Source organism: Capricornis sumatraensis, chromosome 8 (assembly GCF_032405125.1).
Source record: "Capricornis sumatraensis isolate serow.1 chromosome 8, serow.2, whole genome shotgun sequence".
NCBI lineage: Eukaryota > Metazoa > Chordata > Mammalia > Artiodactyla > Bovidae > Capricornis > Capricornis sumatraensis.
In genome coordinates, this window is record NC_091076.1 from 100,650,574 (window position 1) to 100,716,089 (window position 65,516).

At 54.5% G+C, this 65,516-nt stretch overlaps 8 protein-coding genes and 1 pseudogene across 14 annotated transcripts in view; 6 read left to right on the top strand and 3 right to left on the bottom strand.

Moving 5' to 3' along the window:
• Positions 1–1,275: 1,275 nt before the first annotated feature.
• Positions 1,276–6,171, top strand: MAFG (MAF bZIP transcription factor G). Its single transcript, XM_068976707.1, has 3 exons — positions 1,276–1,343; positions 1,509–1,572; positions 1,670–6,171. The coding sequence occupies exons 2-3, from the start codon at positions 1,537–1,539 to the stop codon at positions 2,120–2,122; spliced, it is 489 nt and encodes a 162-aa protein (XP_068832808.1). The 5' UTR covers positions 1,276–1,343; positions 1,509–1,536; the 3' UTR covers positions 2,123–6,171.
• A 453-nt stretch (positions 6,172–6,624) lies between these two features.
• SIRT7 (sirtuin 7) lies at positions 6,625–12,809 on the top strand. Its single transcript, XM_068977845.1, has 10 exons — positions 6,625–6,717; positions 6,788–6,925; positions 7,017–7,121; positions 8,870–8,940; positions 9,038–9,110; positions 10,170–10,268; positions 10,340–10,576; positions 10,709–10,789; positions 10,973–11,079; positions 12,190–12,809. Exons 1-10 carry the CDS (start codon positions 6,625–6,627, stop codon positions 12,386–12,388), a joined length of 1,203 nt encoding a protein of 400 aa, XP_068833946.1. The 3' UTR covers positions 12,389–12,809.
• Positions 12,810–13,176: 367 nt separating this feature from the next.
• Positions 13,177–20,291, top strand: PCYT2 (phosphate cytidylyltransferase 2, ethanolamine). Of its 5 annotated transcripts, XM_068976233.1 has the most exons (15): positions 13,177–13,303; positions 15,084–15,172; positions 15,725–15,886; positions 16,144–16,210; positions 16,875–16,959; positions 17,098–17,142; positions 17,338–17,391; positions 17,830–17,968; positions 18,213–18,295; positions 18,545–18,622; positions 18,813–18,878; positions 19,040–19,105; positions 19,388–19,476; positions 19,562–19,679; positions 19,854–20,291. In XM_068976233.1, exons 1-14 carry the CDS (start codon positions 13,215–13,217, stop codon positions 19,671–19,673), a joined length of 1,224 nt encoding a protein of 407 aa, XP_068832334.1. In that variant the 5' UTR covers positions 13,177–13,214; the 3' UTR covers positions 19,674–19,679; positions 19,854–20,291. The 5 variants fall into 5 exon arrangements, with proteins under 5 accessions (XP_068832334.1, XP_068832333.1, XP_068832335.1 ...); XM_068976232.1 differs by having other exon boundaries at positions 19,562–20,291; XM_068976234.1 differs by lacking the exon at positions 17,338–17,391 and having other exon boundaries at positions 19,562–20,291.
• Positions 20,292–22,572: 2,281 nt separating this feature from the next.
• Positions 22,573–23,020, bottom strand: NPB (neuropeptide B). The gene is made up of 2 exons (XM_068977505.1): positions 22,778–23,020; positions 22,573–22,701 (listed from the first exon to the last, which is right to left on the bottom strand). The coding sequence occupies exons 1-2, from the start codon at positions 23,018–23,020 to the stop codon at positions 22,573–22,575; spliced, it is 372 nt and encodes a 123-aa protein (XP_068833606.1).
• Positions 23,021–25,274: 2,254 nt separating this feature from the next.
• ANAPC11 (anaphase promoting complex subunit 11) lies at positions 25,275–30,382 on the bottom strand. Of its 3 annotated transcripts, none has more exons than XM_068977955.1 (3): positions 30,292–30,382; positions 29,664–29,838; positions 25,275–25,603 (listed from the first exon to the last, which is right to left on the bottom strand). In XM_068977955.1, exons 2-3 carry the CDS (start codon positions 29,770–29,772, stop codon positions 25,458–25,460), a joined length of 255 nt encoding a protein of 84 aa, XP_068834056.1. In that variant the 5' UTR covers positions 29,773–29,838; positions 30,292–30,382; the 3' UTR covers positions 25,275–25,457. The 3 variants fall into 3 exon arrangements, with proteins under 3 accessions (XP_068834056.1, XP_068834057.1, XP_068834055.1); XM_068977956.1 differs by having other exon boundaries at positions 29,664–29,784; positions 30,166–30,370; XM_068977954.1 differs by having other exon boundaries at positions 30,166–30,370.
• Positions 30,383–30,539: 157 nt separating this feature from the next.
• Positions 30,540–34,321, top strand: ALYREF (Aly/REF export factor). Its single transcript, XM_068978624.1, has 6 exons — positions 30,540–30,785; positions 31,266–31,397; positions 32,898–33,045; positions 33,597–33,660; positions 33,762–33,939; positions 34,033–34,321. Exons 1-6 carry the CDS (start codon positions 30,549–30,551, stop codon positions 34,045–34,047), a joined length of 774 nt encoding a protein of 257 aa, XP_068834725.1. The 5' UTR covers positions 30,540–30,548; the 3' UTR covers positions 34,048–34,321.
• Positions 34,322–52,404: 18,083 nt separating this feature from the next.
• ARHGDIA (Rho GDP dissociation inhibitor alpha) lies at positions 52,405–55,451 on the top strand. The gene is made up of 6 exons (XM_068976603.1): positions 52,405–52,482; positions 53,972–54,188; positions 54,290–54,373; positions 54,730–54,806; positions 54,886–54,949; positions 55,065–55,451. Exons 2-6 carry the CDS (start codon positions 53,999–54,001, stop codon positions 55,262–55,264), a joined length of 615 nt encoding a protein of 204 aa, XP_068832704.1. The 5' UTR covers positions 52,405–52,482; positions 53,972–53,998; the 3' UTR covers positions 55,265–55,451.
• Positions 55,452–59,091: 3,640 nt separating this feature from the next.
• Positions 59,092–59,438, bottom strand: LOC138084792 (proteasome assembly chaperone 3 pseudogene; annotated as a pseudogene).
• Positions 59,439–62,225: 2,787 nt separating this feature from the next.
• Positions 62,226–65,516, top strand: part of P4HB (prolyl 4-hydroxylase subunit beta) — a 9,869-nt gene continuing 6,578 nt past the window's right edge. Inside the window, exons 1-4 of the mRNA XM_068975871.1 lie at positions 62,226–62,405; positions 63,467–63,673; positions 65,050–65,183; positions 65,315–65,452. Of these exons, the coding sequence (XP_068831972.1) occupies positions 62,255–62,405; positions 63,467–63,673; positions 65,050–65,183; positions 65,315–65,452 (630 nt within the window). The 5' untranslated portion in view covers positions 62,226–62,254. The remainder of the gene's footprint in view (positions 62,406–63,466; positions 63,674–65,049; positions 65,184–65,314; positions 65,453–65,516) is intronic.

A 65,516-nucleotide genomic window follows, 5' to 3' on the forward strand; every position in this document is an offset into this window, starting at 1 on the left:
TCCCAGCCGCCACGCTCGGCACTTTTCTGTGTGATCTCTTCAGGAAGTCACCGTGTGCTCAGCATTTGGGGGTTGGGGGGTGGATGGAGGATGGCGCGTGGGAAAAGCTGGTGCCAGGGCTTTTCCTTCGCGCTGACAGACCCTGGACCCAGACTTAGGGCTCGGGGAGCCCTTCTGGCTCCACCTGGAGGACCTGGCTCCTGCGGTAGGCATGGGGCCCTGAAGACCTTGTGACCTCCAGTTCCTCTGCCCCACCCTCTGCTCTGGAAGAGCGGTGGCTCCATAGCCTCTCCAGGAGGGCATCACAATCCTGGTTAGGCCTCCATTTACCTCCCTGCATCTAACCTGGAAGGTCACAGAGGGAGCAAGGGGCCAGAGGTGGTCCAGCTGAGCCAGGAATCCAGGACTCAGTGGGGAGAAATGTCCTTGGCAGGGCTGCAGAAAGTGAGGGCAGGATGCAGAAAAGATGACCAATGGGTGGGTGAGGGGGCCCTCTGAGTTTTGTTCCCTGCCAGAGAACAGTCACTGGCCAGAAAGGGCTGAGCAGGCCCCTGGGGGGTCAGTTGTGGGCACTCTTGTGAAATACCCTGGATGGGGTGGGGCAGGGGTACAAAAAGCTGCAACCAAAGCCACAGGATGGTTACTCCATCAGCAGCAGAGGTGGACAAAGAGGGCGGAGGGGCACAGGGCTGGGCTCCCCTGGCAGGAGTTTCTGCCACCAGGAGGGTGGGGAGCTCCCACCTATGCTAAAGACAAAATCAGAGCAATCAGAGCGGCTTGGATAACTCTGCTTGCTACTCTTCAAAGTGAGCAGCCTAGGAGAATTGGCAGTCTCCTGCATCCTCCCCTCTGCTCCAGTCCCCAGTGGGGACAGCCCACTGAGCCTTCACGGTAGCGGGGCTTTGTCCTAGGGAGGTAGAACCCTGGCTCCGACCCTCACCTGCTGTTGGCCAGGCTGGTCTTCACCGCCCCAGCAGCTTGCTGCTGCCAGTCCCCTGGGGCTGTGTTGGCTGGCGGCCTCCGGGAGTGCCAGGCCGGTGAGAGAGCAGAGAGCGGGAGCGATGTGCTGAGTCAGCATGACTCGCCAGGAACAGCCGTGCTCTAGGGCGCACTGGGGTTATTTTTAAAGCTCCCGGCTTCCTTCTAGGCTGGCCCCTCCCGCATCCTTCTAATCTCTATCACCACCACCACCCCCCCGCCCCGCCCCGCTCCCGGCCCCTTTTCTTGCCTCTGCCTCCCTAATAGCCCTTCAGTTCCCCTTCCCCCATCTGACCCTCCTAGCCTCCCACCTAGTTCCCTAGGGGCAGGGTGGACAGGGAGCAACCGAGCTCGGGAGAGGCCAGGTATCAAAGGGAAGGGGCAGGCAGGGGGTGAGGCTGGGGTGGGAGGTGGATGGGTGTCTTCCTCTGGGTAGACAGAGGGTGTCAGGGGGGCTCAAGGGTCTGTGTGGATTGGGGAGGGAAAGGGAGTGGTCTCCAGGGTCCTGACCTTCACTCCCTGTCTCGCAGAGTGCCTGCTTGCTGTGCCCTCCGGGTTATGACGACCCCCAATAAAGGAAACAAGGCCTTGAAGGTGAGCAGATAGGGTGGGCAGCATCTCAGGGCTCGGGTGGCACAGGGCCGGATGGCCCCCACTTGGCCCATGACCTCGTGCGCTGTGCCCTCCTCAGGTGAAGCGGGAGCCGGGAGAGAATGGCACCAGCCTGACTGACGAGGAGCTGGTGACCATGTCAGTGCGGGAGCTGAACCAGCACCTGCGGGGCCTGTCGAAGGAAGAGATCATCCAGCTGAAGCAGCGCCGGCGCACGCTCAAGAACCGCGGCTACGCTGCCAGCTGCCGTGTGAAGAGGGTGACCCAGAAGGAGGAGCTGGAGAAGCAGAAGGCGGAGCTGCAGCAGGAGGTGGAGAAGCTGGCCTCCGAGAACGCCAGCATGAAGCTGGAGCTCGATGCCCTGCGCTCTAAGTACGAGGCCCTGCAGAACTTCGCCAGGACCGTGGCCCGAAGCCCTGTGGCGCCAGCTCGGGGTCCCCTTGCTGCTGGCTTGGGGCCCCTCGTCCCTGGCAAGGTGGCTGCCACCAGTGTCATCACAATAGTAAAGTCCAAGACGGACGCCCGGTCGTAGGGACACACTTGGCCAGGCGGGTCTGCAAGGGGCCAGTAGGCGCATGGCAAATTCGGCAGCCCTGTCCCCTTCTTCCTTCCTGCTCTTCCTCTTCTCTCCTTTTCCTCCTCTCCTACCTCCTCCCTTCCCTGCAAAGCACAACCTGCACCCCGGGGCGCTGGGCTGAGCCCCTTTGATCTCGTCTTTGTCATCGTGTGTTTTGTACGTTGGGATTGGTCAGTTTGGCGGTGACGTGGGGTCGCCCCCACCCCCTGTGTACCACGGGCAGATGGGCTTGGAGTCCAGAGTCAGCCTGTGGGAGTGGACAGAGTAAGATCAAGTGGGTTCTCCGGGGCATGGGTGTCCCCGAACACGGAAGGCTGTAGGGCAAGAGAGGCTGTTCTCACTACGAAGTGGCCCACAGGCTCTGATGACCACTGGGTTAGCAGGAGGCCAGGAGGTTCATTCTCAGCCCAGCCCGCAGGCCTAGACGGAATTGGCTGTTCCCGAGAGCCCTGGATGGGCGGGCCACCAGTCTGGTGCTAGGGGGATGGGGCGTTGTGTGGCTGTGGGCCAGGGGCCTTGGCACTCACGCCTGACGTGTTGCACTGAACAAGACCAAATCACTGGTTGTGAGCGTGAAGGGTGTGTCCAGTGTCCTTCAATGGGTCCCGTGTCACTGTTTACATGACCTGTTTGTGTGGTTACATAGCCCTTTATTTAAAAGAGAGAAGTTCCTTTTACGAAGTTATTAAATTATATGTTTAAAAGCTAGAGGAAAAAAAAAAGGCTGCAGAGTATTTATAAAACTGTCTTTTTAAAAAAAAGCAAGAACATTTGACCATATACATGGAAAAGGGAAGAAAGTATAATAGAAACTTTGCTAGTTTAAAAAAAAGAAAAAAAAAATCCTTTCTTGTAAACTTACAGACAAGTCTTTGTGGCTGTTGGAGTTTAGTTTTTATATACACAGAGTTATCAGACGTTATTTATAAAACTTAGTTTAAAAAAAAAAAGACAAAAAAAAAAGCCAAGCCGCGAGCGACCGGAAGGCGCGTCCTGACGTCCTCCCTGCTATCTCTTTTGCAATTGTACCGAAAGTGACTTACTCCCTTGCCCCTTCCTGCTTCCGTCTCTTGCCGGTGCCGTGGTGTCGTCCGTGCCTGGTGAGGTCTTGTGCAGCGTCACGTGCTGGTGCTTCTGGTGACCTTTGACCTGTGGGTGTCACTTCTTGTGTCTGTTCTCCCGTGTTTGTTTTTTTGGATTTGGTTGTGGTTTTGCTTCTGCTGACTTGTCAGGCCCAGGCTGTCGTGCCAGGCTGCGCCTGCTCCTGTGGAGCTTGGGGGTCTGTGCCGCCAGCCCTGCCTCTTCTGCTTTGGCACTCAACTTGAGCCCCAGAGCCGGGGTCAGGGGGGGTCAGTTGCAGGGTTCTGCCATACCCCGGGCTGACCCTCGGCTTCGCATGTGTGTCTCAGGCTTGGGCTGATCCAGCAGCAGTGTAGGTGAAACTGGGGGCCATCCTGAGCATCCCCCTCCCCCCGGCCCCCCGCACTACTTCCTTATCCTCGGCCTCTGGCCCTGGGTGGGGGCTCGCAGGGATCAAGGAGTCACTGTGGGTGCCCACCAGGCCAGGGCCAACCTGCCCCTAGCTGTCTACCTTCTGGCCTCCAGTCACCGTGTTTGGGCTCCAGCCACCGATCTGAGATTTGTTTCTGTGGGTTTCAGGTGGGCCTCAGCAGGGCAAGCCCAGGGACCCACTGCCCACTCATCCCAGAGCTGATTCCATGCTGCGGGACGGTGCTTCCCAGGCAGAGCCAGGTGGTTTCGGGGCCCACCTGGAGCAGCCCCTTCTTGCCTGAAGGCCTGGGGGTTCCCACCAGTGCCAGACAAGGGCTATGGTCTCCAGGGCCAGGTCCTGTCCCTCCTCTCCCCCCAAACATGCTGGCAGCTCTCGGCTTTGGGCCTTCTTTCACCACCCTTTGGGGTCTGTGTCTTCCAGGGATCCACTGCTCGGCTTGTGGAGGTGCTTCCCCAGGGCTGAGCCCACCTTCCCATCTTGGCCACTCAGTGAGGCAGCCAGTCTCAGACTTGGCTTGGGCCGCTACTTGTAGGCACGTGATGGGGGCTGCCTGTGGTGCCTGCCCCTCCCTCCCCCCAAGAGGCTACTCCCCTGGCTCTGGCCATGTGGGGCTTGGCTATTACTTGGGGTCGCTGGTTCGCTTCTCTGGGGGCCTTGAAACACTTGAAAAAGCACAGAAGTGGGCTGGTGAAAAGAAAAACAATGTGGCCTGGCAGGGTTTAACCTTGTGGACAGTAGACTCTTCATCCCAGAGTTTGACGCAGCATACCCAAACTCTGGGGAATTGGGGCTGTCAACTTCTGTTGTCCTGATGGGCTTGATCTTGACCCTAGACACTCAGAGACATTCCTGGCTATACCCAGGTTGGCCTGCAATGGAGATTTTGACCATTGACTCTGAATCACTTAGTGGCTTCCTTTGGCTCCCTGCAGTCTGGCTTTGTCTACCTAAGGTCCAGAAGAGAGTGGTTGATGTTGCTTGTAGCAGCAAGTTGGAATCACATCATAAGAATCTCTAAAGAGAGATCATGCCCTGTCCTGGGCAAGGGGAGGGACAGGCTCTCTGTCCAAGTGCAGTCCCCACTTTTGTTCAGAGGTGGGGCCTCCATCTCTGTGCACTCTTGCCATGCTGTAGACCTGGAGAGAGGAGGTTTGAGGGTGGGCATGTGCTGAACAAAATTACAGGTCCTTGGTTTGGTTTATAGACACGTCTGGAGTTAGTGAGGCTATGCTTCCTTTTGAGGTTTTTGGATTTGGAGCGACTCTTCCTTGGATCTGGGGAGCATCCTGCTCCCTTTAAGCCAGCCTCTTGGGGCTGCTCTGCCCCTCCCCCACTTCACTTTGGTTCTAGACAGTAGATCCTGTGTCCATATGTGGCTGTTTGGTGTCTTTTTGATTCTTGTTAATTCATTTTTCCTACTGTGAGTGTGTCGTGTTCTCTTTCTCCTCAACTTTTTGACACAGCGAATTGAGGACTTTGGCCCAGGCCAGTTCTCCCAAACTTGTCCGCTAAGTGAACCATAATGTGCACCTTCCTTTACACTTTGCCCTCGCCCATCTTCCCTTATCCCAGCATGGACACTCAGATTTCAGAGGCGAACCCTTTGGGAACAGGTCAGCTCCTGCCCAAAGTTATGGCTCCAGGGAGCCCTCCCCGTGGCTCTTGGCCACTGCTCCAGGTAGCACTCACTGCATTGGAGAAGCTGTGGCTGCTGGGTGGTATGCTGGTTTCTGCCAGGTGCCAGGTCTCCCTGGAGGCTTTTCTACTCTTGGTTCAGGCCTCCAGGTCTGGGCACAACCCTGACCATCAGCGGCAGCCTCAGTGGTCGGTGTCTGGGCCTGCAGCTCTGATCCGCTGCAGCCTGCTTTGGGACAGATGGTCAAGGCCCATGGTGTCAACTGCTGCTTCCTTCTCTGGAGTGGCTGGTTGGCCAAAGCTTCCGTCCACAGCTGGGAAGCCACAGCCTGCAGCCCTGTTTCCGCTCTAGGATCTTGTAAGTTACTTTTTTAGGCTGTGGTTTGGTGAAAGGAACCAACACATTAACGATTTTTTCCCCCAGAAGCCACCTAATAATTCTTTCTGGCAGGTTTTTGCCTTCCAGTTAGCTGTCTGGTTTTGAAGCTGATGGGAAGAGGCAAGGGTGTGCCCTGGAGACTGGTAACTTGTCTTGCTCTGGTCTGTGTCCTGAGCATGTGCTATACTTGTTGGACCAGTCACACACATTTCCACCCCACCCTGGAGCAGCAGCCTTGGTACGTGGGTGTTAGGAGAGCTGTCCCTAGTGACCTGTGAAGGGGGACCCCTCTAACAACCTTGTGTCCCAGCCCCACCCTCTCCACATCCCCTCAAACTGCTAGTCCCTGAAGCCTTTAACCAAACGGGATTGGGTACAGAAAACCTTCTCCTGGCATCTTAGGGCAGCAGGATAAGGGCTGTCCAGTGTGTCCAGCTCTGCTGCTCTCCTGGCGCTGAGAAGGTGGGCCGAGCAGAGTTGATAAGATCCTACCTGCCCTGCCTAAGGCTAAAGACAGGAAGTGGGGGGGGGTGGGGGGCGGGCAAGGGTACGCTGGGATCTGCCGGGGCGGGCGGGGGTTGTTGAAGATCCAGGTGGGGAAGGGCCTCACTGGGGCACCCTGGCTGACCTGGGCGGCCGCGGCCTCGTGCCCTCCCTGCCCTGTGCAGTATTTATTGCTAAATTATTGTCCAGGAGGGGCGGCACAGGGCCAGGCCCCGGGTATTTATTGCTGTACATAGTGTATGTTTGTGATATATAAGGTTTTCTTTATTTTGTATATGATCAATAAACACCTTTTAAAGAGACTGGCAGGTGTTTCCTTGGGGCAACGCGCGGGCGGGGCGGAAGGGCGGGTCGGGTCTTGCGCGCATGCGCTGGTGCGTGGCCTGCCGGGAGGCGGAAGCGGAAGCGTGAGTCTCCTCAGGAGCGATGGCTGCCGGGGGTCTTAGCCGGTCCGAGCGCAAGGCAGCGGAGCGGGTCCGGAGGTTGAGAGAGGAGCAACAGAGAGAGCGCCTCCGCCAGGTACGCCGCCGCCCGCCCCGCGCCGCGTCCCCTGCCCGCGCCGCCCTCACCGCCCGCCCCGCGCCTGCAGGTGTCGCGCATCCTGAGGAAGGCGGCGACTGAGCGCAGCGCCGAGGAGGGCCGGCTCCTGGCCGAGAGCGAGGACCTGGTGACCGAGCTGCAGGGCCGGAGCAGGCGGCGCGAGGGCCTGAAGCGGCGGCAGGAGGAGGCAAGTCTCGGGCGCAGGCGGGCTGGGCGGGCACGCGGGCGGGCGGGCCGGGGCCGGGGCCGGCTCACGACCGGCCTTGGTGTCTTGGCAGGTGTGCGACGACCCGGAGGAGCTGCAGAGGAAAGTCCGGGAGCTGGCCAGCGCCGTCCGCAATGCCAAATACCTGGTCGTCTACACGGGCGCGGGGATCAGCACGGTAGGGACCCGAGGCGGGGACGACTGTGCCCTGGATCCGCTCCCAGGTCCTGGGAAACACAGACTGCTGGAGCTTGGGCAGGCGGGGGGCGCCCCCTTCTGGGTGTCTGACTCCGGCGCTGAACACAGTATTCTGTTAAGCAATGGTACCGATTTGCAAAAGCTTACTGCAAAAGCACCTCCTGAGCGTCTTTACTTTTTTAGAGAAACTCGAAATGACTCCATTTGGACCTTCGTTAAGTGGATAGACGTTTTTAAATATTTGAAGTTTGCATTATACCCAGTTAGAAACAGGAAAGGAAGAGTGGTAAAAACAGGACTTGATGGTTTGGTGCTTGTCCGAAGGTTATGTGGGCAAAGCTAAGCCCCGAACTACCTTCTCATTCCCCATTCACTCTGAAAGTTGAAGTAAGGTAAGTAGAACACAAAGCAGTACGCATTAGAGTGCCCTAGATAAGGAAAGGAAATGCTACGGCTTTTGGTAAGTTTTATAGAGAAACTACCTGGGCAGCCGAATGTGACTAGCTTGGATAGTGTGGATAGCACGCGCTTTAATTGCTGGGTGCAAGTTGAGTGTGACCTGCATGTAGGCCCAGCAGAGGTGAATAAGCAAGGATTTCCGTCAAGAATCCATAGGTGGTGATAGTAAACCGTATAAGCAAATGACTAATGTGAAGCTGGCTGTGCTAGGCCCCTAGAATGGAAATCCAAATACACCCTCTGGTTTCAGCTGGGAAACCCATCTGATTGTTTTTCTGTGGGAGGTGGCATGGCATTGAGTCTGGGCCTTGAAGGGTGGATAAGATTTTACAGGCACTTGTGAAGTAAGACTGTCCATGCAGGGATGACTGAAGAGGCCCAATAGCGAGAATGCGTAAGGTATGTTAACCGCTTTAACTTACCAACGCCTGGAACCCTGGCACATGTGAACTATCATGTGATTAGGTGAAAGCAGTGACATCACTTTTTAAAGAATTGTAAGCAGCTACTAAAACCGTATGCTGTTCATTAATTTGCTCTGAGTGTTACTGTTTGAGGTTCCCATTTTCCACGTGCATAAGAATTACTGGTCAGGGTGGGCATTTTTCTGAGCTTAAGCACCTGAGAAGAGACAAGGCTCCCCACAAGGGAGGTCACTCACAGCCTGGGGAAGCACAGGATGCCTTGATCCTGGCACACTCTGTTTTCTTCCCTCGGGGTAGCTCTGTTTCAGTGGATTGGGAGCTTGGGAAATTCAGTAACGTTTATCTTGTCTGAAGAGGTTGGCCTTTGTAAAGGTAGGCCAAGAACCATTTATAGCATCAGGATGTGAGAAATTGGAGGGTGGAGTGTTCCACTTATGGGTTCACTATTTGCTAAACCTTGAGTACTGGCTAGACCCTGGGGACACATTGATGAGCCTGATCAGTCTTTCCCCTCAGTATGAGGACAGACCTGTCCACAGAGCCCAGGCTGGACTACATGGTAAAGAGGCTCCCAGCATGGACAGGGCTCCTTGGAGCTTAGAAGGATGAGCTGGAACAGGTGTGGGGGTGGGGTGGTACAGCGGGCAGGGGTCCTTGCGGAGCAGAGAAGCCACTAGGGGTGCATTCCATCTGGGTGGATGTTAGACTAGGAAATGCTCAGCCTATGGAACGAATTGACCAGTTTGCGGGCCAGCCTGGGAAGTACTGAAGAGAAATTCTTGGGAATTCTATCAGTGCCTCCAGTGATCTTTTCACTGGGCTTATCTCCTTTCTGAACCTGCAGGCAGCCTCTATCCCAGATTACCGGGGCCCTAATGGAGTATGGACACTGCTTCAGAAAGGAAGAAGTGTTAGGTGAGTAACCTAGCACAGCATTCCTACCTGGTTGAACAGGGGCACATGTACCTGTCCTTGCAACTCCCCTCACCTTTGCTTCCCTTCCACCTGGCAGTGCTGCTGACCTGAGTGAGGCTGAGCCAACCCTCACCCACATGAGCATCGCCCGCTTACATGAGCAGAAGCTGGTAAGAGCCCAGGGTGGCTAGTGTCCAGGCATCCTTTAGTATCCCCCTTAGATAACAAAGGCTGCAGATGCTCAAGTCCTTTGTATAAAAAGGACGTAGTGTTTGTGTGTAATTTGGACATCCTCTCCTATACTATAAATCATGTATGAGTTATTTATAAAACCTAATATAATATCGGTGCTATTTAAACTGGTATAAATACTATGCAGATTCTTGCCAGTATGTAGCCAATTCAAGTTTTGCTTCTTGGAACTTAATAGATTTCTTTCCTCTGAATATTCCTGCCACCCCCCCACCCAACCCCACCCCAGATATATTTGATCTTTGGTTGGTTGAATCTGCAGATGTAGAACCCTCGGATATAGAGGGCTGATTGTACTCACTGGGTCCGTGACTAGGACCCGGAGGGCCACCTTGGTGCCCAGGTGACAGTTGCATACTACCTCTATCAGCCAGTGGTACCCCTGATGAGCACCCACTAAGCAGTTTAGATTCTGGTTTGAGCTGCCATCTATTCCTCCTGTGTTTCCACTCCAAGAGTAGAGGGCAGCCTATTTGCTGAATCATCCTCACACAGAGAATCCACCTAGGCCCTGAGCTCGCGAGGGTAGCCCCTTCCTCTCGGGTTTCTCTTGCATTTTCCCACAGACCTCAGGAACCACCTAGATAACAGGGAAAACTAGTAAGAAGTCTCTGGAGATCCTCCGCTAAGCACCTGTTGCCAAGTGGGAGAGGGGTCAAACTTCTAGGGCTTCAAGGACCTAAAGCATCAGTCTGGGTCCCCAGCCCCTTTTCAGCCAAGAGGAGGTGCAAACATTTGCCCTCCTGGGGGCTCCTAGTGCTTCTGAGTCGTTGGGGGTGGGCCTGGAGCCCTCCTCATCAGAGCCTCCTGGGTCCTGCTGCGACCAGCCTGCTGCTCTGGATTTGCCTTTGGTGCTTTGTGCAAGGTTGTAGCTTCTGCTGGGCTGGGGGCTCTGGGACTGGCAGGGTTTGGTATGCTTTGACACCTGAGTGCCGCCCCCCACTTCCTCCTGCTGACCACCACTGTTGCCCCTCCAGGTGCAGCATGTGGTGTCTCAGAACTGTGACGGGCTCCACCTGCGAAGCGGGCTGCCCCGCTCAGCCATGTCGGAGCTCCACGGGAACATGTACATTGAAGTGAGCGATCCCTCAGGGACTCGGGCCTGGGCAGGCCAGCGGCTCCCACTCACGGGCCCTACTTTCCTCAGGTCTGCACGGCCTGCACTCCCAATAGGGAATATGTGCGGGTGTTTGATGTGACGGAGCGCACTGCCCTGCACCGGCACCAGACCGGCCGCACTTGCCACAAGTGTGGAGGCCAACTCAGGGACACCATCGTGCACTTTGGGGAGAGGGGGACACTGGGGCAGCCTCTGAATTGGGAGGCAGCCACCCAGGCTGCCAGCAAAGCAGACACCATCCTGTGTTTAGGCTCCAGCTTAAAGGTATGCAGATAGCACCATGGATGGGAATGGGGTGAACCTGCCTGCATCTGGTCAGCTCAACCTTAGACCCCATCTTCCTGTAGCCTCCTTATCTGGGTTGTGTGTCGTCTGTCCGTCTGTCCATTCCCGCAGGTTCTAAAGAAGTATCCACACCTCTGGTGTATGACCAAGCCCCCCAGCCGGCGGCCCAAGCTCTACATTGTGAACTTGCAGGTAACTCAGGTGCTCAGAGCCGCCTCCTCAGACCTGGGCCTTAGAACAGGAGAGCCAGCCATCCCTAGGACATCTGTGTCCCACAGTCATCCACTGTGGAGGTCTGGCTGAGCAGGGCCCAAGGCCAGCAGGCTGTAGGGAAGGAGTGAGGTGCTGTCCTCACTCACCTTCTCCTGTCCCCAGTGGACCCCGAAGGATGACTGGGCTGCCCTGAAGCTGCACGGCAAGTGTGATGACGTCATGCAGCTCCTCATGGATGAACTGGGCCTGGAGATCCCCCGTTACAGCAGGTGAGGGGTACAGGCACGTCCCCCACTTCCCTGCCCCGTGTGGATGGGCCGTGTCTGTCGTCCTCTGTGAGCTGAGTGTAGAGAAAGCTCTGAGGTGTGGCAGCTGGCATCTAAGGCGTGACTGTGGCATGGTGGCCTCTGCAGGGCCCAGCCCCAGCATTGGCTGAGATGTCCCGGCTGGTGTGATTCCTGCGGGGAGAGGGAATCTGCCAGGGTATGCCTGGATGTCCCCCCTTCCCCTCAGGCAGCCTGGACGGGAAGGTGCCTTGAAGGGATGTGCTCTCAGCAACTCTGCTCTTCAGGATCTGGGTGCACTTGGCTTGGGGAACTGGAATACTTTGGGGAAGCTTAAACAAATTGTGGCTTGATACAGAATTTGTGATAATTTAGACATGGTGTGTGTATTGAGTAAAAAGTTTACACTTTCTTTCTCTGTGAATTTCCAGGGTCTTATAGGGGAAATCAATAACTTCTTTTAATCAAAGGGTTCAAGAATTAAGGATCCCTTCACCTTCTGGGCCTGGCAATTCTTGTATGTTATGTTTGTGGTGTTCTGTAATGTGGGCCTATTGTGTACTGTACTTTTTTTTTTCACATTAACTTAGCTCATTTTCTTTATCAGTGCTTATCTGTATCTTAAGTTTATAATATGTGGTTCTACATCTCAGACACATGATCTCGTCACGGTGTAGTGTTTAGGCCACGCCTCCCTAGTCAGCTTTCCTCCTGTCAAGTCCTGCCGTCTGGGAAGGGGAAGAGGGTCTGGTCTGCCTGTCCCTGGCCTTATGAGTGAAAGGTGGGGCCCAGGGTTGGCTAGTGACTCATCCTTCCTGGGGTTAGTACCTCCCCAACCCCTGTGTGCACAGCCCCCTCAATCACCAACGAGGAGTGAGTTCTGCAGAGGACAGGCTAGTCTGGGTCCTGGCCTTTGAGTTATTGGGGGAACTTACCTCTCTCACAGATGTTCTGGAGCTACCACTGAACACAGCCCAACCATAGTTAAGACACGGGAGGGATGCAGGGTGACCTCAGTCAGCTTTCCCGTCCTGGGGCGGGTTGTGATTGCGAGGGGCTCCGTGGCACACCTGACCCAGCTTTCCCTTTCCGTAGGTGGCAGGACCCCATCTTCTCCCTGGCGACTCCCCTGCGTGCTGGTGAAGAAGGCAGCCACAGTCGCAAGTCACTGTGCAGAAGCCGAGAGGAACCTGGGCCTGGGGACCGGGGTGCACCACTTAGCTCAGCCCCCATCCTGGGTGGCTGGTTTGGCAGAGGCTGCACCAAACGCACAAAAAGGAAGAAAGTAACGTAACCTGGTGCTTGACCAAGGACAATGATGGCACTTTGAAAATGGCCGGGACTCTTGTTCAGGGGCAGGTGGCACCATTAATGCCAGGACTGCCCCCTGAGAATTATCTGGGGGTGACATTTTCACCCTGACATGTTTAGCCATTTGTCCTCGTGGGAAGCCCCCTTGCACTGCTGTGGTTGCCCCCTGCATGGGCCTAATAATGGAGGAGGCCTTGCTCAAGCGGCCTCTTCCTAAAGAGGTGGCAGTCACACCCTCTGTGAGAACAGAACTCCGGTTATTTCACACCTGGCCAGCTAAGAGGAAGCACAAGGCCAGTCTCAGGGGCATCAACCCAATTTCTACTACTTCTTACTGAAAACGTTAAGTTTATAGAAGCCTTTTTCTGTATTGAGTATGCTGCAAAGGGGTGATTTTTGAGCCTTGGCTCTCAGCAGGCCTTTTTATTGTTATTAAACATCTCTGCACTGTCTTCCCCGTGTCAGCGACTACCTTCCTGAAGCGGTGGGTGGGAGCAGGCGCCTGCCGAGACTCCTGAAGGGGCGGGCGCGCCCCACGTGGTCCTGCCCCGCCCCTCTGCCAGGTGGGCTCTAAGGGATGCTGGACACAGGTCATTGGCCGGGAGCGGAGGGGCGGAACCCGGCTCGAGTGGGGTTGCCCATTGGCCGCATGTGTGGTGAGAGGGCGGGGCTTCGCGCCGGGGTGGGGCGACGTTCGCCATTGGCCGCGCGAGGCGGGTGAGGCCCGCGTGACGGCGCGTGCGTGCGCGGGCTGCGGCGGCTCGGAGTCGGGAGCCGGCTGCACAGTGTCTCGCCGCTGCCACCGGGCCATGATCCGGAACGGGCACGGGGAGGCGGGCAGCGCCAAGCGGCCGGGCCCGAGGGCTAGGCGCGCCGTGCGAGTGTGGTGCGACGGCTGGTGAGCGCGGCGGGGGACGCGGGGCGGGGGCGGGGGTGCAGCGGCGACCGCTGTGGCCACTTTCGCCGGAATCGGGCCGCCGGCGAGCTCGGGGCGGCGGGCGAAAGGAGTCACAGGCTGCGGAAGAAGCCTTGGGCTCGAGTTGCTGCGGGCAGCGCGGCTGAGGGTCAATGGAGGCTTTCTGCGGATCCCTATATGAGCGCCTTTCCTGGGTGCTCCTTTGCCCACGTTTGCCTTTAAGCGGGAGACCCAGCCAGGCGGTCCCACCTGCCTGATTTATGCACAACAGTGGCCAGAGTTGCGGGTCTAACCTTGGTGACTTTAATCATTTAAGTGCCTTAGGAACTATTCCTCCGAGGGAGCCGTGCACCCAAAATGTCTTCCCAGAGTTCTCCCTGTCCAGTCCCCAGCTTGCCCAGGACAAAACCTGGAAGATTCTCCTGGGTGTTTGGGCAAGTGTCAGTGCAACCCTAGTGAAGCCCTCAGGCTCCTGGATCCATCTGAGGAGAGTTACAGTGCCAAACTGTTCTCTCTGGCAAGCCAGACAGTTGGAGTGGTGGTGTTAAGATAGGTTTGAGGCTGCCAGGGGACAAGAGGAAAGTGAACATCTAGTGATAACTTGCCACCTTGAATACTTCTCAGACCTTTATTTGATGAAAGCAGAGAAAGCAAGCCCAGGGCTTCAGCAGCCAGCTTGCGGGGCTGCCATACTTCTGTGCCTTCACCTGAGTCACCTTGGGGAGGGGGTGTGGCTTCCTGTCTGTGGACTCTGACCTTGGCCCTGGCCAGGCCTGGCCCCACCCCCAGCAGGCCACAGTGACTGGGGTACGGCCTGGACCCAGGACCACCCTGAATTCTGTGCTATGCACCCCTCCTTCTGCCCAGCCTGTCTGATGGGCACAAGGGCCAGCCAGGCTCCTGAATTTAGACTCTTCTCTTCGCTTAGCCCAGGACCAGAGTACTGTGCCCCATAGGCTCGTCTGCTGGGGCCCGGTGTGCCGTGGTGGTGTTGAGTAGAATGGTTCTGTATACCTGGTGGCCTTGGTCACCTGGAGAAGCAGGGACAGTTGCACCTACTCAGAAGGCAATACAAGGCTGGGAGGAAGCAGAGCAAGCATGAGGGTCCACCCCTGAGCCCACAGAGAAGTGGGGGTCTCCCCACCCCCATGACAACTCAAGTGGAGCTGTGGTGCTGTGTGTGGCCCTCAGCTAAGCGTTCTCTCTTAACCAGACCTGAATTTGAGGATGAATGCTCTAAAATCCCAGGTGACAGGGAGGTGGTTGTTGGTTCCAGGGAGCAAAGCCTCACTGAGTTTCCAGAGGCCATGAGGAGCAGGCAGAACTTTTAAAGCCAGCAATCGCCCTTGATCATTGGTTAGACTTCATTATGTGTTGGCTCCAGGGACTGCATGGTTGTCTCAGGGTAGTACAGAGTCCACTGTACCCTTGAATTATCACGTTTATATTACACCCTAAAGGGACTGCCCATGGGAGCCAAGGGCAGAGCGCTGTTCCAGGTGTGGGGAGCAGGGACTGTTCTGTGTCCTCACCAGCCCTCAGGGTCCCCAGACCTGTCCCTGTGCACAGCCACACTTGCTCAGTCTGACCCTGGGCCCAGGGACTGGTGATAAGGAGAACTGAGCACTCCTCTCTCTGAAAGCCCAATTGGGACCCTGGGGGGCAGTTCCCATGGTGGCTTCTTGGCGGGCTTCCTGATGGCACTGCAGAGGAACAAGGCTGCACCCCCAACACAGGGATGACAGCCCTGTGCTCTCCACAGCTACGACATGGTACATTATGGCCACTCCAACCAGCTGCGCCAGGCCCGGGCCATGGGTGACCACCTCATCGTGGGTGTGCACACTGATGGTAAGCCAGGCTGCTGTGCCCACTGCCCCTCCACCCCACGCCGGTGCCTCTGCCTCCACAGGTCCTGGTGGAGGGTAGGGCGGGCCTAGGCCATCCTCCCCATTAGCACAGCTCTGCAAGCTCACCCTAACCCCAGCCCAGGCCAGGCCGCCCACAGCCTTCCCATCTTGTATCCTGTCATGAGCTTGCGTGTAGGGGGTGTCCAGTGGATCCATCTGGGTATGCCACCCACTTCCTACCCACTTTCTGATTCCCAAGGCCTTTGAGTACAGCGTACAGCCACCAAAGGCAACCCGGACTATACCTGGAACTCTAATGGACTGAGGCGGGGGGTGGCATGCAGTTCCCAGCAGGTACATCCCCAGCGCCTGCACCAGAGGACAGCAGGGCTGCTTGGAACTTCATGGGCTGAGGGCCCGGTCAGAGACAGCCTCCCTCCACAAGCCTTTGTGTGGCTGCAGACCCTGCTCAGTGCTGGGAGGGGCCAGCAAGCCTGTGGCCAGCCCTCCAGGACTCACCCACCTTGTCCTTTGCCCTCTTCTCCCTCCCTAGAGGAGATCGCCAAGCACAAGGGCCCCCCGGTGTTCACTCAGGAGGAGAGGTACAAGATGGTGCAGGCCATCAAGTGGGTGGACGAGGTGGTGCCGGCAGCCCCATACGTCACCACACTGGAGACTCTGGACAAGTACAACTGTGACTTCTGCGTCCACGGCAGTGAGTGGACGGGACTTGATCCCAGGGACTGGGGACTCAAGCAACTCAGGACCAGACCATCAGAGGGGTGTCTGGAGGTGCTGGCTGCCTCACACTTGGGGGAGCATGGAGCCCTTTGAGGGTCTGAGGAAGCTTTGGGTCTTTCTCCAGAAAGGAGTGTGCGCACACCAGGGCAGGCCTGGAGTGAAGGTATGGGCCTGGAGGTCTTCGTGGCTTTGGGTTAAATTCTGTGTTCTTGCGTGCATGTCACCCCTTAGATGACATCACGCTGACCGTAGATGGCCGGGACACCTACGAGGAAGTGAAGCAGGCCGGAAGGTACAGGTAAGCTCTAGCTGCCAGTTGGCCCATCTTTAGGGGAGTGGGTTTCCCGGGGCCCCTCGAGTGCCTTCTGCTCGTGAGGGCAGTGTCCGGGCTGCAGCCTGTGCTTCCTGTGACTTGTGAGGGTGTGGTGCGATGACTGGGGGGCGCCATGCACCTGGGTCACCCAGTACGGGAGCCACTTGGCCCCAGGTGGCTGCAGAGCAGTGGAGACGTGGGGTTCGACTGGGGAGCTGGCTTTTATGAGTAACTCTTGAAAAGGCCACATGGCCGGCAGCTCGAATTGGGCAGTGAGGCCTGAGATTCCCTTGGCAGAGTGTGTGGTGAGGTAGGACCTGGGCATCAGCAGGCCGAACAGGATCAGAGCCACCCCCTCAGATGGTCTGCGAACTTGAGGCTTGATAATTCTGTTCTGTCCAGTCATGTCGTTTGGTTGATAAAATGACCGTGGTCCCTCCACTCTCTGGGTCTTGGTTTTCTATCCTGGCCAAGAATAGCGAGGAAGTGCATGGTCTATGCACAGCAAGGCCGCCAGGGATGGACCATGGTAGATTCAGCCACAAACAGAGTTGCCCTTACTCTTGGGTGGGGCAACTTAGGTGCCCTTAGAAGGCAGCCTTGTACGTGTGTCCCAGGATGAGAGCCCCAACCCCACCTCTGTCCCCAGAGAATGCAAGCGCACCCAGGGGGTGTCCACCACAGACCTCGTTGGCCGCATGCTGCTGGTGACCAAGGCGCATCACAGCAGCCAGGTGAGAGTGGGACTGGGAGGGAGGGATCGCCTACCCTACGCTTGCCCCTCAGACGGCACTGGAACAGCAAGCTTTGGGGTCCTGGGGTTGGCTGCATCTGGAGGGCCAGGCCTCTCACCCCTGTACTCTTCTGTGCAGGAGATGTCCTCTGAGTACCGGGAGTATGCAGACAGCTTTGGCAAGGTAAGTGTCTCCTGTACTGTCTGGACCACTGCCTGACCCCCAGGTCACCCCCTGGGGAAAAGGGGGTCTCGCTCTCTGCCCTGCTCCCTGCTTTCTGGGTACTGACCGCCAGTCTTGCTGGCTGGCCGGTCCCAGTGGCCACCGTGTGAATGAGGGTTCTCTAACCAGGTGGCCTGGTCCTCTCTCCTTCTGTAGCCCCCTCACCCGACACCCGCCGGGGAGACACTTTGCTCAGAAGGCTCCTCCCAGGTGACCAGACGGTGGCCTCAGGGTGCCAGGTCCCCACGAGGGCTGTGTCCACTGGCCTCTTCCTGGCGGGCCAGTTGCCGAGCCAAGGTGCTATTGGCTGCAGTGCCTGCTGTGGCCACAGGGCAGGACCCCAGTCCTGCCAGCCACAGGTGCACCGCCCACCAGGGTCTCAGTGTGGACCAGGCAATGCCAGCTGGCCCTCAGCATCCCTGCCTGAAATGCCTGCCTGGGAGCAACAGCAGAGCGAACAAGCGAGTGGCCGGCAGTGGCTAGGGGTTTGGAGTCCTGGCTGTCGCCCCTGTACCTGCTCCCTCCACCCCTCACCTGTGCTTCCCAGAGCAGATGGACAGGCGGGTGTGGGCAGGCCCAAGGGTGGTCACAGGCAAAGGACATGCTTGCAAGGCTTCTGTCACTGACCAGTCTGTTCTCGGCTTGCAGTGCCCTGGGGGGCGGAACCCCTGGACGGGGGTGTCCCAGTTTCTTCAGACATCCCAGAAGATCATCCAGTTTGCTTCGGGAAAGGAGCCCCAGCCTGGGGAGACGGTCATCTATGTGGCTGGTGCCTTTGACCTGTTCCGTATCCTTTGGGATTGGGTGGGGTTTGTCCCTGCCCCCAGGTCTTCTGTCTGCTCCTCCCAGTGGGCCCCAGGGCTCCAAGGGGTCTCCCTGACTCTCGAGGACCCTGAGCTGGGGTGGGGTGCAGGGACACAGCCATTGGCAGGGAGAAGCGTGAGCAGGCGGGTGGGAGGGGACCTCACTGAGCCGCTGCTCCTGTGGATGGCTGCTCTGTATTGATTCCTCGCTCCTTAACCTGGGCGCAGACATTGGGCATGTGGATTTCCTGGAGAAGGTGTATGGCCTGGCCGAGAGGCCCTATGTCATCGCTGGCTTGCATTTTGACCAGGTCTCACCCCAGGGCATCTGATAGTGTGGGGACTCTGGAAGGGCTCCCAGGGATGGGGTTGGGCACAAGTGAGGAAGAGGTGGTGAGCTTGGGCCTCTGCCCAGGGAGAAACCCAGGGAGAGCCTCCCATCAGGGCCTCCCCATACTGGCAGACGTCCCCGAGGGATTATTGGGAGGGAGCACAGCCTCACACACCCAAACACACCGGCCCCGAGGTTGCCAGCTGACTCAACCTTGCTCTGGCTCTAGGAGGTCAACCACTACAAGGGGAAGAACTACCCCATCATGAACCTGCATGAGCGGACCCTGAGTGTGCTGGCCTGCCGGGTGAGAGCTGGTGGGCGGACCAGCAGCCTGTCCTTCCCAGGCTGGAGCTGCTCCTCCCCATCACCCCACCCCCAACTCGCCCCGGAACCCTCCCAGGGGTATGAGTCTGGGCTCCACCATGCCCCCTCTCAGCCCCTACTCTGCTGCCTGGCAAGTCCTAGTTGACCAGCTGTGCTTCTTGTCCACCCAGTACGTATCTGAAGTGGTGATTGGGGCCCCGTACTCGGTCACAGCAGAGCTCCTGGACCACTTCAAGGTGAGGGTGGGGGTCCTGGTGGGCGGTTTCCAGGGAGGACCTGGGCCGAGTGGGGCCAGGCCAGTGCTCTGAGCCGTGCCCCCCTGGGGAGGGCCCTCGGAGAGCAGGGGACCATGTAGGGTGATGCTGGGAGGGCTCCCTGACCCCTGCCTCCTCCCCAGGTGGACCTGGTGTGTCACGGGAAGACAGAAGTCGTGCCTGACAAGGATGGCTCTGACCCATACGAGGTGGGTCCTAGAGGGCCCTCAGTGGACACGAGGTGGCCACTGTCTGGTGCTTCCCAGCCACTTGATGCCCCTGTGCCTCACCATGCTTGTCTGGGAAATGGGCGAGGTGACAGCTGCCTTGCTGGTGGCCTCATGGTTTAAGGAGGCGGGAACTGAGCGCGAGTGATCACGCCTACCATGGTGGGGGTGGCAGGGAAAGGCCGTTGGAGCCAGGGCGGCAGTGCAGGCTCCCCAAGGTTCAGGGGAGGGCTCTCACCTCCTTCCCCTCTTTCTGGCCTCCAGGAGCCCAAAAGGAGGGGCATTTTCTGCCAGGTTGACAGTGGGAACGACCTCACCACAGACCTCATCGTCCAGCGCATCATCAAGAACAGGTGAGTCCTGGCTGGGTTGCTGGGGGCACAGGGTGGCACTGAGGCCCTGGCTCTGGGTGCACACCTCATCCCATCTGGCCCCCAGGCTGGAATACGAGGCCCGGAACCAGAAGAAGGAAGCCAAGGAGCTGGCCTTTCAGGAGGCCATGAGGCGGCAGGAAGCACAGCCCGAAAGGGAGAGTGACTGTGACTTCTGACGAGAGGTGGGAGGATGCCAGGGGCCCTCTGAGGGGCTGGCCCTCTCCCAACCCTGCCTTGAGAGCTTGGCTCAGTTTTTAACAAAGCTGCAGTGCCCTCTTCTCCAACCACCCAGCTGTGGAAGGGCTGGTGTGGAGGACATGGCCTGTCACCCTGCTTGCAAGGTACCTGTCTTGCAGCAGGCCATCCTGCCCTTCCTGCCGAGTTGCACAGAGAGGTCTTCCAGCACAGTGGAGCAGCCCAGCCGGCAAGATGGGCAGGGGACACCTTCAACCAGAGGGGTGCCACCCTGTGTGCCATGGAAAACCCAGCTTCCATCCTCCTGGCCCTGCTGCTGCTCACCCTCTGCCCCCCAGGAAGCTCCTGTACGCCCTCCACTGCCCAGCTTGAGGTGGCCTTCCCACTTGCCTTGCCTCAGTTCCAACAAGCTTCAGGGAGCAGTGACCCAGGGGGCTGCCCCCTTTCCTCCTCGGGGCGCAGACCAGGCCACCTCCCACATGGGCGGCCTCTGCCCCGGGGCCCGGTGCCCAGACGCTGCACCTGGTTTCCTGGACCAGCCTCCCCAGAGACTGTTCTTGGTTTTGTACCTGACTGGCGGGGTGTGCAACCAAATAAACCTGCTGGGAGGGGCTCTGCATCAGGCTGTCCATCCTGCAGGGCAGGACCAGAAAACCTTGGCCCTGCCCCCCGGCACCCGACAAGGAGGTGGGTGGCCGCAGCAAGAAACGCCCTAGATCCAGGCTCCGCGGCCGCTTCCCACAATGGCCGGAAACAAAAGAGGGAGAGAGGCAAGGGCCCACAGAGTGTCTTTGGCCTCAGGGTCTGTCATGAGGAAAATGAGAGTCTGACACCCTGCAGTCCCCATAGAGCTCTCTGATCCAAGAAGGAATTGGGGGCTGCTCCCTGGCCAAGTCCACAGAATCTCAGGGTCTTCTGCACCCAAGTCAGGGCCCACTTGGAGGGGTCTAGCGGCTGAAGGGTACTGACCCCAGTCACCTCTTTTTGGAAAAGGAGGGGCACAGTGGCTGTGGTTTATGGCTCCGGTGTTCAAGAGTGAGGACTGGGATGTTCTTTCAGTCCTCTTCCAGTTTTCTCCAGAATGGCCTGTGCCCTGCAGCTGCTGGGGCAGATGGGGCCAGAGCACCCTGTGGCCTGGCCCCATGGGAGTCCTAGGCCAGCCTTCACTCCTGGAAGATGGGCCTGTCTTTTCTGTTGGCTCTTAAGGTCGAGTCTAGAACCTGTGCGGGCAGCTTCAGTAAGGGGGCTGGGGGGACTGTCAGTGCACATAGCCTCTCGGGGCAGCCCCTGCCCCACTTCCTTTCCTCCCTTTCCCAGTGAGGGCAGCACACTAAGCTGAGAGGCACAGGGCCCTCCCCACACCCCTGCCCCAACTTGAGGAACCCAGTGGTATTAGCCTTCTCACTCCAGTCCTCCGGTGGAAGCGATCAGCCAGTTCCTGTAGATTGGCGGGGGCTGACGGGGGATACAGGCACAGCCAGTGGATTCCTCTTGAGACCAGAGTCAGCCCTAGGCCTGTTCAGAACCCCCTGCTGGGTGGCACTCCAAGGTGAGGACTGGGGGACAACCTGCAGCAGCAACAAGGCAGCCCCCCCCCAGCTGGACCGTGGTTAGAGAAGACTTGGAGCCTGGGTGTCCAGGAGGTGGGTGCCTCTGGAGACTTGCCCACCCAGATACAACAGGATTGTGGGTCTCACCCACAGCCTCAGCAGAGGGCTGGCTGGTGGGTCCAGCTCCCTTGGGTCCCCTGAGGCCCAGCTGATGGCAAGGCCATGGGGTGGGGGACGTCACTGAGACAAGCTCCAGATCTCTGGGGCCAGAGCTCAGGCTAAGGGACTCAAGTCAGCCTCATTGGGGACCAGGGTGTAAATCAACCTACTGAGATCCCAACAACTGAATTAGGGAATTAGCCTGAGTGGGGCAGGGGTGCTGGGCTGGCACAAGGCAGTTGTATTCAGGAGCCATGGTCCTGCCTAGCCCCTCCCTTCTCCAGGTATGGCAGCACCCATGGCTTTGGATACCGCTTTCCTGCGGGTCTAGATTGCGGTGAACAAAGAGCTCCCAAGCCTGGGAGGAGCCAGCTGCCTGACTCGACTCAGCTGGGGTGTGCCCAGCTCTCAGCTCTGTCATACCCCCCCCCCCCCCGGCCCCCCGCTACAGCCCCTCCCAGCCCCGGAGCCACACACCTAGCTGCCTTCCCCCTCTTGCTGGGCCCAGCCTATCATTCATTCATTTGGCATAAGTATTGTCCCATGCTGTATACTTTGAGGTGTTTTGGGGGTGCTCCAAGAAAGTCACTCCAAGAGCTGCCCCTCTAGTAAGGGAGGCCTCAAGAAATGTAGCATTTGAGGCAGGAGGGCGTCCTGGTGTGGGGTGTTTAGGGGAGGCTTATTACAAGGTAGGACTTTTGAGCGGGTGTGGTAGACTTGATGGCTAGTAGGGGACCCAGGCAGCACCTCCTAGGAGGATCCAGGAGCTGCCTGAACAAAGCAGGGAGGAGGCAGGGCATGGAGCGGAGCCTTGCAGAGCCAGATGCGGGGCTCCAGATGTCTGGGTTTGATATGGCCCGAGGCCCACAGAAAGTTTCCAGCAGCATTTTACCAGCAGTGGTTCTTGGGAGCTCCTGTACAGGTGTCTCCGTGCAACCTGGTAACCTGGCTGCTGTCTGCAGGTCTAGGTGAGCAGAGTATGGGTGTGGAGACTGAGAAGACGCCCACTCCACCCACTGTGCCCACCTTCCAGAGGCTGCAAGTCATTTATTCATTAAGCCATTTACTATGGGAATGGATGGGCGGTGCTGGGTGTCATCTCCGCCAGGGCGGGGGCGGGCCCATGGGTGCCCGGGGCATTCAGGCCAGGTCCAGGTGCCGGGGTCGGGGCTCACTTGCTGCGACAGTCCGAGGCGCTGAGCGACAGGAAGACGTCAGCCTTGCACTGGAAAGTGGCGCGGCCATCGGGGAGCGGCTCGCAGCTCTGCAGGTTGGGGGTGACCTCCTCGACGCACACGGCCTGGGGACGAGATGGGATGGATAAGGGGGCGCCCGCACCCTCCAGCGCTCCGCACCCAGCAGCGCCCATTACTCACGAGACTCCGCAGGTTGGGGTGCATCTCCCGGAAGGTGCCGGCTCCTCCCAGGGATCGCGTGCCCCCGCGGGGCTCAGAGCGCCGTGCGTATGGCGATCTGTGGAAGCCAGACAGCAGCCCCGCGGCGCGGCCCACGGAGTAGTACCCCGGCCCCGCCGTCGGCTTGTACCACGCGAGGCCGGGGGACGCCAGCAGTAAGCACAGCGCCAGAGCAGCGGCCACCAGCATCGCGGGCCCGGCCATGGGGGACTCGGTGGCAGCGGGCGGCGGGTTGCGGAACAGCAGCACCCGCGCCTTATATCTGCGGCGGGGCGGGGCGCGAGGGCGGGCGCCGGGATGCACGGGCCTCCGCATCCTGGAGGGAGAAGCCCGAGCGGGGTTCAGAGCCTCTTGGGCACAGGGGCACGCTGGAGAAAGATGCTCCAGGGCTTGAGGGGGATGCGACGCCCCTTCCTCTCCACCCATGCCCACCTCCCCTTTTCTGGCCCACTCAACTCTTGCTGGGAGGCAGCCCCCGGGCCTTTCCCACAGACCTTAGTCCCGACTCAGTGGGAGGAGGGGCGGCGGTGTTGCAGAGCCCTCAACGAGCCCGACGGCGCCCCAGCTCCGAGTCATCCCCCGGGGACTGTACCCCGTTTCCCGGAGACAAGGAGCAGTTGTCTCCCTGTACCCCGGGGACAAGGAGCAGTTGTCTCCCTGTACCCCGGGGACAAGGAGCAGTTCCCACCCTAAAGGGAGTTGACCAGAGGACCCGGCTTCTGGAGGAGGCACTGAAATCTAAGAGGGCCGGGGGTGGGGAGGGCAGAGGTAGGTTTCACACCTATGAGAGAAGATTTACACCACTGATCTGGTCCTCAAACAGAGCTGGCAGGATGGCTCACAGGACAGATGAGGAGGGGAGGCCAGGGGAAAGCTGTTGAAGAGGTGGGTGTTGTGACCCTGTGCCACTGTGGCAGAGGAAGAGCTGGGATGATTATGGGAGGAACTGGCAGAGCCCTTGAGCTTCCTGGGAGGGAGCCAATGGCTGGGCTCTGGGTGTGTGCTGGGCCTGGCAGGCAGCTCTGTGTCCTGCTTGAGGGGACCACGCAGGCCCTGGGAGGACCAGGCTGGAACCCAGTAAGGAATGGAGAGGAGCCCACCTGGCAGCGAAGTGGGAGTGGCCTGCCTAGAGAACTGTATGACCTGTGGCAAGCTCTAGACTTCTGGGGTGAGGGCACCTGTCCTGGTGTGAAGGGGTTAAAAGCCTGGAGGCTCGGTTCACAGCCTGGCACCCTAGGCATGTGGGTACTTCCTGTCACAAGGGAGAATTCCCCAGGGGAGGCACAACTCCAGGGAGGGAAGGCAAGCAGGGGCAGGCCAGATGGAGGCCAGGCCACCCTGTGGGATCCTCTGCAGCTGCCACTGCCCACCTCCCAGTGAGGGCTGGGCTTCCTACTGGTCTGTGAACTCAGTGACCACGGATCCAGACACACTGTAGATAGGCATTTAGAATTCAGAGTTACTGCTTAGAGCCCAAGAGCTAAATGGGATCACCCAGGAGGCTGAGTCCAAGAGCCCCAGACGGAGGGCACACAGCAGGTGACATGAGGCCTACTCAGCTGCCCCTCCTCCTGCTCACACTTTCCAAACACCCTGGCCACGTGCCTTCCCAGAACAGACACCAGGACAAGGGCCCTGGCAGCTGGGTTCCTGGGCAAGGAGCATATGACCTCCAGATTCCATGAGGGTTCCTATCCTCTGGGCACAATGGTCCAGACCATGTACCACCCTGCCTTCTCCCCTGGGGACTGATGCTCAGAAACCAGCTACCCACTGGGCAGAAGGCATTACAGGGACACAGGGCAGTGACCCCTGGTGCAGGGGGAGGTCATCGAGAATAGACTGGAAGGAGCCCATGCTCACAGGACATGCAGCCTATAGTGGTTGCCATCCAGAAGCTGCTCAAAATCCTAGGGCTGGGTTCCTTGCCCCCACCCTAGAGGCGGGCTGAGGTGGAGCAGAGGTGCCCAAAGGATGTCCCAAGGGCTGACTTCCCTAGATGGGGAGACCCTCAGACACCTGCGGACACATGTCCTTATGTCAAGGACATTGGCCCTGACAAGGAGCTGGGAGAAAGGGACTGAGGCCACCGATCACAGCTGCCTCGACAAAGCCCTCTTAGCACAACCAGCACCTACTTGGGGACAGCCTTCCAGAGGGAGGAAGCATGGCAGTGCCTGCCAGCTGTGTCCAGCCAGGGTCCCAGCGACCACCCTGAAGAGGGGGGGCCCGGCCTTTCTACCCCACCAGGCTCTTCCAGCCCGAGCCCACTCCTCCCACCCTGGCTCCTCTGGCTGATCCCTGGCTCGGTCTTCTCCAGGGGTGTGACTCAGGGCCTCTCGGCATCACACTGGGATGTTTATTCATGAGTTTTCATACTGGCGCACACCGAGGCTGCCTCAGCACCAAGAAAACAAGCAACTGCAGCCTCCGGCCAGGCTTAGGTGGTTTAATGAGTTTTATTTATTTGATAAAATGTCAACGTTGTGATGGGAGAAAACAAACGCAGCTCCAGTCCTCATTTCAACCCTGTCGGAGGCCAGAGGAGACTGTCCCCATGGAGGAGACAGCCACCCAGAGCCACTGCGGGGGTGAGGCCATCTCGGGGTGAGGGCAGGGGCATCGGGCAGTGCGGACGGCCTCACTCCTTGAACTTCCACTCCTGGCGGCACATGGGGCAGTGCTGCTGCACCTGCTGCGCGTTCAGCCACTTGAGGATGCAGTGCATGTGGAAGCAGTGTGAGCACTGGCCCCACACCAGCGGGCAGTCGTCACCCGGCACCTTGCCTGCGGGAGGGACAAGAGGACCTGTGAGTCGCCCAGAGCACAGGACAAGTCCGATGGGGGAAGCATGCCCAGGGTGGCCTCAGGGCTCAGAGAGGACAGGAATCTGGAAGGAAACCACAGACTCGGCCAAGCAGCCGCCTCTACATGAACCTCTGCAGACCACCCGGGCTGCTCCCACCTCCACGCGGGAGCTCAGCAGCACGAAGAGCTCTGGCCGGGCCTGAACCCCCGCCCACTGGCCTCCCAGGGCCTGGGCCCATCTGCAGACACACCGCAGCTCTGCCATTTGGCACCCGTGATGCCAAGAAGGTTACATCAGTGTCAGGGCTCCTGCACAGGTGACCCACTGAGCAGCAAACCATTCCTCTTCAAGGTGAGGTGAGCCAGGGCCTTAGAAACTAGATGTCGCCATCCCCAGGCAGTAGGGACCCAGTTCAGTACCAGGGAGCAGGTCGGGGACACAGGGGCTTATGACCCAGCCCATCGGCCGCTGGGAGTGAAGTGGCACTGCCTCCCGTTTCCTCCCCATTTCTATCCTACTTGCGGCCCAGAGAACCTGGTGCTGGCCCTCCAGCCCACCTGCACGTGCTACCACTGTGAAGAGGGCCTGGCATCAAGAGAAACAAGTGATTTTTAAGAATCTAGAAAACCCCATCACGCAGCTGGTGCTGGCAGAGCAAAATGTCCTGCCCCAGCAGGTAGGTCCCCATGAGCAGCGGGAGCTGCAGCTTGCTGCCGCCACCCTCTAGGGGGGCCATTCCCCCAAAGCATTGCCATGGGGCCCCTCATGCCTATCAATCGTGAGCCAAATCCAGAAGTCACTAGGGCACACAGTGCACCAGCCAGATAAGCTGGGGTAAACAGGAGACATCTTGTCCACGAAGTAGTTCCTAAGTGCTGGCCTGGTCACCTGTGGTCCTGGTCTTCTCTCTTGAAACCAGACACAGGGACAGGTGACTGTACAATGTGTTAACAGATAACACCACGGCGAAGCCACAGTGCTCTCAAGACCTAATGGAGCACCTGCTCTGAGCTGCACAGGGAGCTGGAAAACTGACCTGAGCGTTTGTCCAAACTTCACAGTGCTCCAGAGTCTCTATCACCCACCGACATCCCAGGGACAGACAGAAGGCCACGTGACTCACGAGGGCAGCCACCACTGCCTGAAGGGAGCATGCCAACCAGGAGGCTGGTGTGGGTGTCAGGTCTTAAATATCCTTCAAGGGCTGCTGAAAACCTGCACCTCCTTCCCAGTTCGGGAGCAGCCCTTGCCCCACAGTGGTACATTCACCCTATGGAGTCAGACAGATGGGCACTGCCATCTTCTTACTCTCTTGTTTGGGGCAGTGTTTCTCAATCTTTTTTTTTTTTTAACTTTTTATTTTGTATTGGGGTATAGCCGATTAACAACACTGTGGTAATTTCAGGTGAACAGTGAAGGGACTCAGTTATACATATACATGGATCCTTTCTCCCCACCAAACCCCCAATCTTTTAAAAGTAAACCTCTCTAAAACAAAATATCACTCCTTTTCTGAATCTTTTATGACAAAACAACCAAAAAACAATTTACTTGGCAAATACAAAACTATCTAGCTCACTCTGCTTCCCAGGCCAGGGTCGGGGGGCGAGGTGGACGGCCCTGTGCCAGGAGCCCACAGAGTGTGACACCTGATTGCTCTTGGTTCCCACCCCCACCCCACCCCCACCCAGGGTCTTTCCCACCTCAGCAGAAGGACACTTGGAATCACCCCGAACACATTAGAGCCCTTGCAAACAGAGGATGCAAGAGGATGCGCAGGGGCCAACTAGCCTGCTGGCAGGGGTACCCTAGCCATTACGTCCATTAGTGGGGAATCTGACACCACCTTCCATGCTGACAGTGACTCATGCTAAGCGTCGGGATCCTCTCCATAAGACTTTCACTCACAAAGCCCTGAGACAAGGAGCAGGTTTATCACAGTCTGAGTCACTCTGGATTTTTCATAGGAATTCCATCTCAGCAGGGAAGTCCAGCATCACTTGATCTGTATAGAAGGGGCCCTGGGCTGACCAAACACTTTGATCATTACAGCTGGCTCACAACCAGCAAGCCCAAAGTTCAGCCTCAACCCCCCTCTTCCCAGCACCCAGCACACCTCAGGCAGCCCTACACACTGGGTTCCACAAGCTGCATGCAACCCCTGGTGCCATCTTTGACACACAGGCTCACTCACCCACACTGGGTCAAGGGCATGACCACATAAATGCTACCCTAGGACTTTTCTTTTCAGAAGCTACATCTGCTGCTGAGAAAGTTGCAAGTACCTACCCATAACCTGTGTTGTACCTTTGAGAAAGGGTGGTTTTAGGATTTCCCTGGTGGTACAGTGGATCGGAATCCACCTGCCAATGCAGGAGATACGGGTTCAACCCCTGGGCCTGGAAGATTTCAAATGCTACGGAGCAACTAAACCCGAGCAATGCAACTACTGAAGCCTGTGCGCCTCGAGCCTGAGCTCCGCAACAAGAGAAGCCACGGCAACCAGGGTAGTGCTGCCTCAACTAGAAAAAGCCTGCATGTAGTAACAAGACCCAACTGAACCAAAAAAAAAGGGCGGTTTTAAACGGATTAAACCAAGCCAGACCTTGTGCTTCTATTCTCTCTCCCTTTACATAAAACCTCATCAAGTAGAACCAATCACTGATTTCCTAAGATTATATCCCAGCCTGATTAAATCAGGATGGATTAGCCCACGGGTGATGAGATTTCCTCTTCCAGATGTAAAGATTTAAGACTAGGATAAAATTATATTTGCACTAAAATCAATTATTTGTATTTCACTGTAAGAAGCAAAGATCTAGTACTATTTTTGATGTTCACAGCCCCACAGGGCAGGCCTGGTCATTGACTTCTCAGTGGTCCCCAAATCTCACTTCTCTCTTGGGAACACCTTCGTCCCCTAGGCAAAGCCTTAAGACCCTTCCTACTGCTTCTGGTTCACTTGTGTCTGACTAAAAACTAAATTCACTGGTGCGAAAATCTCCTTTTGACCCAAAAACTTTCACTTCACAGAACACACTGGGGACAAAGGAACAATGCAAAAGACACCGCAAAGATGAAATCTGATAAAACCTGAGGTCAGGCATTTTGCAAGACAACATGTTCTGAAAGAAATCAGATGTCTACGGGGAATTCCCTGGTGGTCCAGTGGTTAAGAATCTGCTCTCCAATGCAGGGGATGTGGGTTTGATCCCTGGTCTAGGAACTAAAATCCCACATGATACAAGACAACTGAGCCCATGCAACACAACTGGAGAGAAGCCTGCTCAAAGCAATGAAGGTCCCTAAGCAGCCAAAAATAAATAAAGAAAAATAAAAACAAATAATTTGATGTCTAAAACGCAATAGAGAAGTTGAAGCAAAACTATTCTAGATTAAGTAGTGAAGGGAAAAAGTGATCACACCTTGGGTCTTGGCTCACACCACCCAACAATAAAAAGACATTTGAGGACAACTAAAGAAACCTGAACAAGGACTAGGAATGACGGGCAACACTAAGGCAGTATAAGGTCTAAAGTGACAACAGTGCTGGTAAAAGTCAGCACTGACGTAGGACATCACATTTAGCATTTGCTGCGGCTTCCCTGGTGGCTCAGTGGTAAGGAACCCGCCTGAAAATGCAGCAGATGTTTAGCATTTACCTTAAAACAGCTGGGCAAAAACAGCCAGATATGAAAACGTGTTATTCATCATTTATGTGCTGGATTGAGGGGGAAACCTTGTAACGTCACATTTTTTTGTTGACTTGAAATTTTCAAATACAATGTCTTAACACATTTTTGTGTTCCACGGGTCTCATAGTGACTTTTATCAGGATAGGAAACTGTGCTCTTTTCCTTACAAAACTTTTGACGGGATCTTTGTACAAATATGGGCCCAAATAGCCTGGCTTTTCTCTGTCAACTTTTCTTGGGAAGAGGAAATCAAACCCCAGAAACGCTGTGCGAGTACTTCTGGGGACCCGCCAAGGCCAGATGATAGGCACAGCTCGAGAGACAGCGGGCAGGGGACACTCACAGTCCGGGCAGCAGCCATTGAAGGCCATCCGGCAGATGCCGCAGTTCTCGTCGTTGGCTACCCAGAGCCAAGTGGCCACGCCGTTCCAGCATTTGATCTTCACCTTCATGGCGCGAGGAGCCTGCGAGGAGGGAAGAGACCACCCGGCGGTGCTGAGTCTGCAGAGCTACGGCACCTGGAAGCCAAAGAAGGGGTGTCGTCCCGAGGGTCGAGCGTAGGCAACAGTGGCCGCCGAAAGGCAGTAAGAGCTGTCTGCAAGGGGACTGGGGCGGGGGCCGGGTCCCCGGGAAGACCGGGAGGACCGGTGTTGGTCCTTCGCCAACACCGCACTTCTGCCTCGGCGTCCGCAGAAGGGCTCGCCGGCTTTCTTTAACAACCGCAGAAACGCGCCGTGCGCTACTTCCGAAAGGGCTGACGGGGCTGAGAGGTGGAGACCCAAGCCCGCTCCCTACGAGGTCACCCCGGAAACAACCCTGGCGCGGGCCGCACGGGCCGCACTCACTCCCGCCGCTGGACTAAGGTGCGGGTTCCTGGTGCGGTGGGGGAGGGGCAAGGGAGAGGCGCCACGCTCGGCCACGCCCCCAACGGCCGCGCCCCCGCCGATCTAATCGCGCGCCGCACCACCCGCCTTCAGTTGGCAGCGCCGGCCCCGCGCGGGAAGGTATATAAACGCCAGTGGCCGCGGCTCGGCACTTCTCAGAGGCGCCCGCCGAGCTCCTTGGTTCAGCGCGCACGCGCGACCGCGCCCCCTGAGACGCCGAAGGCCCGCAGCCAATCCGCGGTCGCTCTGAGGACGCGGCACCGGAAAACCCGCGAGCGGCGCTGGAAGTGACGCGCCGACGTGCTGACGCGCGGGCTCGAGCCGAGGCCGATTCCGCGCCCGCCATGGCCGACAAAATGGATATGTCTCTGGACGACATCATTAAGCTGAACCGGAGCCAGCGAGGCGGCCGCGGCGGGGGCAGGGGCCGCGGCCGGGCCGGCTCGCAGGGTGGCCGCGGCGGCGGAGCCCAGGCCGCCGCGCGAGTGAACCGAGGCGGCGGACCCATTCGGAATCGGCCGGCCATCGCCCGCGGCGCGGCGGGCGGCGGCGGCAGGAACCGGCCGGCGCCCTACAGCAGGGTGAGTGTGGAGACCGGGTGGCGGGCCGCGGCGAGGGAGCGAACCGGCAGGGCGGCGCACGGGCGACCGGCGGGCCGTCCGGGCGGCCGACCGATTGACCGACTGGGCCGGGGGGCGCGGGCGCCGGCCGGTTCGGCGGGCGGGAAGGTCGCTCGCCTGCCGGGCACCAAGGCGGAGACCCTGGCGGCCTTTGTCTTAACAGGGCGCCCGGCCTCACGGCGCTGGGGGCTGAGGGGCCGTTGGCGCGGCCGCCCCGGTGGCGGGAAGTTGGTTGAAGGGAACCGAGAAGTTGCGGGACGTGTGGCCGTGGCGGCCGGGTACGGCCCGAGGCGGGCGAGAAGCGGGGTCTGCGGGTCTCTCTCAGCGCCTGCCTCCCCGCCGAGATGGGGGGAGGCTCTTGCTGTGGCCGTGAGGGCGAGGGCGAGCCCTGGAGTGAGACTCACAGACCTTTTTCTGTTCTTGTGTTTTCTTTTCCCTCAGCCGAAACAACTTCCTGACAAATGGCAGCATGACCTTTTCGATAGCGGTTTTGGGGGTGGTGCCGGCGTGGAGACCGGTGGGAAACTGCTGGTGTCAAATCTGGATTTTGGAGTGTCCGACGCTGATATTCAGGTAAGGGACTGGAGTTTTTTGGTGGGCGGGTCACTCCGCACGGAATCGGTTGTGGCGTTTGGGACTTGGCCCTGAATCCCCCCCACACACACCTTGGGACGACAAGCTCTCCCAGGCACCGAAGGGCCAGCCACTGTTCCCTGTGATGGGCTCCAGGAATGCAGAGCAGAGGTTGAGCTAGAGTTGAAAGCCTGACCAACGTGTCAGTTTGTGCTGGAAGACAAGGCCCCAGCTTAGTCTGGGGCGCTGCTGTTCTTCCTTGCTAAAACGTGTTTTGTAGATGAAGGCACTCTGCCCAAGCTCTTCTGACAGAAGCTTGGTTGACTGTGCTCCGATTCTGTTCCTGGAAGAGCTAGGCTACTTGTTTTCTTTACGTTTTGCTTGTTTTAATGGTTTGTTGGGAGGAGAAAGCACTTCCTTTGTAGAACTGACATAGCACAGAGCAGGATGGTGCCAGCGCCACTCTGTCTCCATTTGCCTTAAGCCCTATGTCTTACTTGGAATTTCATCCCCTGTCTTCTCACTTATCCTCACCCCCTGGGTTTTGTTAGTGACATGATTCTCAAACATCTTTGGTTGCAGCCTCTTTTTTTTTTTGCCTCTCTCTTTTTCCTCCCCTTTTTCTTTATTTCCTTTTCTTTCTTTCTTTTTTTTTTTGGTTGAACCCTAAAGGCCTTTAAATTTGCTGCCTAAAATGGTTAAGTAATGACATCTTGGGGGTCAGTCCAGGAGATGGCTGGGCAGGGTACTGGGCCTTCCTGGGTTCAATTTCCCAGAGCCCAGCCATTTACTTTGCCTTGGGAGGACAGAGCAAGGCCAGTGAGCACTCACAGTGTCTCAACACTTTTTTTAAGGTGGTTTCTGGCATCCACTGGAAACCGCTTTTGGTGAACTCCACTTCCCGCTGTGTGCCTGCGGCCGGAGTAGCCCCACACTCTGGGTTCCCTCTCCAACTCCCAGCCTGCCTGAGGTCAGGGCAGTTTCCATGGCAGCGCTTGACTTCAGGCTTTGCGGCAGGCTTGAGTAGGAGGAGAGGGAAAGGTGAGCCAGAATCTGCCCTGGGGGAGGGGCTGGGTCAGGGCTCCCAGTCAGAGGGCCCTTGGAGCTGGTCCACAAGTGGATAGAGCCCCTTGCTCTGTGATCTTGGCCTTGGCTGCTTCTTGGCACAGTCCTTGGGTGTGTTGTAAATATTCCTTTGTTGAAGAAGATAGCAACTAAATCTTTGCCCTTCATTGGTGGGCTTTGTGATCCTTCACCTGCATCGTGGTATAGATGTCAGGTTCCCAAGTGGGCAGGAGCCCTCGGGCCCAGCTGCTCCGGGAAATTGCTGTCCCACCTGTCCCATCCCATACCCCAGGTCCCACCGCCACTTCCCTGCCCCACCACATGTATGTCTTCCTCCCAGGGAAATACCCCAAAGCAGTTTACACTTCCAGGGAGTGTCCCTGGGCCACCAGAAGAAAAATTGCTTTGCTAACAACTGCTCTTTCTGACTCTCAGGAGCTCTTTGCTGAATTTGGAACTCTGAAGAAGGCGGCTGTGCACTACGACCGATCTGGCCGCAGTTTAGGAACAGCTGATGTGCACTTTGAGCGGAAGGCAGATGCACTAAAAGCTATGAAACAGTACAACGGCGTTCCTTTGGATGGTGCGTTTGGGATTGGACCCAGAAAGGCTGCAGCGCTGTAGCTAATTTGCGGAGCCAGAGGCTGGCCCCATCCCTGCAAGAGTAGGGTCCCCTCTGCTTGAGGACACTTTGTGTTCGCCCCTTTGTCTCTCTTCCACACTGCCACCTCTCATGCTGCCCCCCACATCTGGACCAACCTCTTGTGAATCCCCATCCAGCAAGCTACGTCCCTCCCCTCCTTCAGCTCCTTCCGGAAGATTCACTTCTGTGAAGCCTTCTCAGAACCACCATAGTACAACTCTTGAGTGCGGGGCTGTAGTCGTAAAGACAAAGGTACCTTTCTGCTCCTGGGCACCCTGGACGCCCGACAGACACCCACCTGCACTGGATGAGAAGGAGCGAGGAGGCGCTGGTGGGGCTGTTCTCCCACCAGCATTTCCAGGCTGTCCTCTCGTCGGGAGCATCAAGATGCAGTGTCCCTTTCCAGTGCTTGCATGGAGGCCAGGGTGCTACCCCTAGCAGGCTTCAGAGTCCTCTAACAGGACCTGGCCCTCTTGTGTTCTCTGCCATAGGCCGCCCCATGAACATTCAGCTCGTCACCTCACAGATTGACACGCAGCGGAGACCTGCACAGAGGTGAGTTCCGGGGCCTCTCTAGTCAGGGCTGGCCTGTGGGGGTGTCTCCTCACGCTGCAGGTCTTCCCAGGCATGTGAGCAAAGTTTCCTTTTCTTGTTAGTGTAAACAGAGGTGGGATGACTAGAAACCGTGGTTCAGGAGGTTTCGGTGGTGGCGGCGGCACCCGGAGAGGCACCCGTGGAGGCAGCCGGGGCAGAGGCAGAGGCACCGGCAGGAGTTCAAAGCAGCAGCTTTCCGCAGAAGAATTAGATGCCCAGCTGGATGCTTATAATGCAAGAGTAAGTCACAGAGGAGGGCTGGGTGAGGGTCAGTCCCAGACCAACTGGAGGAGGGCCTCATTTTGAGTGAGCACCTCTCTTCCTCTGTTTCAGATGGACACCAGTTAAACAGACCAGCAAATCCGTGCATGGACCAGGACCCAGAAGTCTCGTCCGTGCTCCCTGGCGGGAGGGGGTGACAGACTGGGGCTGTGTGGCCAATGATGGATTTGTTTCTTTTATGTTTTAAAATAGGATTTAAGATTCATGTAAAGGTTTCTTTTCCTTTTTTTTTTTTTTTTTTAAATTCTGAAACAGACCTGTTTTGTACTGAGTTATTTTTGGGATAACTTTTACTGGTTGTTGTTGTGGAGAAGGTGGCGTTTTCACCTTTGCCATAATAAAATAGAAATGTGTGTAGAACTGGAACTGTTTAATTCATCCCATTCTCGGGGTCCTGACCTGGGCCAGAATGCTGGTGTGATCTGGTAGGTGGGAGGGACATGGGATCTGAGGAGGAAATGAGGCAGGCCTGCCAGGCACATGGCACCTGGCCTGTGGGTTGGAGTTCTGCAGGAGGATGCTGGGTGCCACGCTGTTCCCACAGATCCAAACCCCTTTTTCTCACCCCCTCATCCCCCCTAGGTGGGAGGATGTGGAGCAGTGGTCCTCCACACGCAGCCACCTGTTCGTTGCCTGTACTGCAAGGTGAGGGGTGGGGCAAGGTGGGGTGCCCTGTGCTTCTGGCCGATTTCAGGTGACTACTGAGTTGAGCTGTTCCTTTCTTTCCCGGGCTCTGGTTCTCAGAAATCTGGGTTTAGTAGTTCTGACTTTACAACATAATCCCTGCGTGTTTTTCATCTTTTGTGTTACGAAGGAAAGATCACTGTATTCGGTGTTTTCTTAATTATGTACTTGGAGATGTAGCTAGTGGGAGCTGTGGTAGAATCTCATTCGACCCACAGGGAACTGGGGGGACAGGCAGACACTGGTGCCCATCTGGACCCCCTCCTGGGACAGACTAGAGCAGGATGGTCATGTTACTTGCCCAAATGCTAATGTGACCTGCCATGCAGTTCCTATGGTTCAGGAGGAGCCAAGATCCCTGGGGTGTAGGGCATGGACATCTCTTTGGGCCTCCCCTCCTAGGACATGCCTTTGAGCCACTCAGTTATGCCTACAACCCAGCTAGAGGGAAACTGGGAAATTCTTAAAGAGATGGCCCACCTTACCTGTCTCCTGAGAAACTATGCAGGCCAAGAAGCAACAGAACCAGACATGGGAAAACAGACTGGTTCAAAATTGGGAAAGGAGTACCATCAAGGCTGTATGCTGCCACCCTGCTTATTTAACTTACCTGCAGGGTACATCATGCAAAATGCCAGGTTGGATAAATCAAACTGGAATCAAGATTGCTGGGAGAAATATCAACAACCTCAGATATGCAGATAATACCACTCTAATGTCAAAGCGAAGAACTAAAGTCTTGAGGGTGAAAGTGAAAAAAGTTAAAACTTGACGTTCAGAAAACAAAGGTCATGGCATCTGGTTCTATCACTTAACCGTAAACAGAAGGGGAAAAAGTGAAAATAGTAACATTTTATTTTCTTGGGCTCCATAATCACTGCAGTCGATGACTGCAGCTCTGATGTTAAAAGACTCTGGAAGAAAAGCTATGATAAACCTGGACAGCTTATTGAAAAGCAGAGAGAGACATCACTTTGCTGAATTGGGCCATAAAGAAAGCTGAGCCCCAAAGAATTGATATTTTCAAATTGTGCTGGAGACTTGAGAGTCCCTTGGACAGCAAGATCAAAGCAGTCAATCCTAACGGAAATCAACCCTGAGTGTTCACTGGAAGGACTGATGGTGAAGCTGAAGCTCCAGTACCTTGGCCACCTGATGCAAAGAGCCGACTCATTGGAAAAGACCCTGATGCTGGAAAGACAGAAGGCAGGAGAAGGGGATGGTGACAGACTTTCGAGAATAGGGACTATGGGGAGGGGTAAGCATGGGCCGGGAGAGTCACCCCAGCCTTAACAGCAACCAGTGCCTTGGCTCTTCCGGAAGCAGCTGCCATGGCCCGCAGCTCAGGTGGCTTCCATGTTTGGGATGAGGCTGGAGTGAGTCACAAGGAAGGAGTGTGATTAAGGGGTGGCCCTGTAACAGTCAGTCACTGCAGAGCCAGCAGCTGCCATTTGAACCATCTGAGCCATGCCAGGCACTGATGGAAAGATGGTTGAGGTGACTCATCCCTACCTCTAGCCCAGTCTTAATGGGAAGGGATCAGCCAGGGCTCAGCTTTAGCTGCAGTGTGGTGAGGGGTGGCTGGTAGAGGTCAGACCATCTGGACAGAGCCAGGCAGCCTGTCTGATGAGGTAGCCTTGAGCTAAGCAGGCACATGCCAGGCAAGGAGACTGCTTTCTGGATGTTGGCTCTGGTGTTTGGAGGGAGCGATGACTGGGAGTGGGGGGCTTGTGGGGCATGGTAAGGGGTGGCCAAGGTGCCACTTGGGTGGAGGGTGTCACTAGTGAAGAGAAAGTTACAGGAAGAAAGCAGGCAAAGGACAGGCTATGCTCAGTGTTGGGTCTAAGAGGCAGAACACCGGATATGGGTAAGCATCCAGATGTGGACCCAGGCAAGTGTTGCTGTCAGCTAGATGTCTGTGAGCTGGAACTTGACGTGTGGACACTGCAGGTAGAGGTAGGGATATGGGGCTGGAGGTGACAGGAGTAGGGAGGGCTGACATATTTGCTGGAAGCATATAGTGGGAAGGTGACCAAGTCAGAAAAGCTTGCAGTTCGGCAGGGAGCTGAGAGAAACCTCCCCATTACTTTATTTTTAAAATTATTTTCGGCTGCACTGGGTCTGTTGCTGGGCATGGGCTTTCTCTAATTGCAGTGAGTAGGGGCTACTTTCTAGTTGCAGAGCATGGGCTCCAGAGCACAGGCTCAGTAGTTGTGGCGCACGGGCTTAGTTGCCCCACAGCATGTAGAATTGTCCCTGACCAGGGATTGAACCCCTGTCCCCTGCATTGGCAGGCAGATTCTTAACCACTGGACCACAAGGAAGTCCCCCCATCACCACTTTAATCCTCAGTCTCTTTAACTGTGAAATGGGAAACCATGCGTTATCTCAAGGGCTGGAGGGCCATGTGTTTTGCTGTTCACGTGGGGGTGCTCTTGGGTGGTAAGTGTACAGGGGCAGTGCTACAAGGCAAACCAGGCTTCTGGTTACCTGAGGGCAGTGCTGGGTATCCCTGCAATGGTCAGCACTTCATCCCTGAAAGTACAGACCGAGTGAGTGAAAGGATGAGATGGACTTGGTGCTTTTGCTCGGTTTCTCCTTCATGTTCTTTTCTCAAATGCTGGATTGCAGTCTCGCAGACCAGGTGGATGGGGCTGTCCCACTTGCAGGCCACTGGAATGTACCCCAGCTCACCTCCACCTTGTGGTCTGAGTGGAAAGTTCAGTGATCAGTCCAGGAGTGGGCACATGCCTCATTTGGACAGTCAGTCAGTCTTGAGGAATCTCGAAGATGTTGAGGAAGCCAGCGCCAGGGAAGAGGGTGGCATGGGCTCCTGGACTCTGACAGGATGCTTGTGTGAAGAGGAGCCACTCAGCTCCAGATGCGTTCTGCTTTGCTTGGTTGAGCAAAGATACACGTGGTTTACAGAGCAACTTGGATAAGGAGGAACAGCCCTGTCCCTTGGCAGGTTGTGTGAAACCCAGCAGCAGTCAGGGTGCCAGAGTCTTGAACGGTGGTCGCACTCAGACGTGGTCTGGAATACCAGAAGAGGAATGTTGCTTTCTGTAAACAACAAGGGTTTTGTTCTTGCTTGCAGGGAGCTAAGGCTCTAATACAGGAAACAAAAATAAGAAATTATGATAACAGTGTAACAACTACAATAGAAATAAGTGAAGCAGGCAGGACATAGAGCATTTTCTGTTCTGGAATATACATTCCAATGGGGGAAAGACGGGAAAAGTGGAATACAAGATGTCAGGTGGTAACAAGGCTGTGGAGGCAAACAGAGCAGAGGGTGCTCAGGAGTAGGGAAAGGCCTTGCTGGTGAGGTGGGGTTGTGAGCACGTGGATATTCGGAGGGGAGCCTCGCTGGCAGAGAGGAGCAAGTGTAAAGGTCCTAGGGTGAGAACACCCTAGGGCTTGTCCTAGGGGACAAGCCAGAGCCCCACTGTGGCTGGTGGAGAGGGCAGAGGTCGTGGGGCCTCTGTGCTGGGCTTCAAAGGAAGGGCATCTACCAGAGGTGCAGCCTGACCTGGGGAGGGGCTGCCAGGACGGAGCATTTAGGGGCTGACGTGGGGGACATCCATAGACAATGACCGAAAAGGCAGAGCCATGGAGTGGGCTCCTGTGTTTCTGTTTCAATGAGTGTGGAATGTGAAATACTCTTCAGAACATTGGTTTTTATCCTGAAAAAATAACACAGTACCAACTCTGAGGTACCGATGTATACAGAATAACCTTCCCAGCACTGTCCAAATGAAACTCTTATTACTGCAGGTTGTTTTTCTTAATAAGAGCTTTATTATCATATAGTTGACATACCATGGAGGTAACCCGTTTACAGTAATTTTACTCTATTCACCAAGTCACAAATTCACCTCCACATTCAAATTCCAGGATATTCTCATCACCCCAAAAAGAAACCCACTAGCCATCATGCCTCTGTTCCCGTTCCTCAGCCTTCACTTGTCCACTTTCTGTGGATTTGCCTATTCTGGACATTTCATACAGGTGGATTTATACAATCTGTGACCTCTGTCTGGCTTCTTTACTCAGCACGGTGTCTTTGAGGTTCATTCTTGTTACAGCCTGTGTCAGTATCCAGTCCAAATGAAACCCTTGTTACTGCAAATAATCCTGTGGTGGATAGTTCACATTTTGTTTTGTCTGTTCATCAATTCATGGACATTTGAGTTGTATCTACTTTTTGGCTATTGAACTAATGCTGCTGTGAGCATCGAGGTACACATTTTTATGTGGAGATAGTTTTCAGTGGTTTGGGAGTAGAATTGCTGGATCATAAAGCAACTAAGTTTGCTTCCCTGATAGCTCAGTTGATAAAGAATCAGCCTGCAGTGCAGGAGACCCCGGTTTGACCTTCCCTAATCATTTCTATTAACATCAGCCTACTTCTCCACTTAACTGGGAATGTTCTTAAGTGTCAGTTTGTAATTTTGATAGTTTAGTCGCTCAGTGTCCGACACTTTGCAACCCCATGGACTATTAGCACTCCAGGCCTCCATGTCCATCACCAACTCCTGGAGTTCACTCAAACTCATGCCCATTGAGTTGGTGATGCCATCTAACCATCTCATCCTCAGTCGTCCCCTTCTCCTCCCGCCTTCAATCTTTCCCAGCATCAGGATATTTTCAAATGAGTCAGTGCTTCACATCAGGTGGCCAAAGTATTGGAGTTTCAGCTTCAGCATCAGTCCTTCCAATGAATATTTAGGACTGATTTCCTTTAGGACGGACTGGGTGGATCTCCTTGCAGTCCAAGGGACTCTCAAGAGTCTTCTCCAACACCACAGTTCAAAAGCATCAATTCTTCGGTGCTCAGCTTTCTCTATAGTCCAACTCTTACATCTATACATGACCAATGGGAAAACCATAGCTTTGACAAGATGGACCTTTGTTGGCAAAGTAGTATCTCTGCTTTTTAATATGCTATCTAAGTTGGTCATAACTTTCCTTCCAAGGAGTTTTAATTTCATGGCTGCAGTCATCATATGCAGTTATTTTGGAGCCCCAAAAAACAGTCTGTCACTGTTTCCACTGTTTCCCCATCTATTTGCCATCTATTTGCCATGAAGTGATGGGGCCAGATGCCATGATCTTTGTTTTCTGAATGTTGAGCTTTAAGCCGACTTTTTCACTCTCCTCTTTCACTTTCATCAAGAGGCTCTTCAGTTCTTCACTTTCTGCCATAAGGGTGATGTTATCTTCATATCTGAGGTTATTGATATTTCTCCTGGCAGTTTTGATTCCAGCTTGTGCTTCATCCAGTTCATTTCTCATGACGTACTCTGCATATAAGTTAAATAAGCAGGGTGACAATATAGTCAGATGTATAGAAAAGAAGTGATAACAAAGAATTCCTGGATTGTCACCCAGACCACCAGATGGAACCCTGCTCCTTGTCATTCTCTGTTTCTTCTGAACTGATAAGAGAGTAAGTTGCTGCGTGGTGCCACTTTACCCCTAAATCCTTCCACATGTGTGTCTTTAAAAACAAAGGCATCATCTTCCCTAATCAGACATGAACACTATAACAATACCGTTATCTGAACCATATCCTTATTCAAGTTTAGCCAGCTGTCCTAATAGGCTATGTTGTAAATGCTTTTCCCTGGCTACATGGGAAAGGAATGTCTGGACCACTGCCTTGAGCTAAGGATGTCTGGTCAGCTGCAACTGGTAGTGCTTTTAGCCTTTAAATGTCTTTCATGACCTTGGCACTTTGTGAAGGTCAGTCCCATTGGGGATTGTCTTGCTTCGTCAGGATTAGACCAAGGTTACCTACTCCAAGCAAAAATATCACTGAAAGGGTTTCCCATGGGGTACAGCATGGTGGGCTGTCTCTCTCATTACCCATCTTATAACCTTGCTCGCATGATTCAGTGGGAGCTGCCAGCTTTCTCCATAAAGAAGGCAGAGTTATCCTTCTCTCCTTTGTAATCTATAAATTTTTTTGAGAACTTTGAGACTAAGTGAATACTTATATATATATATATGTATACATATATATGTATATATAAAGACTTTCTGGCCCCAGAAGAGGCTCCAGGCTCACCTTCTATTCCCTGGCTCCTTTCGTGGAGACTAGTATTTAACAACCAAGATCTGGCTGTTGGGTGTGCTCATTGCTACTGGGTTGTTGTTGCTTCTGGGCCCTCTCAGGACAAAGCTGGGAAATATATATACTAATTCATGCATATATATCAATATTTATCTCTGTTTTTAGCTGTATGTGTGCATTTTTAAAAAAAACATGAGTTTTTACTGTTCTCTGATTCCAACTCAATTCCATAGGATTCATTCTCATCTCCCCTTATTTGTAAATTCTTTCCCTGGCAATAAGAAACCTGGCTCTCATTATCAACATGATATTTGCTTAAATGATGTCAGTCCTTTAAGTATCCACTTAGTCTGATTTTAGAACTGCTAATATACACCCCTGTTAGAAGCATTCACTAACTCGTGTACAGTATTGGGTTCATCCGTGTGTTGAGCCATAGAGTACTGATTTCCAGTGAAAGTACCAGTTTCCAAAGTTGTTTAGCTAGTCCCTCTCTCCTACCCCCTTCAGAGTAATTTGTGCTACAGTTAGTTCCTTTTGCTACACTTTGTATTCTATTGTGCCTTTCCTACATATCCTGATTTTTTTTTGTAATTTACATTTATTACTTGTTATGGAATTACATAGGACTGTGTAATTTTCATAAAAGTTTATATGGTTTACATTAATTACCGGTCATTATTAATGAGTCATTCTGGAATCGACTGACCACTTAGGGGAAAGTGGCAATAATGGTAAAGAACCCACCTGCCAATGCAAGAGATATAAGAGATGTAGGTTCGATCCCTGTGTCAGGAAGATACCATGGCTGCTGCGGCTGCTGCTGCTGCTGCTAAGTCGCTTCAGTCGTGTCCGACTCTTAGCGACCCCATGGACTGCAGCCCACCAGGCTCCTCCATCCATGGGATTTTCCAGGCTAGAGTACTGGAGTGGGGTGCCATTACCTTCTCCAAGATACCATGGAGGAAATGGCAACTCATTCCAGTATTCTTGCCTGAAGAATCCCATGGACAAAAGAGCCTGGTGGGCTACAGTCCATGAGGTTGCACTGAGTCAGACACGACTGAAGTGATTTAGCATGTATGCAGCAATAAATAATATACATCAATAAAGATTTAATGTGAAAATAAGCCATCAGAGTACTGGGAGATAATCTCATTAGTTTAAAATATCATCTTGTCTAAGTTATGCTAGGGTTAATTTTTATGTTATCTGTGCAGGTTGTAGAAACAAATTATACAATGTTTTAGCATGTTAACTAACTATAAATTAGTATCTATATAAAAGTCACCGTGAGCATTCCAGTTTTTTAAATGTACAAATCCATCATTAACAAGCCATTCAAATTACCATTAGTGTTTTCATAAAATTAATATTTTTTTATTTTTTTGGTCAAATAAATAAACATCCAGGAGTCCATAATGATACTTTAAAAAAATCTACTGTTCACCTCTGGGGATTACTTGGGCACTAATTCATTCTAAAAATTGGCCAATAAAAGGAAAGAAGCAAATATTTTTTCTATACAAACTGTAGTTTGAAGGGATTAAGTAGCTGATGACTGGAGGTTTTTTAAAAAGAATTCCAGCTAAGGGACTTCCCTGGTCGTCCAGTGGCTAACACTCTGGGCTCCCAAAGCACGGAGCCTGCCTGGGTACCATCTCTGGTCAGGGACGTAGATCTCACGTACTGGAACTAAAGATTCTGCAGGACACAATGAAGATTGAAGGTCCCATGTGTTGCAGCTAAGATTGGGCGCAATCAAATAAATAAATATGAAAAAAAAATCCAGCTAAGAAACACAAAAGTGTTAGAAAAAAAAAATCACCATTTTGTGACGCCTAATAAAATGACGCGTGTTGGGAAGAGTCCTCAGCAGCTAATGTGACGACAGACAATAGTGGGGCCAGGCAGTCCCAGAAGCCTACCATACCTCACTGCAGGTAGGACCAGCAGAGTGTCCCCTGAGATGAAGCACTGGGAAGCCCACAGCACTTCCTCAAACTGACCTGGAGCTCAAATCCCCTGAGATGTAAGGGGAACAGAAGACACACCAGGCTACATCACACCCGAGGATTCACCTGGCAAATCCACAAGTGCCCACGGGAACTTCTCACCACGGGTGTCCTGGCTTCCTCCCCACTGAAGTGCCACAAGCATAGAAAAGGAATCAAAAGTGAATGTGGTATAATAACTATATAAATTGATCTTTGTCCTTTGTTCCTAAATCCTTTGAGATTTCCTGAGTGATAGGATCATCTTTTGTTTTTCATAGCAAGGCCTTTTCAATTTATGTTAATGAATGACTCTTGGTGGGCCCCTATGCAGTTTTAGGGTGGGTGCTGGTCGACAGAGAGATGTAGGTTTGGAACTCTCAGCCCCACCCCCTACCTTCTGACCTCTGCAGAGGGGAGAGGGGATGGAGATTGAGTTAATCACCGGTGGCCAATGATTTAATCAATCATGCCTTGTACTGAAAAACCTCTAAACCATGGGGTTTAAAGAGCTTCCGGATTGGCGAACACATCATAATGCTGGGAGGATGGTGCACCTGGAGGCAGCACAGAAACTCCAGCAACGTCCCCACCCCATGCCTTGTTCTAAGCATCCCCTCCCTTTGGCTGTTCCTGAGTTGTATCATTTATAATAAATGGATACTTGGAAGTAAACGTTTTCCTGAGTTCTGAGTTGTTTATTGAACCTGAGGAAGCAGTGAAGGGAACCTTTGAATTTGTAGTCTGCTGGCAAAAAATGTGGGTAACTCATGATTGGTGCCTGGAGCTAAGGCAGTGTTTGGAGTGAGCTCTCAGGCTGCAGGGTCACTCCAGTTAGCAGTCAGAATCTCACTGATGTGTGGCTTCAGACAGGTATGAGAATAAGCCTCTCAGTGGCACATCATCCAACTGCGTAGTGTGGCCTCCATCTGGATCCTGATGTGAATAAACCAACTGAAATGAGAGGGTTGTTTTTGTTTTTCCTTCTTAAGGTATTTTATTAAGTATAGTTGGTTTACAATGTTGTGTTAATTTCTGCTAAACAGCAAAATGATTCTGCTTTATATATGTATTGTTGTTGTGCCACAGGGCTTGTAGAATCTTAGTTCCCTGATCAAGTATTGAACCTGGGCCCTCAGCAGTGAAACTGCAGTCTTGGGGGGCACAGTGGTAAAGAATCTGCCTGCTGATGCAGGAGACAGACACCAAAGACGTGGGTTCGATCCCTAGGTTGGGAAGATTCCCTGGAGTAGGAAATGGCAACCCACTCCAGCAAGAGCCTGGAAAAATTCCATGGACAGAAGAGTCTTCCAGGCTACAGTCCATGTGGTTGCAAAGAACTGGATGTGACTGAGCAACTGAACATGCACAACCACTGGACTCCCAGGGATTTTCCTATATATTCTTTTTCATATTCTTTTCCATTATGGTTTATTATAGAATATCGAATATACTTCCTTGTGCTATACAGTATACAGAATGCTATTTACCCATTCTATCTGTAGAGGTTTGCATCTGTGAATCCCAAACTCCCAATTGACTCTCCTCGACTCCCCTGAGACAAGAGCTTTGAGATAGAAAAATTGAACATGACCTATTAGATAATATTAGGAAAGCATTGTTAATTTTGTAAGCAAGTTAATGATACTGTTATGTTAAAAATAACATAAAAATTTCCCAGTGGTCCAGTGGTTAGGATTCCATGCTAATGCAGGGGTGTGGGTTCCATCCCTGGTAGGGGAACTAAGATCCTACATGCCACACAATGCACCAAAAAAAAAAAAGGCTTAGGAACAAATTTAACAATAAAAGTACAAGACCTGCACACAGGCACACTGAAAACTATGAAATTCTACAGAAAGAAACTAAAGATTAAATGGATGCCTGGGGTGGGATGGCGGAGGGATATAGCATGAAGTAAAGTGAAGTCACTCAGTCGTGGCTGACTCTTTGTGACCCCATGGACTGCAGCCCGCCAGGCTCTTCAGTCCCTGGGACTCTCCAGGCAAGAATACTAGAGTGGGTTGCCATTTCCTTCTCCAATGCATGAAAGTGAAAGTGAAGTCGCTCAGTCGTGTCCAGCTGTTAGCGACCCCATGGACTGCAGCCTACCGGGCTCCTCCGACCATAGGATTTGCCGGCAAGAGTACTGGAGTGGGTTGCCGTTGCCATTTCCTTCTCCGGGAATTAACCCTAGTGGAAAAGAATATTATAAAGAATATATATATATGTATACAACTCAGTCTAAGAGTCCCTGCTTCCACTACAGGGAGCACAGGTTCAATCCCTGGTCAAGGAACTAAGATCCAGTGTGCCATGCAGCTTGGTAAAAACACAAAATTTTTTTTCTTTAAATAAATAAATACATGCATAGAAATCTCATGTTTTGGGTTGAAACATTTAATATTGTTAAAATGGCAACTCTCCCCAAATTGCTCTATGCTGCTGCTAAGTCACTTCAGTCGTGTCTGACTCTGCAACTCCATAGACGGCAGCCCACCAGGCTCCGCCGTCCCTGGGATTCTCCAGGCAAGAACACTGGAGTGGGTTGCCATTTCCTTCTCCAATGCATGAAAGTGAAAAGTGAAAGTGAAGTCGCTCAGTCGAGTCCGACCCTCAGCGACCCCATGGACTGCAGCCTTCCAGGCTCCTCCGTCCATGGGATTTTTCAGTGTAATGGAGCTTCCCAGGTGGCTCAGTGGTAAAGAACCCTCCTGCCAATGCAAGAGACACAGGTTGATTCCTGCCTTGGGAAGATCCGCTGGAGAAGGAAATGATAACCCATTCCCATATTCTTGCCTGGTAAATAGCATGGACAGAGGAGCCTGGTGGGGCTATAGTCCATGGGGTCGCGAAAGAGTTGGACATGACTCAGCGACTAAACAACAATCCCTGCCAGTAAGTGCTTTTGTAGAAACTGAAAACAGATTTTAAGATTTATATGGAAATTCAAAGGACCTCGAATAGCCCAAAAGAATTTTGAAAAGAATAAAGTTGAGAACCTACACTGCCAGGTTTCAAAACTTACTACAAAGCTATGGTTATCAAGAGGTTGTGACATATAGGTTACAAAACAGAACTGAGTCTATAAATAAAGCCTTAAGTTTGTGAATAAAATTTCAACAAAGGTGCCAAGACAGTTCAGTGGGTGAAAACTATTAGTCTTTTCAACTCTTAACTCAATTATACACAAACATTAATTCAAGATAGAGTGTAGACTTAAATGGAAGCTGAAATTATACATATAATAGCAGAAACTATAGGAGAAAACCTTCACAGTTTTGGCTTTGGCAAAGAGTTCTGAGACACAGCATCAAAAACATGAGCCATGAAAAAAAACTGATGTTAGAATTCACTAAAAGGTTGCCCTTCAAATGATGTCATTAAGAAAAACAATGTTGGGCTTCCCTGGTGGTCCAGTGGTTAAGAATCCACTCTGCAGTGTAAGGAACCGCAGTTCTATACCTGGGCAGAGAAGATCCCACATGTCACAGAGCATCTAAGCCAGTCTGCCACAACTACTGAGCTCACGTGCTCCAACTGCTGAGGCCCTCACGCCTAGAGCCCATGCCCCCCAACAAGAGAAGTCACTGCAATGAGAGGCCTGTGCACAACTAGAGAGTAGCTCACACTCACCACAAGTAGAGAAAGCCCGAGTGCAGCAACCAAGACCCACCACAGACAAGAATAATAATAAAAATAAAATAAATAAATATATCTTAAAAACAAAACACAAAGAAAGACAATGTCAAGTAACAGAGATTCATCTGACAAAGGACTCCTATCCAGGACCCATTAGTGGCCTTACAACTGAATAGAACAATCAAATTTTTAAATGGACAAAAAGCTTCAATAGATGTTGTACCAAAGAAGACTCTTCATCAAGGAAATGCAAATCAAAGCCACAAACATCATGTCCCACCCACTAGGACAGCTTTAATCAAAAACATAGACAATGCCAAGTGTTAGCCAGGGTGTGCCCTACTGGAACTTTCCCACACTGCTGTCAGGATTGTAAAATGGTACCTTCCTACCTTGGAAAAGGGCTTTCCAGTTGGCGCTAGGAGTAAAGAACCCGCTTGCCAATGCAGGAGACATAAGGGCACGGGTTCAATCCCTGGGTTGGGAAGATCCCCTGGAGGAGGGCCTGGCAGCCCACTCCAGTATTGTTGACTGGAGAATCCCATGGACAGAGGAGCCTGGTGGGCTATATAGTCCATAGGGTCACAAAGAGTTGGACACAACTGAAGCGACTTAGCACGCATCCACACACCTTGGAAAACATGGGGAAATCCACTCTTGGTAATCTACCCAAGATAACAAACAAACCAAACATTCATGCAAAAACAACTGCAAATGTTCATAACAGACAAAAAGGAAACCAAAAGTGCAGCAACTGACAAGTGAATACAAAACAAAACATGCTATACTTATACAACAAACAGGACAAAGTGCACATTCTACACTATGGATGGAGTGCGAAACCTTAGGTGAAATCACAAGACACCAGAAGGTTATGTCAGGCGAGTGTATGCTCCTGGGTTTTTGTCTCGGCACAACAAAGATTGCAGTGAGGGACATTAAAGCCCCCTCGGCGTGTCACAGCTCTCGGGTCTTGGACAGATTGTGTTATAGCTCTTAGACAAATCTGTTACAGCTCTATTTTATTTAGAAGATAGCAGGTGAATCCATCCTCGAAGAAGAGAAGGGGGTGGAGGAGAGCGCCACCGTGCATGCGGTGGGTGGGTGGGGGGGGCAGGGGTAGAGAAAGAGCGTGCACACACACACACAGACACACACAGAGAGAGAGAGAGAGAGACAGAGAGAGAGAGAGAGAGAGAGACAGAGAGACAGAGAGAGAGAGAGAGAGCGAGCGAGCGCGAGCGAGAGCCCTTTGGCTCCTCTTTTTCTTTTTGTTTTTTTCCTCCCCCTGGGCCTGCCCTATGCAAATCGGGCTTAGTCTGGAGTGCTGTTCTCCCTGCAGTCCTCACTCGGGTCCTCGGACTGTCCTTTGACCTTCTTCTGTTCTATCTTTGTGGGCTTTTCCCTTCCTTGTCTTTTAGCTGCCGCCATTTTGGGCTCCTTTTCCCTATTCTACCTATCTAACAGTTATATATTGTGTAATTCCACCAACATGAACAGTCCAGGAAAGACAAATGTACAGATGCAGAAAGCAGGACAGTGGTTGCCAGAGTGCGGGGATAGAGGGCTTACAGTAGGTGTCAACTACAAATAGTGCAAAGGAAACTTTCTTGGCCTGAGGGTTATGCCCTTCTACAAATTTACTAAAAAATAATTGAATTGTCAACTTTGAACTGATGGATTTTGTAAATTCTACCTCAGTAAAGCTGACTTTCTATGTCATTAAATATTTTCATTTGAATAATGTAAAAAGTTTAATTAATCACAGATCTTTTAAATTAATACATTTTATTTATTACAGTGTAGATGCTCTGGGTCTGCTCAGTGATCTACTCTGCTTTTCAGATCCTTGTTATGAAAATGTTTGATACTGTGAAAATGCTGAAATAAATGTCCTTCTGTCTCGGACTTCCCTGGTGGTCCATTGGCTATAAGACTCCTTGCTCCCAATGCAAGGGGTCTGGGTTCAATTCTTGGTCAGGGAACTAGATCCCACAAGCCACATCTAAAAGAACCTGAACACTGCAAGGAAGATCAAAGATCCTGCAGGTCACAGCTAAGACCTGTCGCAGCCAAATAAATATTTTTTAAAGTTCTTGTAAGTAAATCTTTGCACACAGCCACAGTTCTTTCCTCAGAACACTGTTAGGGTTCAAGGTATACTTTCACAGGCCTCCCCAGCCTGGGTGCTCTGGGTATGGCCATGCCACGTCAGGTCACATCTCTTAAGATTCTTTGCTAATCTGACAAAAGGTTCAAAACAGTGTCATCCCTCTCCCCCCTAGAAATGTGTCACATTCCAAAAGGCTCCAGCTCCTGCCAGTCCAACCTGCACCTTCAGAAAGGATGGAGGGCAGGGACACAATGTCAGTACTGGAGGTTGTGCTGCCATCCAGAGACAGTTGTGGGAGACTCGAAGGACCAGTGACCCTGGTCTTTCAACAAGGCACTGCAAGGAGCAGAGACGAGGATCTTATTATGAAGATATGAGCACAACTAACGCCATGTACAAAGCTCTCACCAAAAGTAAAACAATTCAGTACAGTCGAGGAAAATAATATTTATATCTTTAGTGATAAATTTGTTAGATTTCCCTGGTGGTACAGTGGATAGGAACCCCCCTGCCAATGTAGGGTACATGGGATCAATCCCTGGTGCAGGAAGATCCCACATGCTGGGGAGAAACTAAAGCCTGCGTGATGCAAGTACTGCAGACTGCACCTACATACGCCTGTGCTCCCTAACAAGAGAAGGCGCCGCAGGGAGAGGCCCAGGCATCACAACCAAGAGGAGCCCCTGCCTGCCACCAGAGAAAGCCCACAAGCAGCAATGAAGACCCCGTGCAAGCAAAACTAAATACAAAAAACAAACAAACAAACAAACAGAATTTGTTAATTTTCTTGATTAGTATTCCAGGTACTTACTGCTCTATAAATTACTACAAAACTTGGTGTGAAACACACATTTTATTATGATCACAATTCTGATGGTCAGGGAGTGAGACGATATGTTTGCCTTCTGCCACAAAGCAGGTCTTCTGGGTCTTCAGCCCCCATTTTCAGATTAAGAAAAGCCACACCCACAGATTCATCTTCACCTGAGTCCTGACTAGAAACCATGATGGGATGAGACTTTGAGGGGTCCCGGGAGGCAGTGCGTGGTAGAAGGCCACACATCATGCTTTGCTTGTCTTCCCATTGAGAAGTGGGATCTAATCTGTTATGAAGTGATTTGTTATGATTCCTACTCACCTTGTATGAAACTCGTGGGATTTAAGCTATGTGAAGATACGTTAAGTAGTTAAAAATGGACACTGGCCAATGTGAACTTCCATGTTAGTTGTTTTGAAATGTCTGCTGTAGCACTGTGAGTATCTTAAGTGATAAACTAAGAGTATTACTTTAGATAAGAAGCTTGAAGGATGATGTATGTCACTTGAAGAAAAAGAACAACTGTTAAGAGTCAAGACCCCTCCCCCTAGGGTTAACTGCTGCTCCTTAACAGACCACTAAGCCCAGTGACTTTGAAAACTCTTCCCTGGAGGAACCTACTCCACACTGTTGAGAGCTGTTCCAGCTATTTCGGACACTGCCAGAGGCCCTGCTGGAGCAGAAGGCAACTTCCCATTCATGTTTGCCTTGAGACCTATGGCCCCGGGACCAAAGACGCTGCTCTGGCTGACAGGCCTCCATTTCAAGCTTCTCCCTGGAGTGGTTCATTACCCCTTTGTCCCTCCTTTGTAATTGTATGTAATAAACTGAGTGATTTGTGAACTGAATGTTGGCTACTGTTTCATATATGTCTATTCCTGATTCTCACCTGCTCTTACTGCTGGGCCCTGCCCTTCCTTCAGGCACAGAAAACAGGTTTCTTGGAATATTTGTTTTTGAAGTCCCAGTGGCCAAAATTCCACAGGAGCCGTGTGGGAAGTCCTTGGGTCAACAGCCCGGGCTGAGCGCTATGCAACGCGGTCATCTTTTTATTGTTTTCATTTTATCACCTCAAGCAGCATATGGGATCTTAGTTCCCTGACCAGGAATTGAACCTGTTCCCCCTGTAGAATCTTAACCACTGGACCACCAAGGAAGTTCTGGAGTGATTTGTTACATACATGGGATGATGGTACCGCTGTTATTAACTCCCAAAGGACCTTTTTACTTAGAATATTGTGTGCAGAAATATTTATGGTAGAGGTAACATTTGAGGTTTGCTTCAAACTTACTCCTCGTGTTAAGGAAATGAGGGCACACATGGCACAGGGTTGGAGACAAGCTGGAGGGCACCTGTAGACACTGATGGCAGATACTCTGGGCTTCATATTCCCATTCTTTCTGCCTCCATCCATGTGGTGGGCCACCTCCAAGATGGCTGAATGGCCCAGCTCATCTCCTTGTCCTCATGTTCCCATGCTCCCCTCCAGCACTGTACTGGGGAAGCTCCACATGCCCAACAGAAGAGCAGAAGCAATGGCACCTCTGATACTAGGTTGTGAGGGGCACTGTGGCTTTGTTTTGTGCACTTGCTGTTTCCCTGGCTCGAATTCTCTTTCTGAGGCCTCACTCGGGGAAAGCCAGCTGCCTTACAGAGAAGCCAGAAGCTATGGGCAGCAGGGAACTAAATCCTCCAGCCAACAGCCTATGAGGATCAGAGCCTCCTGCCCACAGCACGTGCATGAGCTTGGAATGCCTGCAGATCCTGAAACCAGGGCCCTGGCTCACAGTTCAACCACAACCTCACTAGACTGGAGCCAGAGCCACCGAGCAGAGCTCTCCCTGATCCTGGGTAAAGACAGTGTATGTTGGGTCGTTTCAAGCTGCTAAATCCCAGGGTTATGTTTTTACACAGCAATAGGTGACTAATATAACAGAGTTAGATAGTTTTCAAAAAGCATTTGGGTTATCGAAAAACAAACTTTTGCTCAGTCAGCGATTGGGCAATGTAGCAGGACGCAGGATGAGTGCGTCGGGGACTAGCCGGGCGGTTTTCAGGTGCGCCAACAGGAAGCCTCAAAAGTGCGTATGGAATAAGTACAAGATTGGAATGCTCTGCCTTTGGCCAACTCAACTTTCTACATGTTAAGCTGACCATGGGACTCTTAATTACAGAAAACTCGCAAATATTCCCCCAAAGTTAAGACATTTCCGAAAGATACCAAGGTCAGTATTTCACATTAGGTTCTGTGACCTAAAACGCCCCCACCACGCGCAATCCAGGGGTGTGTGTTTGTGATGACTCGGGTGTGAAGCATTTGAGGTCTTGCACTCCGCGAGGAGGAGGCGAAGGAAGAAGAGATGCATGCTAGACTGGCGTTGGCAGCGCAGGCTCCGCCAGCCTGGCTACAAATCATAGGCCCGGCTTGGCGCTGCAAAATGCTCGCTGGTTGAAGGCGTGGGCATGTGTCCGATAGTCGCCACGCCTGGTGGCGTCTGGGCTAGGAGCTCCCAAAAGGGCGACCGCATGGTGACTTGGGCTGGAAGGGGAAAGGCCTGGAGAGAGCTATTTGGACACCTGTGGATGAACGTCCGACGATAACTTCCGGGAGGGCGGACATCGGCGAGTGGGCGCGAAGGCAGCCTAAGGCCGGACAGCCGCCACTCGCTGACCTCGGCTACTTGATGGGATCGGCTGTGCCGGCTCGTCCCCGCGGCGTGATGGCAGCGGGCCCTCGAAGGGAGAGATGCCCGCTGACGGAGACGCGCCCGTGACACACGCGCGTCCCAACACCTCGCAGAAATACCATGCCGCGCTCAGGTTTCCCGTGGCGCTCAGCGAGACCATCTCACTTCCCCGCCCCTTCAGCTTGACGGCAGACTCCTGAGGATACCCGGGACTAAGAAAAGCCTGTGGCAAAGAGCACAGGAGGCCCAACCGGACAAGTCTCCTCTGCCGCGCTGCCCAAACGGACGCGCCCACGAGGCCGGTCCGCAAGATGGCGGCGGCGCGCTGCCGGCAGCCCCTCGCACATGCGCTATCCGCGGCCCGCCTGGCGCGAGCGGAAGTCGCGTGACCCCGGAAGTGGCCGGCAGGGCGCGCGCGGGCGGGGCGGCGACGTTCGTCATTCTGTGCGGGAGGGAGCGCGAGAGCGGCGCGGACGATCCTCCGGTGAGTGCGGGCGGCGAGGCCAGCGAGCGCGGTGGGCACGGCGGGCGAGGCGGCCGCGGGGAAGGAGGCCGGGGCCGCGCCTTTGTTCTCGCTTCCCGCCCCGCCCGCCAGTCCCGCTGAGGGAATCTGCGCAGGGCGGGGGCGGCATTGACAGCGGGCGGCGCCCCGGGCGCAGGGCGGGCCCACGTGCGATCGGGGGCGCGGGCGCGTGTGCCGGGGGCGGGAGCCGGGGTCTGTGCAGACCTCTTTTGTGGTCGCTGCTCGTACTCGGCAGCCCCCTGCTTGCTGATGCGCGCGGACCAGGGCCAGGCGGGACGCCTCCTCCCCTGGGAGGTGAGGTCCCTGTGCCCCACCCTGCTTGCCGGGCCTCGCCTGGCCCAGATTGCAGGCCCTGCGGAAGTGCGGGCCTCGCCATCGCACTTAAATGATTTTGTCGCCTGCGGCCGCGCTTGAGTGACGTTAAGGCGTGAGCCTTCTAGAGGAATTCCAGAGGAAGCTGCAGGGAAGCTTGGAAAAAACGAGCCGGCCCCACCCTGCCTGTGGCGGCCGGGCGGTTCCGGGTCCCCAGCGGCCCTTTGTAAGATCGGGTCCTCACGCACGTCCCGGCATTGGCTGTCTTTACTGGCAACCGGTGGCCCTGACCCACCTCCCACACCGCCGGGTCTAGTCTGAGTCGGTTTCAGATACTCCTCAGGGATTCTACGGGGTGCGACGGTCATCCTTAGCGAAGGAAGTCCTGTGGCTGCCCCATCACTTCTCGCTTTGACAGCACTGCTCTGGGCTCTTCTGGAGCCCGGGCGGAAGGAGGATCTTGAGACTACCCATCACATGGCTGCAGCAGTTGTCAAATTCTAGGTCACAGACCCTCACAATTAGAGATTGGTTTGTCGGACAGGTAGGGTCTTTTAGGCCATTTTAGGATTTACCTGTGGGACTTAGGCTAGCCCCGTCATCTGAGCTCTAGGGGAGACCTGTGTTTGGGCTGGAGGGAGACATGACTGACCCATGTCCTGCACAAAGGCCTTGGTTTGTAGCTGGGGCGTTTTTGAAGGAACAGGCTGGTCAGAGAGAACCCAGCAAGAGGGTTTCCTTGAGGAGAGGGCCTAGGCAGCTCAGAACAGGAAGCAGCACTTGGTCCTGGTGCTTCCTGGTTGGACCCAGGTGCTGCTGCTTCCTGGGCAGCAGGGAAGCTGTGCCTGCTTTCCTTTCATTTAGCTCTGGATGCTGGGGTGAGGTCCTGTGAGGTGGGCAGGGCGAGGAGGTGAGTGGCCCCTTTGGGCTTCAGGAGCCTGTGTCTGGGCCTTTTATGAAGTTCTGGCTGTCACTGCCTTCCTGTTAAGAGAACGTGCACCTCCCCTTGGGCCCAGGTTGGGGGCTTGGCCACTTGCAGAGAGCCAGTGCAGATCACCTGCAGGTCCTGCAGAAGGGCAGGTGGGGACACACTGTGGGTCCCTCCAGGCTGCTGCAGCCCCTGCTACCCTGGTCACAGGTGTCTCACATCCAGCTAGAGGTGAGTATGGCTGAGCAGGAGCCCACAGCCGAGCAGTTGGCACAGATTGCGGCAGAGAACGAGGAGGACGAGCACTCGGTCAACTATAAGCCACCGGCCCAGAAGAGCATCCAGGAGATCCAGGAGCTGGACAAGGACGACGAGAGTCTGCGCAAATACAAGGAGGCCCTCCTGGGCCGCGTGGCTGTGTCTGCCGGTAAGTGGGCCCCGGTGGGGTGTGTGGACACCTGTCGCTTTTCTGGGGGTCCGCCACTATTTCCCCTGCTGGCAGAGCTCTAACTTGCTGTCACTCTGCAGACCCCAATGTCCCCAATGTTGTGGTGACCCGACTGACCCTGGTGTGTAGCACTGCCCCGGGCCCCCTGGAGCTGGACCTGACAGGTGAGTGGCATCTCCAGGTTCCTGGCTGGGGCTGCCTGGCACCCTGCTAATTCCCCTAAAAATAATTTGTTGAGGTGCTGGCGCCCTCTTGTGGGGAGCCTAGGAAGTGCAACCAAGTAATTTTAATAAGGCTCTGGCTTTGGTGTGGCCTGGGATTGGAGGGTGGGGTGTGTGTGGGTGTCTGGGGTGTGGCCTGGGATGCCAAGGGGTGTGTGTGTGTGTGTGTTTGATGTGGCCCGGGATGCCGGGGGGGGGGGGGTGTGTGTGTGTGTAGAGGGGCAGACGGGGCACCCCACCAGGGCCAGAGTGGCTTCCCCTACCTGAACCTCCTAGTGTGGCGTTCTGCTCAAACGCAGGTGATCTGGAGAGCTTCAAGAAGCAGTCTTTTGTGCTGAAGGAGGGTGTGGAATATCGGATAAAAATCTCCTTCCGGGTAAGGAGGAGGCTCGGGGGGATGCTGGGGGCTCGGACTGGAGAGTCTGGCTGAGCCCCGCTTGGGTGCCTCCTTGCAGGTGAACCGAGAGATTGTGTCCGGCATGAAGTACATCCAGCACACATACAGGAAAGGCGTGAAGAGTGAGTGCGGGGGCACCAGGAGGGAGGCGGCCACCGCGGGCTCAAGGGGCGCCGGGAGGGAGCGGGCAAAGGCCCGCCTCAGCTCCCTGACGGACACCCTCCCCGTGCCCCGCAGTTGACAAGACTGACTACATGGTGGGGAGCTATGGGCCCCGGGCGGAGGAGTATGAGTTCCTGACGCCCATGGAGGAGGCGCCCAAGGGCATGCTGGCTCGAGGCAGCTACAACATCAAGTCCCGCTTCACAGACGACGACAGGACTGACCACCTGTCCTGGGAATGGAACCTCACCATCAAGAAGGAGTGGAAGGACTGAGCCGGGAGGCGGGCAGGGCGGGCGGACGGAAGGACGGACGCGCCCCACCCCACCACCCCATCCCCCCGACCCCAGACCAAAGTGCTGACAGGGCCCGCCCACGCTGCCACCACTGCCCCTGGGCTGCCTCCTGGCTGGCCTGTCCCTCCTCCACCCTTCCAGCCCGCTGGCCCCAGCCTCCTCGGTGGTCTAGTGTTGTTGCTGCTTCCGCCTGTGCTGTGGGGAGGGAGGCCTCGACCTCCCCTTCTGTATCCCTCAAGATTCCCCCACTGTCCTGACCCGACCTGAGTCCTTGGCATAGGAGTCAGGCATCGCAGTGGGGCTCAGGGTGCTCAGGTCCCCTGGGCCTTCTCTGTTATGTTACCTGGACTCCTGTCGCCCCCTTCCTGGTAGGGGTGGGGTGTACCGCGTGGGGCCTCATGGGGCCAGTTGTCCTCCAGCTTTCACTTCTCCCTGGTCAGTCCATCCATCACTGTCAGTAACGGTCTAACCATGATGCCTTAACATGTGGAACGTGTGCTGTGGGGGCGTCACTAACCTCTAACCCTGTGTCTGCATGAGCATGTGGTGTCTCCCCCCCAATCCCTACCCCGTCTGTGATCCCCGTGGCCCGGGAAGGCTTCTGGGATGTGCTGGTCCCTAGTCTGCCCTGGCCTGTCCAGGCCCGCGGGGACAGCTCCAGGGGCTTGGGAAAAGCCAAATTGCCAAAACTCAAAAGCGGCCTCCAGTCCCACCGGGGAGGCTCGGTGTCTTCACGCCTCTGCCTTCTTTGTCCCAGTGGGCAGTGCCTAGAGCCCACGGCCCCAAGAGAGAGCCCTCGGCAGACAAAGCCAGTGGCCGAGCCTTACTTGTCCCTCCTGGCCTGCCGGCCTGGAGTTGTGTGCCTGGCCCGCCAGTATTTATTGCCTCCATATGTGCCGTCCTCTGGGCCCGCTGGCCTGCCCCTCTGCCCCCGGGCTCGGTGCCACCATCCCCAGCAGGCCCTCCCTGGACCCAGCCAGGACAACCGTGGGACCAAGCTTGCACCGCTGGAGCCGTCCCCTCTGCCCCCACCCCACCCGACCCCACCCTCCCCGGTCAGGCCCAGGCCTAGAATGCACAGGAGCCTGTCCCTGCTTCTCCTTTTCTGACCGGGAAATAAACTTCCCCCTAAGGAGCCAGGGTGTCTGCTGCTCATCTGGTGGGGAAGGGGAAATGGGGACCCTATTGCTCTGCTTCCCCGGGGCACTGCAGGAGGGCCAGGGGCCAGGCGCAGTCACCACTGTCTGAGGCTGGTGAAGGAGAAGGTTTACAGCCCTTACTCAGACACATCAGCCCACCAGGCTAGTGCTGTCCTTTTGGCTGGGTGGGTTCTGCCAGGGAAAGGGGGCGGGGACAGTTGGGTCCAGTGGGGCATCTGGTGTCCAGGTGACTCCTGCACGCCGCTTGTGGGCCCTGTCTGAGCCTTTGGGAGGGAATGGTTCCAACCTCAGAAAAGGGGAACCATGCGGAAGACTTGGGAACAAATAGAATGACTGGGTCCCAAGGAACCCAGAACAGGAACTCAACTGAATGGGAGGGTGGAGAAGTTGGCAGCAGGGCCAGTGGAGAGGGTGGTGTGGAAGACCAGAGGTCCAAAGGTGGAATTGCTGAGGTGGGGTGGATGGGGGGAGATGGGGACCCTTGCTGCACGGAGGCGCAGAAGAGTGCCTGGGGAGCCCTGAAGGACCGACTACCACCACTGCCAGTCCCGCTACTTGGCAGGGTCTCTCCAGGACCTTGGGGTGGCAGGGATGGTGCTACCTCAGCATCACCCCCAAGGGCACCCAGGAACTGAGACACCCCTTACCGACTGAAGAAGGAGAAGGCAAATAGGAAACCCCAGTTCCATCCAGATAGAAGGTTGAGTCCAGAAACCCCGTTTCAGGGCTCAGTGGCAAAACGTTTAGGGTGAAATCTCCCTTTGTGCTCAGCTGGTGAGAAGAGTGTGTGCCACACCTAGGCTGCTGCTGTCTGTTCCCGCCCTGGCCACGCCTCCCAGAGGCTGCCACTTTTCCCAGTTCTTAGCAGCAGGGTGAGCCCTTGAAGGATTTATTGCCAGCTGGAACAGACCAGGAAGTACCCTTTCACTCCCACCCCCTGGCCAGTGACCACATGCCATGCCAGGATGGCTCCCACAGGGCTGGTTACTGCCTGGCTTTCCTTACCCCACGACCCCTGTGGGCTTCTGGAGATGGGCCCCTGTGCTCGGTACCAGCACAAACTGCCACTTTCTGCAGCAGCTGGCCCAAACACAAATCCAAGAGTCACAGCCACAGGGGACAAAGACCTTAACCAACCTCTCCTGGGACCACCAGCCTTAGGCAGGGGAAGACAGACTGCACAGCCCAGGGTCCCCAGGCCCAAGGCCATTCTCACAAAACTCAGATGCCCCTACCTCTGAAACAGCCCTACCTTTGGATGTGAAAGGCTTCCAGGCAGCAGCTATAGTCTCAGCCAGCCAGAGGAGCCCCAGGGCCAGCCAGAGCCCCTCCAACTCTCCCAGTCCACTTCCTAAAATGTCCAGTGAAAATCTTCAAAGCTAGAGTTAACCTGTGCTGTCAGCAACTTGGTTTATTGGGCAAGGGCTTTCAGAGGCTCTGGCAGGCCACAAGGGCTAGTAATACTGTCTTGACTTGGATTTTTCAAGCTTGATTTTGATTTGTGAACTCAGACCCCAAGTGCCAGGTTGGACAGGCACCCTGCCAGCAGCCAGGACTTTGTTCTGGTTCCTCCCCTGGTGAAGGCTAACATGAGGTGGCACCTGTAGGACCTGCATGACGTGTCTCTTGGGTCCCAAGTCTAACCTGATCCTCCTGGTTCCACCCCAAACCCGTTTGTACAGCTCAGTGCTCCTGAGCCTGGCCTCCCCGCCCTTATGAGCCAGCACCTGTGACCCTCTCCACTCCCTCCTGTCTATGGCACTCAGTCATCCCCAAGCTTTTGGCCCCTCAGCGATCCCCCACAGGGACCCTTCTTCCACTGAGGAGTGTGGCGACAGGCACCAGATCAGCGCCTTTCATGTGACTACTCACCAGTTATAGCAGCTTACTAGAATCTTCACACCCAGCACTGTCATGCTTTACAATCCAAGTCCATTTCAGTCTACCACGGCCTCCCTCACCACGGCACCTGGTTCCTATGTCCCACCTGTGTCCCAGCTCACCTGTGTGCAAACCTTTGTGGCCCATAGCACAGCCCTCAGCCCCATGCTGCTGCTCCGTAGCAGAAATCTGCAAGTAAAGAGGATTCCTGGGTGTTCGTGAGCTTGCTGTTAACTCAGTACCTCCAGTTGGGTTGAAAAGGAGTTGTTTTATTCTGAGAATGCGCTTGCTTTTTTTTTCCCCCCACACCATGTGGAACGCAGCATCTTAGTTCCCTGACCAGAAATCCAGTCTGTGTCCCCTGCAGTAGAAGCCTGGTCTTAGCCACTGGATCACCAGGGAAGTCCAGAGAACTCTATTTCTTTCTTTTTTTTTTTGGAGGGGGATATGCATTTATTTTTAATAATAAAAAAAATTTCCCCCAACGATTGAGGGCCATGACTCATTCTGTCAATTCTCACACGTGTAGCTGCCTGGACCTGGGGAGGAGGACTCGCAACTTTCTCAGGACATGTTTCCTGTCCTCCCTCCACAGGGGACGTCAGCCTCCAAACCAAGGTCAGCCTGAGGTGTTTGTTTTTCTTCCAACTTCAAGGGCCAAAGCCAGAAAGAGCTCCTCCTAACTAAAGGAGGACCTTCATATCCTTGAGAGGGTGTCTGAGTTCCGCATGGCCCTCCTGGACAGCAGGGGTGACCATGCCAGCGTCACCACACCTGGCACGTCTGGATCACCTTCAGAGCCTTCACCACCTCCGTGCTCTTGTCCTTCATGTCCAGGGTGAGAACTCTCCAGCTTCTTGAAACACAAATGCCACCAGGTTCTTTGCGAAGACACGGATGAGAGGTTCATCCTTCCCGAAGAGGACTTCTGTGGTCAGCACAAGCTTGCCGACGTCACTGGTCACACTGCTGGGTTCCAGGGAGACCCATCTTCCCCAACTGGGTCACCACCACCAGGATGTGACTGCTAAACGCTGTGTAGACCCCTGGGTGGGGACGCCACACACCATTGCAGTCTTCTGTTTGGATATCACCGATGGTTTACCTTCCATAGCTGAATCTGCTCAGTGGCACCCAGCTACCCGCCACGCTGCCCGCGTCCACCTCGCCCAGAGAACTCAGGGTAGTCTTTACCAAAGCGCTTGATCACTCAGTTGTTTAACCAGTGAGCACCTTCTCTGGGTGTGAGACCCCTGGAGGTCATCCTGAGCTGACTGTGCTGGGTTCAGAGATGCCAGAGCCACAGCTACCAGGTGGGTAGGCTCTGTCCTCCAAGGACACACTTAGTTCAGGGCACTGGTATGAGTGACCATGGCTTCATCACCTCTTCCTAGAGTTGCCCTTGAAAGGCCTGTGAGTGGCCTTAGGAAAAGACACTAGCCCTTCCCTCAGGGCCAAGGCCTGCAGAGGTGTACACTGAACCTGGCCTATGTTCTGGGGGACAGGCTGCACCCCTGCACCTCACCCAGCTATTTACCAACCCCAGAAACGAGACTGGGGCTACCGCCATACCTGGCCTCCCTCCCACTTTGGGGGAACCCCACTTCCCTGCTCCTGTACAGGTCAGTGCACAGGCTGATTCATGATGGATAACTGTGCTTTGAGAAGGTACATCAACGCAGACAAAGTGTGAAAGTATCATGCCCCCGCCCACACCAGAGCCCTGGTGAGGCCCTGGTCCTCACTGAAGGATGACTTGGCTGTGTCCATCTGGCTGCAGAATAGTGGCCCTGTCATCACCTGCATCAAGATGGTTTTGACCGGGAAGTTCAAATTGAACCACAGTGAGGTTCAACCATCGCCAGCAGCTCAGATCCTTGCTCTTCTGCATCTGGTCTGTTCTTCCCTTGGTTCCAGTAGTCTCAACTATTTACCACATGCTATGAGGCCAAGCTCCCTCCAAACTGTCACCAAGTGCATCTTCATTCTGTTAGCTGAAAAAACTATAAAGTCCCCAAATTTAGGTATCTAAACTCAGATTTCATGAGTGCCTCTGAAATCGAGATGTGGTACAAAGATCCCTTGTCTCAGGCCCCAAATTGTGGTCTGTAAAACAGTCATGGCAATCACAAAAATGTGGGAAGATTGGGCAGGAGACATGAGACAGTTCCCACCGGTTCCCAGAGGGCAGAGCAGGCCTGTGATGCTTATTATGAGCCCTGCCTGCTGCTCAGTGGGCCAGCACCCAGGCCAGAACACGGAAGTGGGGTGGAGGCTGCAGACACATTATTCACAGCCTTTTGTTTTGGGAGGCCCAGCTCCTGTAAAGTACCCCCCAGGAGGTACAACCACTTCCTCCTGACTCTTGCTCTCTACTGGCACTGGGGGAGGGGCACAGAGAACCTGGTCTTGACCTTCCGAAATTCATATTCTAGAAGGAATACTACATAGGATGTGAGAACACATGCCCTCAGGAGCAAGGTGTCAACAAATGGCAAACTCTCTAAAGTACAAAAGCATACTTTTTCTGCTTTACCATTTTTAAAACCAAGATGTTACTATAACCAACGTGTACATTTAATGCAGCAGTGTCTCCTGCCAAGTTATTAAATTGATGATGAGTCTTAGTAGGGGTGGCATTTCACAACCGAAGAAGTGAACACAAATGGAGAAGAGACCGTCCACGGGGTTGGGGGTTGGGCTTTGAGCCTTTGAGGGGAAGCCGCTGCTCCGTCCAGAATTGCGCCGCCGGACAGAAGCTAACATTCCGGCCACGTATGTTATTTGCTCTGAAGTCACATTAAAGAAAAAGAAATCTGAAATTTTAATACTTTCACTTAACCCAACAAAATATTCCAACGTATCCATACAAAAAGTCATCAAGGAAATATCGTACACTCCTCTTCCATCCTCAATCTGTGTTCACTGTGTATTACACTCACTCCGGGTCACACTGCCCGGTCGCATTGTAGAGCTCGGTGATTGTGGCCGCTAGCCAACCCCGTGGCGGACGGCGCAGGTTTACCCGGTCGCCTGAAAGCTTCCTGGAGGCCGCTTCGTGGGAGGCAGCCGGTAGGGAGGAAGGGAGGTGCCCACACTGGACGGTGCCGGACCGGAGCCTCTCACCAGGCGAGTGGCCCCATTCCGGGCACAGCTCCGGTGGACCTTGCTGGCTCCTACATCGCATTCCGCCTGGGGCCGTCCCCGGCCCCCCGCGCGCTGCCCCTGCGACTCGCTCTGCAGCCACCGAGTAGCGCCCTGGCCACTCAGGGAGGTCACCCCGGCAACGCCTGCACAAGAGATCAGCCGCCACGGCAGGCGCCGCACGGGCCTCACGCGCGCCGGAAGCGCGTCAACCCAGCTTCCGGCCTGCAGAGCTGGGGGGGCGGTGTCAGGTGGGGATACGCGGTCCAGTCAGAAAGCAACACGAGGGGTTTCGGAGGCGCAAGCGTGGCTCCGCCCCTCAGCTGAGAAATCCTCCCCACTGCCACGTTCGACAAAGGATCGCGCGGGGAGCGCGCACGTCTTGGCCAATCAGGAGCCGCAGAACCCGGGTCCCCGAAGGTAGCAGCCATTCCAGGCCCGGGGAAGGTGTATGAGAAAACCACCAGTCACAAGTCGAGAGAGAGAAAGTTCTTCTCCAGGAGCCAATGAGATGCCGGGAGAGAGTGCGAGCGCGAGCTCCTCGACCAATCCCGGGGGAGGGCGAGGGAGGTACTTGTAGCAATTCCGAATCCGGGGCCGTGACTTGTGTGGGCCCCCAATGCGAGTGCAGCGGAGGCGGGCCCCGGGCCCCCCAGGCCAATCGGAGGCGGGCACGGGCGGGGGCGCGCGCGGCGGCCGGACTTATAAGAGCGGGACGGGCGGCGCGCGCTCTCGTGGCCTGCTGTCCTGGCGGCGCCAACTGAAGCGCCGCGCCTGTGCCGACATGCTGCGCCGCGCTCTGCTCTGCCTGGCCCTGACCGCGCTGTTCCGCGCGGGTGCCGGCGCCCCCGACGAGGAGGACCACGTCCTGGTGCTCCATAAGGGCAACTTCGACGAGGCCCTGGCGGCCCACAAGTACCTGCTGGTGGAGTTCTGTGAGTGCCTCCGGCTCGTCCATCCGTCCGGGCCGGGCCTCGCGGCCACTCGCGGGATGGAAACGAAGCAGGGACAGAGGAGGGGCCAGGGGCACCCAGGGTGGACTAGGGGACGGAGGGGGGCTGGAGGATCGGAGACCTGGGCGCCCTTCCCCACGCTTCCTTCCCTGGCCCCGCCAGAGATGGGTTGGAGTCTAAAGGGGTGTCAGCGAGCCACCCCTAGACGCGCTGACTTCTATCCCCTGGAGAGGCCCATCTGTAAGCGGAAACAGCTCACAAACCTGCTGTCAGCGTCCCTACGCAGCCCGCGTCCTGGGGGCATCCCTCGTGCCCAGCTGGACCTTGATGACCGAGGGCAGACATCCTGGATGTGCCTTTGTGCCTGACGTCCACATGGCAGGATCCCTCTGTTCGCCTAAGAAAAGTAGGGTCGACTCTATGAACTGCCACAAATACGAAGGACTATGCAAGGGGTAGCCTCCGAACTGCTCACCTGGACCAGTTCCTGGAGAGCCCTACCCCTGCCCACACCACCGTTCACCAGGGACAGCTGTCTTCTGATGAACAGTGTTGCCCACCAGAATTCAAAACCTTTGTGTTCGTAAGTGTATGAGCCCTGACTATCTCAGGTGGAAATCACAGCTGCTAACCTGAGTTGAGAGAGAATCTAAAGAACTTGTGTTAGATGTGAGCCTCTGGCTGGTGGGCACAGACGTGTGTCTCATAGTTATGACTCGTCAGTATATACACAGCAGCCATGGCTTTAGCTTAGCTTCTTAATTTCTCTGGTTCCGAAAGGGAAATTATGGGACCCAACTGCGTTAACTGCCTGCAGGTAGTAGGAAGTTACTAACCATTGAAGATGAGGGAGAGCAGGAACTAATGGTTTGTCTTTCATGCCCCCTATCCGATACTGATCAAGAGTATCCACAGCCCCTGCATTCTGAGGGGTTATCTTGGTACAGAAATAAAGATTTCATGGAGGGAGGTACCAAAGGAAAAGGGAAGGGAGGCGGTGGAGTGGGTCAGTGCTGCTTTCTAGGTCTTGCTTTCTCTCCCAGACGCCCCGTGGTGTGGCCACTGCAAGGCTCTGGCCCCGGAGTATGCCAAAGCAGCTGGGAAGCTGAAAGCCGAAGGTTCTGAGATCAGACTGGCCAAGGTGGATGCCACTGAAGAGTCTGACCTGGCCCAGCAGTATGGTGTCCGAGGCTACCCCACCATCAAGTTCTTCAAGAATGGAGACACAGCTTCCCCCAAAGAGTACACAGGTGAGAACGTGGCACCGTCCTTTCTTTCCCGGTAGACAGGGTCTTGGAAGATAACAGGCATGGAGGAGAAGTTGTTCTCTGACTGGGTTCTAGGGTCTAGTTCAGCCTCATGGTTGTGTGAGGAACATTTTCTCAAGTGGAGAGGGTCATCTCACAAGGTGCCTAGCCGGCTGAAGCTGGTCCTCAGGTTGACCAGTATGGGGGTGAGGGGAGGCTGAGCAAGTGGAGCAACACGTTTCAGCCTTTGCTCACTCTCTTGTGTGCCTGCCACCAGGGCAAGTGTGAGGGCCTTTCACAGAGGAGGGGCAGATAGAGATCAGGAGGTACCAAGCTGGGGCTTGTGGCAGTCGTATTAGAGCTCAAATCCAAGCCCAGCTGCACTGGCCCCTCCCTCAGTCGCTGCTCAGCCGCCTCCCCTCTGTAGCCCAGTCGGTACTGGGGACAAAAGGGGATTCTTTGTCTGTGAAACTGGTTCCGTGGCTTATCCGCCTGAATCCTTTCAAGCAGCCCGTCTTGTTCATTCTGACATCAGCTCTGGTCTCAGTAGGCTGCTGTTCTGTTGCTCCCACTTTTGCTTGTGTTCACTTTTGGAATGGGAGTGCCATATGCAGAGTAACCACAATCCTGTCACTAACACTGAGGTCTTGTCGATGAGAAAATCCTTTCAGACTCCCCCGTAACTGATAGCACAGCTTTTATTAATTCTAGGCAGAGTCCTTTTAAATGTGAGATTTGGCAACCCTATTCTAGGTCAGACTATGTAGTCACACGAGGGGCTAAAGGGCAGCTGGTCTCAGTCTTGGGAGGAGCAGGTTTTTTCCTTCTCATTTGATCTGCCGTGATGGTGTGCATCGGCTGATCTCTTCCTCCTGCCGGTCCAGGAGGTGTGTAGGTTGAGGACACCTGACCAGTCTGGGTGCACGAGGCAGTAGAGCCCAACCTGCTTTTTCAGGGGGAAGCTGTTCTCGAGGCTGTCTTGCTAAGCAGCCCTTTCTTCCAACCCTACCACATCGCTAAATGAGACAAAGGCTAGTGTGAGACCACTGGACTGGGGGGGAAGTACGCGTGTGTTTAGTGAATTTAAATATCAAGGAAAATTTACAAGATGCAAAAGTGTTAGAGGGGAAAAAAAGGTGATTTATGGTCTGTTATCCAGAGGTCACTGCTGCCTTCCCCTTCTTTAAACATATTCACGATTTGCCATATACACATACAAGCCTTTTAACTTTGGAATTCAGGTAGGTATGTAGACAGATGCCTTTCTTATGGCAAGGTGGTGTTTTGCTCTGGTTTTGGCAGAGAGCTCGAATAAGGATAGGTGGGGAGGGTGGGCGCATCCCTGATATCAAGTGGACCCTGCCTGTGTTTGGGCGCAGCCGGCCGAGAAGCCGATGATATCGTGAACTGGCTGAAGAAGCGCACGGGCCCTGCCGCCAGCACGCTGTCCGATGGGGCTGCTGCAGAGGCCTTGGTGGAGTCCAGTGAGGTGGCCGTCATCGGCTTCTTCAAGGTAGAGGCTTGTTAACTTCACCCTGGGTCTTCCTCCCACCTGCCGTGACCTGGGCACTGGGGTGTCCCCCATTGCTGACCAGGGCAGGGGTCCTCAGTGTTGGGACGGTGGCCACCTCTGCTTCTCTCCAGGACGTGGAATCGGACTCCGCGAAGCAGTTCTTGTTGGCAGCAGAGGCCATTGATGACATCCCGTTCGGGATCACATCTAACAGTGACGTGTTCTCCAAATACCAGCTGGACAAGGATGGGGTTGTCCTCTTTAAGAAGGTGAGTGCGCTACCACCGCCCCCGCCCCCCCACCCCAGGGTGGGGAGTTGAAGTTCCGGCTGGT

What these genes read in the sequence shown, in the direction of transcription:
- MAFG (XM_068976707.1), top strand. Translation starts at nt 1,537, where the DNA reads ATGACGACCCCCAATAAAGGAAACAAGGCCTTGAAG. An exon ending in AAGGAAACAAGGCCTTGAAG is followed by an intron (nt 1,573 to 1,669) that starts GTGAGCAGATAG and finishes TGCCCTCCTCAG; the next exon opens with GTGAAGCGGGAGCCGGGAGA.
- SIRT7 (XM_068977845.1), top strand. Translation starts at nt 6,625, where the DNA reads ATGGCTGCCGGGGGTCTTAGCCGGTCCGAGCGCAAGGCAGCGGAGCGG. An exon ending in TGAAGCGGCGGCAGGAGGAG is followed by an intron (nt 6,926 to 7,016) that starts GCAAGTCTCGGG and finishes GTGTCTTGGCAG; the next exon opens with GTGTGCGACGACCCGGAGGA. An exon ending in CAGAAAGGAAGAAGTGTTAG is followed by an intron (nt 8,941 to 9,037) that starts GTGAGTAACCTA and finishes TCCACCTGGCAG; the next exon opens with TGCTGCTGACCTGAGTGAGG.
- PCYT2 (XM_068976232.1), top strand. Translation starts at nt 13,215, where the DNA reads ATGATCCGGAACGGGCACGGGGAGGCGGGCAGCGCCAAGCGGCCGGGC. An exon ending in AGGCGCATCACAGCAGCCAG is followed by an intron (nt 16,960 to 17,097) that starts GTGAGAGTGGGA and finishes TCTTCTGTGCAG; the next exon opens with GAGATGTCCTCTGAGTACCG. An exon ending in TGGTGCCTTTGACCTGTTCC is followed by an intron (nt 17,969 to 18,212) that starts GTATCCTTTGGG and finishes ACCTGGGCGCAG; the next exon opens with ACATTGGGCATGTGGATTTC.
- NPB (XM_068977505.1), bottom strand. Translation starts at nt 23,020, where the DNA reads ATGGCCGGGCCCGCGATGCTGGTGGCCGCTGCTCTGGCGCTGTGCTTA. An exon ending in ACCCCAACCTGCGGAGTCTC is followed by an intron (nt 22,702 to 22,777) that starts GTGAGTAATGGG and finishes TCTCGTCCCCAG; the next exon opens with GCCGTGTGCGTCGAGGAGGT.
- ANAPC11 (XM_068977955.1), bottom strand. Translation starts at nt 29,772, where the DNA reads ATGAAGGTGAAGATCAAATGCTGGAACGGCGTGGCCACTTGGCTCTGG. An exon ending in CAATGGCTGCTGCCCGGACT is followed by an intron (nt 25,604 to 29,663) that starts GTGAGTGTCCCC and finishes TCCCTCCCGCAG; the next exon opens with GCAAGGTGCCGGGTGACGAC.
- ALYREF (XM_068978624.1), top strand. Translation starts at nt 30,549, where the DNA reads ATGGCCGACAAAATGGATATGTCTCTGGACGACATCATTAAGCTGAAC. An exon ending in GGCCGGCGCCCTACAGCAGG is followed by an intron (nt 30,786 to 31,265) that starts GTGAGTGTGGAG and finishes CTTTTCCCTCAG; the next exon opens with CCGAAACAACTTCCTGACAA. An exon ending in CAACGGCGTTCCTTTGGATG is followed by an intron (nt 33,046 to 33,596) that starts GTGCGTTTGGGA and finishes TCTCTGCCATAG; the next exon opens with GCCGCCCCATGAACATTCAG.
- ARHGDIA (XM_068976603.1), top strand. Translation starts at nt 53,999, where the DNA reads ATGGCTGAGCAGGAGCCCACAGCCGAGCAGTTGGCACAGATTGCGGCA. An exon ending in CCGCGTGGCTGTGTCTGCCG is followed by an intron (nt 54,189 to 54,289) that starts GTAAGTGGGCCC and finishes GTCACTCTGCAG; the next exon opens with ACCCCAATGTCCCCAATGTT. An exon ending in ATACAGGAAAGGCGTGAAGA is followed by an intron (nt 54,950 to 55,064) that starts GTGAGTGCGGGG and finishes CGTGCCCCGCAG; the next exon opens with TTGACAAGACTGACTACATG.